Source organism: Triticum aestivum, chromosome 4B (assembly GCF_018294505.1).
Source record: "Triticum aestivum cultivar Chinese Spring chromosome 4B, IWGSC CS RefSeq v2.1, whole genome shotgun sequence".
Taxonomy (NCBI): Eukaryota; Viridiplantae; Streptophyta; class Magnoliopsida; order Poales; family Poaceae; genus Triticum; species Triticum aestivum.
The window spans coordinates 94912804-94984892 of record NC_057804.1 but is presented as its reverse complement, the minus strand read 5'-3'; the positions used below and the strand labels follow the sequence as shown (position 1 = coordinate 94984892).

At 45.9% G+C, this 72089-nt stretch overlaps 1 pseudogene; it reads left to right on the top strand.

The window, feature by feature from the left end:
* Positions 1-16939: 16939 nt before the first annotated feature.
* LOC123089996 (uncharacterized) lies at positions 16940-64024 on the top strand (annotated as a pseudogene).
* The last annotated feature ends 8065 nt before the right edge of the window (positions 64025-72089 follow it).

Below are 72089 nucleotides of genomic sequence, written 5' to 3'. Positions count from 1 at the left end.
GCTATATAAACATGTTTCTACTAATCATTCTATGCATAATCTGGAGATGTTCTATAAACATGTTTTGATCTATATGTCATCCTCTATCCATCCATGCCCCTGGTTGCATTTATAGGTTGTTGTAGCTTGTGGTAATCTTGCTCTAAAGTTGCTTCATAATGTTGCTGTCAGCCTGTTTACATTAAGTTCACTTGTTCCCATGTGTTTTGCTAGTGATCCATGTACCCTATGACCTTGTTCTTGACTTGCTTAGCTTCACAAATATGTCTTCTTACTGTTGGGTGCCTTGCCATGCCATGTTTTGCTCTGTAGTGAGTTGCACAAGCTCATCTACATGCCTTCATAATTATGTTCCTCCCATGTTTGAATCTGTTTAATAACTTGCTTTACGTGGGTGCCATCATATTTTCTGATCCTTTTTGGCTTATGGTCAGTAAGGGACTTTTGATCTATACAATTAGTAGATTCATGCCATGCCTTTATTTGCCATGATAAGTTCCTGTAACATGTTGTTTGATAGCTCTAAACATTGCATCGTGCTGTTATTTTCTGTAAAGTCTGAATTGTTATAACTTGCAATCTTACCATGTGTGTTTGAGTATGTTCTAGTGATTTCTAGAGATAGCTCAGTGTTCATGTTTTGTTTTGCTTTACCTATACATCATGTCCATCCCTTTTGTTATCATGTTGAGGTGCTGTAGCTTGTTGTTTTGATGCTTGCAATATGCCTAGTTGCTGTTTTGGACAGCTTGTCCTTTAAACTTGTATGGAGTGTATGTGCTTGAACCGTTGCTCCGTTTTGAGTGTGCTCTATATGAAACTTGCTTGATTTTGCATGTAGCTTCATATTATCATGTTGCTTCCTTGTTTTGAGGTGTTTGCTTGATGTTTGGGTGCATTTTGCATCAATGCCATGTTTAACTTGTTTTGCTCGTATCTTCTAGGCCGTAGCTCCGAACTAATTGAACTTTATATGTAACTTGACTAGAATCTCGTGTAGATCATCTTTGTGCATCTTAACTTGATGTTTAACAACTTGAACATAAGGTTTATTCAGATCTGGACCAATTTCGAAATATGCATATGAGGACTTACCGGAATTGTTATATGTTGTTCCCGGCCTCATTTAAACTTGCTTTGATGTGTTGTTCTTGTTTGCATCATCTCTTGCCATGAGTAGCTTCATGTAGCTTGTCATGCATCATGCTTGTTGTGCATCATGCCTTGTTCATGTGTGGTGTGTTTACTATGTTGTGTGCTTCTTTTCGATAGTTCTTGTTTCGTTGCGATCGTGAGGATTCGTTCGTCTACGCTTGGTTCGGCTTCATCCGTTCGTCTTCTTCATGGACTCGTTCTTATTCCTTGCGGGATTTCAGGCAAGATGACCGCTACCCTGGATCTCAATACTATCATTGCTATGCTAGTTGCTTCGTTCTATCGCTATGCTGCGCTACCTATCACCTGTTTATTCAAGCCATCCCATATTGCCATGAACCTCTAACTTTTGACACCTTACCTATGCAAACCATTGATTGGCTATGTTACCGCTTTTCTCAGCCCTCTTATAGCGTTGCTAGTTGCAGGTGAAGTTGAAGATTTCTCCATGGTGGACAGGATTTTGGTTGGGATATCACAGTATCTCTTATATTATTAATGCATCTATATACTTGGTAAAGGGTGGAAGACTCGGCCTTTTGCCTAGTGTTTTGTTCCACTCTTGCCGCCCTAGTTTCCGTCATACTAGTGTTATGTTCCCAGATTTTGCGTTCCTTACGCGGTCGGGTGATTTATGGGACCCCCTTGACAGTTTGCTTTGAATAAAACTCCTCCAGCAAGGCCCAACCTTGGTTTTACCATTTGCCTCACCACCACCTACCCTTTCCCTTGGGTCGGCCAACCCGAGGGTCATCTTTATTTTAGCCCCCCCGGGCCAGTGCTTGTCTAAGTGTTGGTCCGAATCAGAGCCACTTGCAGCGCCACCTCAGGGAAACTCGAGGGTTGGTTTTAGTTGTACATAGTGTTCATCCGGTATTTCCCTGAGAACGAGATATGTGCAGCTCCTATCAGGATGTTGGCGCATCAGGCGGTCTTGCTGGTCTTGTTTTACCATTGTCGAAATGTCTTGTAAACCGGGATTCCGAGTCTGATCGGGTCTTCCTAGGAGAAGGTCTATTCCTTCGTTGATCGCGAGAGCTTGTCATGGGCTAAGTTGGGACACCCCTGCAGGGTATAATATTTCGAAAGCCGTGCCTGCGGTTATAGGCAGATGGGAATTTGTTAATGTCCGGTTGTAGATAACTTGACACCAGATCCGAATTAAAACGCATCAACCGCGTGTGTAGCTATGATGGTCTCTTTTCGGCGGAGTCCGGGAAGTGAACACGGTTTCTGAGTTATGTTTGACGTAAGTAGGAGTTCACAATCACTTCTTGATCATTACTAGTTGACGACCGTTCCGTTTGCTCTCTTCTCGCTCTTATTTGCGTATGGTAGCCACCATGTATGCTTAGTCGCTGCTGCAGCCTCACCACTTTACCCCTTCCTTTCCCATTAAGCTTTGCTAGTCTTGATACCCATGGTAATGGGATTGCTGAGTCCTCGTGGCTCACAGATTACTACAACAATAGTTGCAGGTACAGATTGTGCGATGATCATGACGCGAGAGCGATGCTTGCTTGCGTTGAGTTCTTCTTCTGCTTCTTCGATCAGGGATAGGTTCCAGGTCGGCAGCCTGGGCTAGCAGGGTAGATGTCGTTTGAGTTTCTGTTTGTGTTTCATCCGTAGTCGGATGATGCTCTGATGTATTGTGATGTTGTATTCGTGTGGCATTGTATGCCTTATGTATGTATCCCCATCTATTATGTAATGTTGATGTAATGATATCCACCTTGCAAAAGTGTTTCAATATGCGGGTCTATCCTTGGTGGGACCTTCGAGTTCCTTTTGGATAGGGTCGCATATTGGGCGTGACACCGCCGCGGACGTCTTTCAGCACTCGCCCTTTGGCGATATCCTGAATTCACTAAAGCCTCTCTCTTTGTCAGGGGAGCCTTGGCCGAACTACGGTCAGCATGGTTGGGATATGGATGACGAAGAAATTCGAGGCCCACCCACCACCCACTTCATAGCCACTGTCGATGATTTAACCGACATGCTCGACTTCGACTCCGAAGACATCGACGGTATGGACGCCGATGAAGGAGACGACCAGGAACCAGCACCTATAGGGAACTGGAAAGCCACCTCATCATATGACATATACATGGTGGACACCCCCAAAGCAGGGGATGGCGAGGAAAAACGGAGGATGACCCCTCCAAGAAGCAACCCAAGTGCTGACGTCAGCAGCACTGCTCTAAATCCCGCCAAAGCAAGAACGGCGAATCCGGCACCGGAGATAACAACACGCCGGACAGTGCCGAAGATAACCCCCTCCAGCAGGATTCAGTGCAGGAGGACGAAAGAGCCAGCCCTCATGAGAGAGCGGCCGACATAGAGGTTGAGGACGACAACTATATGCCTCCCTCCGAAGACGAGGCAAGCCTCGACGATGACGAATTCGTCGTGCCAGAGGATCCCGTAGAACAAGAGCGTTTCAAACGCAGGCTTACGGCCATGGCACGCAGCCTCAAGAAAAAACAGCAGCAACTTAGAGCTGACCAAGACTTTCTAGCCGACAGATGGACCAAAGTCCTGGCGGCCGAAGAGTATAAACTCGAGCGCCCCTCCAAGAGCTACCCAAAGTGCAGGCTGCTACCCCAACTTGAGGAGGAAGCAACTAAACCTACATCACCAGCGTACGATGCACCCGATCGGCCACCCCGTGGCCGCGACAAAGAGGCCTTCAGGCCCTCCACCCAAGCCGCACCCCGGCATCCCTCAAAACATGCCAGAGTACGGGGAGACGCAACAGACCTGCAAGACATATTGGAGAACAAGGAAAGGCAAGCAAGATCGATCTACGGATCGCATGGGCGCCCCGCATCACGTGATGATAACCGTCACACTGGATATGATAAATACGGCCAGGCCGAATACAACAGACCAAGCTCATCTGAGCTGCCGCGATATAGCCTAGTACAGGGGCGCCAAACACCCACTATGCTTCACAGACGATCATCAAATCCCCGAGGGTTTTAAGCCCGTAAACATTGAATCATACGACGGCACAACTGATCCCGCGGTATGGATCGAGGATTATCTCCTTCATATCCACATGGCCCGTGGTGATGATCTACACGCCATCAAATACCTCCCGCTCAAGCTTAAAGGACCAGCGCGGCATTGGCTTAATAGCCTGCCAGCAGAGTCAATTAGTTGCTGGGAGGACCTGGAATCCGCATTCCTTGACAACTTCCAGGGCACTTATGTGTGACCACCAGACGCCGATGACCTAAGCCACATAATCCAGCAGCCAGAAGAATCGCCCAGACAATTCTGGACACGGTTCCTAACCAAGAAAAATCAAATAGTCGACTGTCCGGACGCCGAGGCCCTTGCAGCCTTCAGGCACAATATTCGAGACGAATGGCTTGCCCGGCACCTGGGACAGGAAAAGCCGAAATCTATGGCAGCCCTTACGACACTCATGACCCGCTTCTGCACGGGCGAAGATAGCTGGCTAGCTTGTAGCAATAACATAACCAAGAGCCCGGGTAATTCAGATACCAAGGACAACAATGGCAGGTCATGTCGCAACAAGCACAAGCGCCGCATTAACAGCGACAATACCAAGGATACGGCAGTCAATGCCGGATTCAGAGGCTCTAAACCCGGTCAGCGGAAGAAGCCATTCAAAAGAAACCCTCCGGGCCCATCCAACTTAGACCGGATACTCGACCATTCGTGCCAGATACATGGCACCCCCGAACAACCAGCCAACCACACCAACAAGGATTGTTGGGTGTTCAAGCAGGCAGGCAAGTTAAGTGTCGAAACCAGAGACAAGGGGCAGCGTAGCGATGACTAGGAGGAGCCTCGGCCGCCAAACAACAGAGGACAGAAGGGATTCCCCCCGCAAGTGCGGACGGTGAACATGATATACGCAACCCACGTCCCCAAGAGGGAGCGGAAGCGTGCTCTCAAGGACGTCTATGCGTTGGAGCCAGTCGCCCCAAAGTTCAACCCATGGTCCTCCTGCCCGATCACATTTGATGAAGGGACCACCCCACTAGCATCCGTCACGGCGGATTCGCCGCATTGGTCCTAGACCCAATCATTGACGGATTTCACCTCACTAGAGTCCTCATGGACGGCGGCAGCAGCCTGAACCTGCTTTATCAGGATACAGTGCGAAAAATGGGTATAGATCCCTCAAGGATCAAACCCACAAAGACAACCTTTAAAGGTGTCATACTGGGTGTAGAAGCCAGCTGTACAGGCTCAGTTACACTCGAAGTGGTCTTCGGATCCCCGGATAATTTCTGAAGCGAAGAGTTAATCTTCGACATAGTCCCATTCTGCAGTGGCTAGCACGCCCTGCTTGGATGAACCGCATTTGCAAAGTTCAATGTGGTGCCACACTACGCATATCTCAAGCTCAAGATGCCAGGCCCTCGCGGAGTCATCATAGTAAATGGAAACACCGAACGCTCTCTTCGAACGGAGGAGCACACAGCAGCCCTGGCGGCGGAAGTACAGAGCAGCCTCTCAAGGCAGCTCTCCAATCCGGGTATCAAACGTCCGGACAACGTCAAGCGCGCCCGAAGCAACCTACAACAGAGCCGGCCGGCATGATCCGAGCAAGCATAGCAGTGCGGCCCCAACCCTAGCCCTCGTCAGATGGTGCTATCGATACCACGTGTACATAATTACGCTTTGAAAATACCATGGGCATAAGGGGAGGGGCACAACTACGGCACGCCCAGAATGCGGCTCAACCGCACTTAGGGGCTCCCTATTCGGCTATTTTCCTTTTTTTTCTTATATATACTTTCAGGACCCAACTACTCAGAAGGCCTGTCCGGCAATACACTTGCCGAACACACGATGCAATAGCCAGGGTGATGACAAGCCGCGTCGAATGTCTAGGTGGCCTCTATAACGAGTTAAATACCTGTTTTTACTTACAAAACCAGCAGCTTGCCCCTGGAGGGGGACATGTCAAATAATCCCATCTCTTGCTTATCGCACTATTTGTATCGTTCTGCTTTCATAGCAGCCCCTTAATAATAAACAATACATAGCTTCTATCTATTATTGAATTCCTTTTTTATATATATGTTCAGTCATGACATTATGCAGCCATACACTTTGGTACGGCCAATACACCACGGGATTGAGCACCCCATAACATGGTGTGAGAAGACCAAATACTCTCATGAGTGCGGCACCCCGAACTTATAGCACTATATGCATCGGCTCTGAATCATGTCTTTGGTCAATAGTTGGGTTTTCCCGGCTCCCATGTTTTGGTACCTTACGTTCCGCATTGTTGGCTAAGGTAGCGCTGGGAGAACTACTGCGATTGTGCCCCAGTTGAGCTGGGTTAACACCTCAGTAGAGAAAGCTAAAACTGACTGTCATGATAGTGCGAGAGACCGGTCGCTGTTCGCGAGGTTTTTCGAGTCCTTAAAGACTTATGCCGCTTAGAGCGATGAACCGAACTTATCCGGCCTAGGCGTGGATAGCGCCCCGAACTCGGTCTTCCGAATACTAGGGGCTTCGCCGAAATTTAAGATTATAGAATTCTATGGCTAAGTGAGAGTGATAAAGCACTATAAGTCCGACGGCCTGGTTCGTTGTGCTGAGCGCCTCCCTAGATGGACCCAAGAATGGGAACAAGAGCACTCAGGTTTATCCCGAACACCCCAGCACTCGTGGCATGGGGGTCGTAGCCGGCGACTTGCATCTCTCAAATTTGATAAACGGCCGCACAGAAGGTAATATTTTAAATTAACAAGCGTTGCTTAACGCATATGAACAAAGTTTTCAGCGTACAGGATAACAGATGCGAGCCTACTCAAAAATTACATCTTTGGAGCATTCGTCCGCTATACGGCGAGCACCCTTCAGGACACCCTTATAATACATCTCGGGCGTGCGATACTCCTTGCCGGCGGTGGAGCGTCCGTCAAAAGCTTCTCAGCGTCCAGCTTGCCCCAGTGCACTTTAGCATGGGCAAGGGCCCGACGGGCACCTTCAATGCAGACGGAACACTTGACGACCTCAATCCACGGACACGCGTCCACCAGCCGCCGCACCAGACCAAAGTAGCTCCCAGGCATGGCTTCTCCATGCCACAGTCGAGCTATGAGGCCCTTCATGGCCTGTTCGGCCACCTTGTGGAGCTCGACCAGCTGCTTCAGCTGGTCGCTCAGGGGCACCGGATGTTCGGCCTCAGCATACTGAGACCAGAACACTTTTTCTGTCGAGCTCCCCTCTTCGGCTCGGTAGTAGGCGGCGGCATCAGACACACTATGGGGCAGATCGGCGAACGCTCCTGGAGAGCTCCGGATTCGGGTAAGTAGCAGATAATTAACTTTTATATTCTTGCTTTGCATAAAGAATGCCTTACCCGCCGCTATTTTCTTCATCGCCTCGATCTCCCGGAGGGCCTTCTGGGCTTCGGCCTTAGCATTTTTGGCACTCTCAAGAGCCAAGGCGAGCTCGGACTCTCGAGTCTTCGAGTCACGCTCCAAACTCTCGTGTTTTTCCACGAGAGCCTGGAGCTCTTGCCGCACCTCCGCCACCCGCGCCTCCTGCTTCTCTCGCTCGGCGCGCTCCAGGGCCGCACTATTTTCGGCCTTGGAGACCGCCTCCTTCAGGGTCGCCACCTCAGCCGTGGCCCCTGCAACATTTAAGTTGGTCCTGTCATTATTTGCAACCAGGTATTTCTATATACATTTACATGCGGTATTACATACCCTCCTTTTCCTCGAGCTGCTTCTTGGCACGGCCGAGCTCGTTCTCGGACCGCTCGAGGCTTCCCTTCAATGCATTGACCTCCGTAGTCAGTGCGGTAGAGGTCAGCAGTGCAGCCTGCATTCCCATATCGACATATTTTTATTAGACTCCTGCGTATATCTTTTTTGATCCTCAGCTCGGCTTTTCTTTTCGAACGTCGAACCGAGCATCAGGGGCTACTGTCTATGCGGTAACATTTTTATATGTTTTGAGGACATACCTCAAAGCCTGTTAACATACTTGTACAGGCTTCTGTCAGCCCGCTCTTGGCGGACTGGATCTTTTGAATCACCGCACTCATAACAGTGCGGTGTTCCTCGTCGATGGAGGCACCGTTAAGCGCCTCCAGCAAATTGTCCGGCTCCTCCGGATGGACGGAGGTCACCGACAGCGTAGGCTTGCCCTTCTTATGAAGGCGCCGCCTGTCGGACTCTGGAACCGCTGGTGGTTCTAGAGCAGTGTACGGCCCGGGGCCGGACTTAGACCCCTCCGGGGCTTTACCCTCTTTGGGCCTGGAATCCGGGAGGTCGCCTTGAGGCGCCTCCAGGACCACCTCCTCCTGGTTCGGTCCCCTTCGGGACCCCACCTTGGTGTCATCCGCAGGGAGAGGGGAGGAGGTCGTCGAAAGTGAAGCGTTGTTCACATCCGACGAATTCAGGGAGCCGCTCGACGAATCGCCGAGCTAAGCTCTGGGCGGACTACATGATTAAAATTCGGTGTTAGACATTACCAAGTAATAGAGGAGCGCCATGAGTCATTCGGGTAACCGGACACTTACGATTTTGCCAGGGGCTTGACCCTGGATGGCCATTCCTCCCCGCCGTCTTCGGCATCGGAGGCATAGTCCGGCAGAAGGGTCTTCCCCTTCTTGGACCCTCCGGGCCCCCCAGTTGGGGCGGCCTTCCTTTTCTTTCCTCCCCCCGTTGAAGGGGGAGAGGCTTCTTCTTCCTCCTCCTCCTCCTTGTCTTCCGAGGCGGAGGGTGTGTCGGGGTTGTCGGGCGATGAATCTGACACCACCAGGCGCCGGGAGCTCTTTCGAGTCCCCGTGGCCTTCTTCTTGGCCTTCTTCTCCGGCACCACGTGAGGTGCCGAAACCAGCAGCTTTGTTAAACGAGCGTCCGCTGGGTCTTCGGGCAAAGGAGCCGGACAGTTGATCTGTCCGGCCTTCTTTTGCCAGTCCTGTTAAAGGGATGGGGGTTTAGATCCCGCATAGAATCAAATCTATGGAAAACAGATACCCCGTAATGGGAAAATTAGCTCACCGCGCTGGCTTGGCGCTTGGCGCAGAATCCGCGATCCTCAGTGACGGGAGGGGAGACCTCGGAGCTCTTGAATAGCACCTTCCATGCATCCTCGTGCTTTGTGGCGAAGAGCCGGGACAGAGTCTGGTGCTGGGCCGGGTCGAACTCCCACAAGTTGAAAGCCCGTCGTTGACACAGGAGAATCCGGCGGAAGAGCATGACCTGGACTACGGTGACAAGTTTAACCTTCCTGTTGATTAGATCTTTGATGCAGGTTTGAAGTCTGGTCACTTCTGCCGAGTTACCCCATGACAGGCCCGTCTCTTTCCAAGACGTGAGCCGTGTGGGAATGCCAGATTGGAATTCGGGGGCCGCTGCCCATTCAGGGTCACGCGGCTCGGTGATGTAGAACCACCCCAATTGCCACCCTTTGATGGTCTCTACGAAGGCGCCCTCGAGCCATGTAACGTTGGGTATCTTTCCCACCATGGCGCCTCCGCACTCCGCTTGGCAGCCGCCCACGACCTTCGGCTTGACGCTGAAGATCTTTAGCCATAGGCCAAAGTGAGGCTGGATGCGGAGGAAGGCCTCGCACACGACGATGAACGCCGAGATGTTGAGGATGAAGTACGGGGCCAGATCGTGGAAGTCCAGGCCGTAGTAGAACATGAGCCCCCGGACAAACGGGTGAAGAGGAAAACCTAGTCCGCAGAGGAAATGGGGAAGGAAAACAACCCTCTCATGGGGTCTGGGGGTGGGGATGAGTTGTCCCTCATCTGGAAGCCGGTGCGCGATGTCGTCGGACAAGTATCCGGCCTTCCTCAACTTTTTGATTTGCCCCTCCGTGATGGAGGAGGCCATCCATCTACCTCCCGCTCCGGACATGATTGGAGTAGGTTGAGGTGGGAAGTGCGGGCTTGGGCGTTGGAGCTCGAGCGCAGGGATGAATAAGCAAAGGAGGAAGAAGGCGTGAATGGAAAAGGCGGATTCTTATCTCCTTATATGGGCGGCCAAAACTACGAGCCTCCACCGGCCTAATAAAACTCGCTTATCTCCCAAGCACCGCGGTTAATGGCACGGTTGGGTTACCCACGCCCGTATTGATGAGAATCCCGGAATAAGGGGACATGATCTCTGCTTTGACAAGACGTGCCAAGGAAACTGCCTCGCTAAACACGCTGAGGTGGAATGGTAAAATGAATAAAAGCCTGTTCGTGGCGTGAGGTCACGCTACGGAATACGTCAGCAGATTAGATTGGTGCAAATGTTATTCTCTCTATGGTGGCATGTGGAACTTATTTTGCAGAGCCGGACACTATCCTGGTGTTCAACATCTTCTATGAACTATTCGTAGGAGGAACCCGCCATGCAATGCCGAAGACAACTTGCGCGCCGGACTCATTGTCATTGAAGCCTGGTTCAGGGGCTACTGAGGGAGTCCTGGATTAGGGGGTGTCCGAATGGCCGGACTATGACCTTTGGCCGGACTCCCGGACTATGAAGATACAAGATTGAAGACTCCGTCCTGTGTCCGGATAAGGACTTTCCTTGGCGTGGAAGGCAAGCTTGGCGATACGATATGAAGATCTTCTCCCATTGTAACCGACTCTGTGTAACCCTATCCCTCTCCGGTGTCTATATAAACCGGAGAGTTTTTAGTCCGTAGGACGAACAACAATCATACCATAGGCTACCTTCTAGGGTTTAGCCTCTCTGATCTCGTGGTAGATCAACTCTTGTAATACCCATACCATCAATATTAATCAAGAAGGAGTAGGGTTTTACCTCCACCGAGAGGGCCCGAACCTGGGTAAAAACATCGTGTCCCTTGTCTCCTGTTACCATCCGCCTAGACGCATAGTTCGGGGCCCCCTACCCGAGATCCGCCGGTTTTGACACCGAGAGGAGGACTTTCATGGAGATGTGGAGGGAGCTCAATGTCTCCCCTCTAAGACCACCAATAGGCGAGCAAGTGTGGCTTCCCTTCATGCCTCTACCGCGACTTCACACTCGGAGCCGCCAACACACCATGGCGCACCAAGGTCAAGCTGCATGAAGGCTTGGAGGCCATCTCACACAACATGCGTAGGCTCATGGTAAATACTTGCTTGTCCGAAAGCCCACATCCTCTATGCAACTATAGGTGCGCAAGTCCCTATAGTCTCCATCAACGTTGACAATGTGCATGGGAGCCATGCCTCCACAACCTGGCGGTCGATGGATGATCATTCCGCAACTACAATAGGTTCTCTATCCTCTCCTACGAGTCAATAACACCAGGTGGCGAGGATTCAAGGCACGGATCTTCACCAACTCCAAGAAAATGTGAACCATATCCTTAGGTGGCATCATTGTTAAGAAGCGCCGAATACTTCATCAATGCAGGTTGCAGGTAGGATGAGGCGTCAATCCCCAAGTCATTGTCCTCAACATGAGCGCCTTGATGACAGTCTTCACCAACCCACCACTTCGAGCAGGGGCATCCTAACATGCCCCCATGTTGGAATCGATGGTGAATACATCAAGATGATGAGAGGAAGCCTCGACCCACTCAACAATGGCGGCCATGGGACCCTCCACAGCAAACACTTCAACCACGACTTATGTCACGTTCTAGGCGGGAAGCTCGGTCACAGCTCTAGGTGACGGCGGACAAGGCTACATCATCTACTGGGCACCATGCGCCACCCCGGCCTCTGCAGGCGAAGGTTCGTCAATGCAGGTGCCAACTGGGGCTCGCCCGAGGTTATACGAGGCACAGCCAAGATGGGGTGCCATCCACACTATTATTGATATGGAGCTCGCCCGAGGTGGGGAGCCATCCACACCAAAACCAACGCTGGGCTTGCCCAAGGCGGGACTCCATTGACATCGTCGTTGCCGACATGGAGTGACCCCAAGGTAGGGCGCCGTCTTACACCTCTGTCAACATGGATCTCCATTAGACGTGTTGCCATTTGCAACTCCCGCGCCCAAGGTGGCGCGACATCTACACTGCCTTCATCGCAGAGCTTGCCTAAGGTGGTGCGCCATCTACGCCTCCGTCGACATGGTGTACCCCCAAGGCGGGGCGTCGTCTACCTCCATCAACACGAGGCGGGGATCCTTTTTCACCTCCGTCGACACAGATTTCTGTGAAGATGGGGCACCTTCTACATCGCTACCAATGCAGAGCTGGCTCAAAGGTGGAGCACATTCTACATCACCATCGACATGGAGATCACATAAAGTCGGGTGCCATCTACATTTCCTCGGATCCTGCACGAGGTCGGCGAACTTTTTGCACCGTGGCCGACACGGAGCTTGCCTAGGGGCAGGCATCTTCTACACCACCGCGAAGCTCATCCGAGGCGGGGCTCCGTCAACCACCCACAACATGGAGCTTGCCCAAGGCGGGACACCTACACCGCCATTGACACGCAGCCCATTGATGTTGGGGCACCATCTACACCAACATCGACGTGGAGCTTGGCTGAAGCGGGGCTTGGTCGACACTGCCATCTACGCGGAGCTTGGCCCAAGGAGGGCTCGGTCTACACTGCCGTTGATGTGGAGCACACCCAAGTTGTCATGCAATCTACACTGTTGAACATGCCTAAGGTAGGGACGCTGCCTACACCATCGCCGGCACAAGCTCATCCCAGGTAGGGTGTCATTTACACCACCGCTGAGGCGGAGCGCCGGCCATAACATTGATAATATGGAGACCGTCCGGGCAAGTCGCCATCTACGCCATTGGAAAATGAGCTTTCCTAAGGCGGGAACAACATTTACCCCATCACGGACATAGAGCTCGCCTAAAGGCGGGCGACATCTACACCAACACAGGGCTCGCCCAAGGTGGGCGTACCTTCTACACCGCCATTAAGGCAGCAACATCGTCAACATCTACCCAAGATCCACATCGACACACATCATCAACATCCTCCTAGCACCGGCGAGGCTAAGATGTACACCACTGACATGTCTTTTCCCGATGAAGCAATCCATATCTTGCCAGGCACCGACAAGGCGAAGGCAATTCATCCAGTCCGACACCGACAAGGCGGAACCACCAGGCCGGGCACCGACGAGGCGAAGGCCGCCCACTTCATCATCGGACAATGACAAGACGGAGGAATACGGCTAAGCAGAGCCGGAGCGATGGGCGTACCGCTCTCCCTTTTCACTTCATCACCACATCCCCACCAACTACTACCCTCAAGCTAACGACGCGATCAAGGCTTTCAACAAGACGCTCGGCAAGATACTCAAGAAGACGGTGACAAGGAATCGTAGAGACTGGCATGACCGTCTCTTCGAGTCCTTATGGGCGTACCGTGTCACAGTCCGTACCCCAACACAGGCGACTCCGTTTTCTCTCGTTTATAGGAGTGAGGCGGTCCTACCACTAGAGGTTCAGCTACCCTCTTTGAGGGTGGCCATCCAAGATGAGATCACCCAAGACGAACAAGTACAACTGCGGTTCCAGGAGCTCGATGCCCTTGAAGAGGGGCGACTTCATGCCCTACAGAACCTGGAGCTTTACCGCCAGAATATGGTGAGAGCTTACGACAAGCTCGTCAAGCAACGCGTCTTTTGAAAAGGCGAGTTGGTCCTTGTGCTCAGGCGGCCCATCGTCGTGACGCACAGGACAAAGGGCAAGTTCGAGCAAAAGTGGGAAGGGCCATACGTTATCGAGCAAGTCTACGACGGGGGAGCATACCAGCTCGTCGATTCCCAGGGAGTCCGACCTATGCCCCCAATCAACGGAAGGTTCCTCAAAAAAAATATTTTTCTTAAAATTTTGCCTCTTTTGTTGCCTTTTAGTTTTTCATTGGGGAAACATTTTCTATGGGCTGTCGAATCCGTGGTGCATTCTCCTTTGCATTTCGTGGATATATCTAGTTTTCCCCAATTTTTACGGACTAAGTCCAACAAAAAATGGCTTTCCCCTATCGCACTAAGCTGTTGATTGAAGTTTCGGCTACCCTAGGACTTGCTGGAGGGCGACACAATATGTCAATTCGCAGGTGGAGCGGCTCCTACACCTACAACACACGACACATACCAGGTGTATACTTCCGGAGGTAGCGGAGATGATTACTTGGGCACTTCTGAGTATTGAGACCCCACGCTCTTCATGATTCCCGGCATGCCTCGTGTTCATAGAGGCTCGCACTCCAGGGAAGACTATAGGAAAAGATCATGGAGGGCTAACACAAGTTGGTTTGGTGTGTAGTCACATGGCAACCCTGGGGTGTGCCACCAGAAGCCCCAGATAAAGGGCTAGAGGGTTTTTCCTAGTCTATAAAGGTGAACAGTTTCCTTCCCAGTTCCCAAGGTGGGTCCTGAAGAATCCTGAAAGAAGAGTCCCCAAGAAGTTCGAGTCGAATGTCAAAACAAGTTTGTGAAGTCCGCGGCCAATCAATCATCTGTGTGAGCAATAAGATGAAATTTTGAAAGTCCAAGAAGCAAATTCAAGAAAGAAAATCCCAACAGTCCAAGATGCAATCAAGCGTTCCCAAGCAGTAAGGAACCCACTGGAAGGAAGACGAGAGGTAGTTGTTCACCAGCCCTCAATATGCATGAAGGAAAATCGCCAAGCTGTTGTCCCAAAACCATTTACCCCGAACTTATCACACCCAACTCTCTGGGCTCATGGGGCGTGTGCAGGGGGCATGTTGAGCTGTGGGGGCCCTCAGTATGATGTTTGGCTAGAGTATTAATTTTTGTTGCCTCTCGGAAGCATCTCGAAACACGGCGTCTTCATACACGTACACCAAAGCTATTTAAGTTGTTGAGTCACAATCGTCAAGGTCTTTCGACGGTTCCCAATGACAAGTTCCTTCGGTAGCCTTCTTGTATATCACGCCTAGTAGCTGGTGTATAACGGGAAAGCCAACATAAAAAACCTCTCTTTTTTCTTTTTCTTTCTCTTTCTTCCGCCTGTTTTTGTTTGGTGTTTCTAGTTGTGCTCCTCCAACATCTTTGCAGCCATGGAGAGACACTCCCTGTCATCGTCGATGGTATTCAGACGACAACCACTACATCGAACTACGTCCTGGGTGTTTGGGTGCAGCAATACCCATGCGTCCCTGACAACACCGACTATAGCCCGACAACCAATGGTCTACACCGACACGCACGATGGGCGCCAGAACGCAACACCTACGCTCACGAAGGTGGAGCCAGTTCGTCTCTGCAACCCCGTCTCCAACAACAATGAAGCATGGGGGCAACGTTAACCCCTCAATTATTCGTAAGGGCGACGGCGTTCCGGCGCACCACCAGAATTGCCACACCATTGATGGTGTCACGGTTCGCTCAACGAAGGGGGGTTATCGACGGTCTACCGATGCCTCGCCTACATCAATACAAGAAGATCACGGGAGCAGTGCAACGCGCCAGTGCGGCCAGCGTGAATCTGTGAAACCCTCCAATCAAGCCGGTTGGCACCGTAGCAGCTAAACGGTCGCGACGAGATTGGTAAAAAATCTCCTTTTGTTTTCAGAATCAGGCATGATGTTTCGCCTTGGAATGAAGACATAGTAGGGTTGCTTCGCGGGCCGGCATCATACCTGTTATACGATCCTAACGAGTTCCCAATAAAATACAAGTGTGGATGAAAATACCTACAGTATACAACATCGATATATTAATAATACTCGAGCATCTTCGGAACAACGAGTCACCAATGCCATGGGCCAACACTTCCTCACTTATTCAGGCCGCACACAAGTTGATGCGCCCAATCAATCCTAAAGAAAAATATTTTCACCAAACTAAGTTCGATCGTTTCACGCTCGAACTTTATTTAGTGAGGAGGCATTTGTTCAACGTGTTTTTTACCAAAGAAAAGATTTTTTTTTCTTCATGGCAGGATGCACGGGAAGAGACATACCTACTCATGGGCTAGTTACCTTTGTACCTTGTGCATGGCAAATTTGTCTACGTGCTTGCATATGCATGGATCCAAGGCCAACCATGCAGAGAAGTAGCATGCATCATGGATTTGGACACAGAGGGAAATGTGCATCAGTAGTCTTGCACGTGCATGCTTCTTCACTAATAAACTAGTGCATGGGGTCAATTAGCACACGTAGCCATCCATGCACGCATTTGAAGGATAAGTATATGCGTATATGACTACGTATGTGGCGTATGTGCACAGTGGGCAGTATACATACAAATACATGCATCTGAGTAACCATGTGTATGCGTACGTATTCGGGTATTTGGTGCGCCGAGCGGCAGCACGTGTACATCCGTACATACCCGAATACACGCGCTTATCTTTGGCATGGAATCACACAGCGGCTGCTAGAGGGCAATCCCACGTACGGCTAATCAGGTAAGTTTTCGTTCTTGATTTTGTTCTAAATAAATGCAGGCGGGCCGAGCAAGGAATTATAAAGGCGCTACCGAAGAAAAGGTGATCAGAAAAGGAAATTGAGAGGATCAACTTGCCGAGCAATCAACGCGTCCGGCCAATCTGCTGCAATTGCCTCCGAGATTCAGGTTGCCTTTTATACACCTGCCGGACACCTATATATAACGAAAATATTAACGCCCATCCGTGTGGCACCTGTCAACTGGTTCACACGCCTTCATATCCGTCCATTTAGCGTGCACGAATCTTGGAGACTTGGGATCCGGAGTCCAGCGCCACGTCAGCGACGAGCGCCGTGCGGTGGAACTGCGGCTCGTCCGAACGATTTCATTCAACGCACACTACACGCCCGCCTATCTTATCCCCTTTCTCTCCTCGTTGACTCACTCACAAGACCTCACATCCGACGCGAGTGGAGGCCATGCGCGGATGCGCCGGCGTCGAGGAGCACATCCGCGGTGGTTTTGGACGGGCGGTGCCATTCCAGTGGCTTGCGGCGGCGAAGCTCAGGCGGGCCGCTACGGGGAGGAACTCCACCGGACGAAATCGAGGCGTCATGGGCGGGCGATTTGGGCCGGCAGCGCCGTTCCCGTGCCTGGCGCCGGCGGAGCCGAGGCGGCCCGCTGCGGAGAGTAGCTCCACCGAGCTATCTCACGACGGAGGCCATGCGTGGGCTCGACGAGGCGTGATGCACGGGCGATTTTGGGCGGGCGGCGCAGTCCCCGTGCCTGGCGCCAATGGAGGCGAGGCGGGTTGCTACGAAGAGGAGCTCCACCGGGGTGTCGCGCGACGGAGGCGGGCCGGCGCGGCGGAGGCGGGGGCTCGCCACAGATGCTTCCACCTCGCTGCCGTCGTCGTCCTGCTTCCTGGGTCTCCTCCGAGCTTGCCATCATCGCCCAAGGTGAGCGGTGCTTTACATACCACCCTTGTGTAGATAGAAGAACTTCTCCACCGACGACGACTCAATTTCTGCCTCGTTAATCTCTGGCAAATCACTGACGGATAGAAGCAGCGGTCGTGGAGTTGAGTCCAGTCAGTAGCACTAGCGCTAGTTCCTTCCATGATCCTGTAGGCCGCGAGGTGTGTCTGGTGAAGCTGGAATTGCAGAAGCTTTTCACATGAGTTAGCCTGAATGTGTTAGTTCGTCATGTTTGTTCTAAAGCAGCCGCTGTTGTAGTTCAGATATATACAATCTTTGTTCAGTTGTAGCTGAAGAAGAAGAGAGGGTTAGTAATTCGGAGTAGTACTCAGTACTTTATAGAACTTTGTTGTGAAGGAAATGAATCAACAATATCTGCGTGTTGCTCCAGTTCAACTCGTCCACAACACTTTTACTATAGTTCGTTATCAAATGAACCCTAACTAGTAGTAGTACAATACAGAGTTGGGTCTCTGAGAATCTGATTGTTAGGTTGTCATGTGAGCTTACGGGGCTGGAGATTTGGTGGTTGTCATGTTGTCCAACGATGCTAGTATGATTCAGATACTCGCGCCCGTAGCTCAAATGTCACTCAATTTTGCCATGTCACTTGCACATTTTTGTACACAGTTTTGTTTGAATTTTTAGTTCAATCTTCTCAATGTTGCCATGCAATGTCCCAACGATGACAACCGATAATTGCTATGAGTAGTTGCCATGGCAGCATTCTGCAGTAATTGTGATGGCAAGTTTCTGTAATAGTCGCCATGGGCAGAATTTCTACGAGTGGTTGCCATGGCAAAATTTTCTGTAGTAGTTGCCATGGGCAGTATCCATACAAGTAGTTGTTATGGCAAATTTGTTTGGGACAATGGCAAACTTTTTTATCATGGCAAAAATGGTTAGTGAATTTGCCATGGCAAATTCACTTGATGTCCCACGGCAAATTCACTTTATTGTCTGTGACAAGTTTCTTTTTTTAAGATCATGTTAAACTTCTTTTACAAACCATGACATTTTTCTGACAAACCATGGCAAATCTATTTAATTGGAATAGATTTTCCATACTACATGGCACTTTTTTCCCCGGAACATGGCAATTCCTTTTTATGAAGCATGGCAAATTTAGTTAAATGGATTTTTTTCTATTGAGTACAAAATTGTCATAGCACATGCAATTGATTTGCCGTACTACATGGCAATTTCCCCCCTCCACCTTCGCAAGTTTATTTTACGAACCATGGAAAAAATTAGATAACTGAAATAGATTTTGCCATACTACATGGCAAAAAAAAAACCTGACCATGGCAATTATATTTTATGAAGTATGGCAAATTCAGTAAAATTGAATAGATTTGACATATTACATGGCATTTTTTCCCCATCCACCATGGCAAGTTTATTTCTAAGAACCATGGCAAATTTAGTTATTTGAAACAGATTTGCCATACGACATGGCATTTTTTTCCCTAGCCATGGCAATTCTATTTTTTATACGAAGCACGCCAAATTTAGTAAAATGGAGTAGATTTGTCATACTTGATGGCATTTTTCCCCAAATCATGGCAATTATTTTTGTTAAAAACCATGGGAAATTTATTTAAATGGATCATGGCAATTTTTTCTGCCGTTGTTGCTATGGGCAGAATCCCTACATATAGTTGTCATGGCAAATACCGCTAAAAAAAGTTGCCATGGCAAATTTGTTTGTGACAATGGCAAACTTTTTTTACCACGGCAAAAATGTTTAGTGAATTTTGCCGTGGCAAATTCATTTGATGTCCCACGGTAAATTCACTTTCTTGCCCATGGCGAGTTTCTTTTTTTAAGAGAATGTCAAACTTTTTTTAGATTTGCCACACTACATGACACTTTTTCCCCTGGAACATGGCAATTCTATTTTTTGCGAAGCATGCCAAATTTAGTTAAATGCATTGTTTTTGGTGAGTACAAAATTGTCATAGCATATGCAATTGATTTGCCATACTACATGGCAATTGTTTCCCCTGACCATGGCAATTCTATTTTATGAAGTAAGGCAAATTTAGTAAAATGGAATAGATTTGCCATACTACATGGCACTTTTTGATATGAATCTGCCATAGCAATTTTCTTGTTCATAAAAAACATGACAATTTTAATAAAAACACCATGGCAATTTTTCATGTGAATCTGCCGTCGCAATTTTTCTTCATATTTAATTTTCAACTTTTTTTCACACACCGGAAATTCCTCGTACAAAAACATGGCAATTTTAATTAAAACACCATTCCAAATTTTCATATGAATCTGCCCCGGCAATTCTATTGTTTATACTTAATTTAACCTCTTTGTATTTTTTGCACACACGGCAAATTCCTGATACAAATAACACGGTAATTTTAACTAAAACACCATGGCAAATTTTCACCTGAATCTACCATGGCAATTTTGCTCGTAATTTTTTGTGTTACTTTTACATACATGGAAAATTTCTCATAATAAAACATGACAACTGTAAATTGTAATTAAAATATAATGATGTTTTTTTATTTGAACCATGGCAATTTCATTTCATAGTATTGTGTTCTCTTACATCGCGGCAAATTTCATATACAAACATGGGGATTTTAATCAAAATATCATGTCATTTTTTCTAATACGAATCTGATGCTTTTTTTTGTTCGTAAATTTTGTGCTACTTTGCATACAACGGAAATTCCTCATAAAACATGGTTTTTTTAATTCAAATATGACAACATTTTTTTATATGACCATGGCAAGTTTATTTTTATAGTTTTGTCTTTTCTGTACCTAGACGGCAAATTTTCGCATACGAACATGGAGATTTTAATTGAAATATCATGTCAAGTTTCTAATATAAATCTGCCATATCAATTTTTGACTTCACTTTTTTTTAGTGTTTCTCTGTGTATTTTAACCAACACTTTTCATTTTTTGTATTTATTTCTCAAGGAAATGTCGTTGTTGGGCTTATGAGTGCTCGTGGCCCACTAGAGGGGGTCCAACGTAGGAGGTGTTTGCGCTGGAAAACGTTCCCTCAATGGTGCTGTTTCGTTCGGTCGGGGTGTCCTGGTGCCACACGTGTGGCAGTTTGAATGTGCGCCCACACAAAATTGTGTGGGCAGCCTCCTGCTTACACCACACGTGGTGTGTGGGCGGGTGTTGCTCCCACCACACGTGTGGGCGTTATCGGCGTATATATATAAAGACACCAAGAGGGGGAAACGGAGGAGAAGCACCCGTGGTGCAGCGTCAAGGAGATCCGGCAGACGCGCACCACGTCGAAGGTGGAGCTGGCTACGTTCGAAGCTATGTGATGGGCCGACGGCTGCGACGGGGGCGCCGCAAGGCGCGCCCTGCGTGTTCGCTGCCACGTGCCGATCGCAGTGGCGCCAGGCGGAAGCTTCGCGACAGTAGAGAAGAAGAACGTGTCCGCGGGGACGGCGGCAGTGGGAGCACGTTGCCGATGGCGAGCAGACGCTCGGCGAGATGAAGAACAGGCAGCAACGCATGCCTTGCTGACTCACTACTTTGATATATATGTGTGTGTGTTTTCGTCAGTCAGGTTTCACGCGAGAGGCACGCGGCACGGCTCGCGCACTAGGAGGGACCAGCCACCGCAACGAAGGGAGACCCAAGAGATGCGCGCCCGTGGAGGTGGCGTTCAGAAGATCGGGATGGATATGCCACCCAGCAAGAGATGACGTCTGCAGCTGCGGCAGCGGTGCGGCCGATCAGATGATGCCCACATATGTTTGTTTGTTTCTTTCTCTCAATGTTTTATCAGGTTTCGTGGGAGGCGCTCGCACCCTCGACGAGACGCACATGTGGTGGCAGCATCGGGAGAGACCGCAGAAAGAGAAGGAGAGAGAACTCACCACATCGCAGCTAGCCGGCGGAAGAGCACGTCGCAGCAACCCACCGATGCAGCCAACGCATCAAGACGCACGCAGTGTCGTGTCTCATTGAGGCAAGAGATGTGCCCTGGCGGCAGTGTCGAGGTATCGAGGAGAAAGGACGCGCCCGTGGCGGTGGCACGTGCGCCGAGCATCGGTGTGGCAGCCGCGATGCACAGATGAGGATGTACTCCAAGCGGGTAACCGAGCATCCAGGAGGGCGCATACACCATGTGCAACGATGCTACAATAATCCTTATTTTTCTGTGTTATCATCTATTTTGCAGAATGACCTTTGCACGACGCGCCTATCAGAGGTGGCCGAGGACGATGCAACGCTCTTCTCAGAAGCAGTTGAGGAGGCGAATGATGCGTCCAACCAAGTTGGCCGCGAAGGAAGATGCGCTCTTCTTGTACATGTGTTGTCGAGGCGGCGGACGACGCGCCCAGCGGAGGTGGCCGCGGATGAAGAGGCGCTCTTCTCGTACCAGGTGTTGTCGAGGCGGCGGATGACGCGCCCAACGGAGGTGGCCGCAGACAAAGCGGCGCGCTTTCTCGTACCAGGTGCAATGAAGACGGCGGCGCCCTCGCACACATGGATGCATGTTAGAACAAGGAGGTCATCGCCCACTTCTTCAACCCCGATGACAAGGAGACAAGGAGCTTGCCACAGCCACTGCCATCAAGCCGGTGCCGCAGAAGATGGTGTCGTGGACCTTGAGGGATGTTGTCGGCATCCACTTCGTCAAGATGGTGCCTCGATGGATGGCGACACGGAGCTCGCTCGGATGATGCTCCGTCGTCTTCTTCACCAAGACGGTGCCATAGAGGATGGAGGCATGGAGCCCGAAGATGCCGCCATCGTGCCATGGATGATGGAGGCGCGGAGCTCGCCAAGATGACGCCCATTATCAACATCATCAAGCCGGTGCTGTGGTGGACGGAGGCGTGGAGCTCACGGGACGACACCACCGATGTCTTCCTCATCAAGACGAGGCCCACAAACCGGAGTCCATGAAGATGACACACGCCCCCGGTGTTGTCTGCAACACGCAGCCCGCGATACGAAGAAGATGGTGCTATGCGATGACACGTTTTCACTGACCCTTACCACGATCCCGTGATGTGTTTCCTTTGTCTTGGCGGACCACCGAATACGGCGTCCAACCGAGACGAGGGGCACTCTTCCTGGCGTACAGGTCTCGGCATACAGGCATCATGCTCCTTGTCTTAGCAAACCATCGAATATGGCGTCTAGCTAGGACGAGGCATTAACCATGCCCTTCCATGATGTCACCTTTCTTCGGCACCGTGATGCTTTGCCCTTGTCTTGGTGGACCACCGAATACGGTGTCCAGCCGAGACAAGGTGCACTCTTCATGGCATAAAGGTTTCACCGTACAGGCGGTGTGCTCCTTGTCTAGCAGACCACCGAATACGGCATCTAGCTGAGACGAGGCATCAACACGCCCCTCTAAGACGTAACCTCTCACGGCCTTGTGAGGCGGAGTCTTTGTCTCCGCAGATTGCCGTAACCTCGGCCCCTAGTCGAGACGAGACGCCAACCACACTGGCCATGCCGATGCGTGTGTGCGTTGGTTTTACACTAACGACAGTCTCCACAAAAGAATACTCTCGCGAGGCAACCCCTTATGTACCCCGACGAAGCCGCTACATCGTCAAGAAGTCCGAGCCAAGCGGGATTCATGCTACCCCAACACCGACTACACCAACGCTGTCAACACCGACGAGGCGCGACAGTGAGGGCGGACGTGGCTAGCACAAAGCCATGTTTTGAGCGGCACGTGTACCAACGAGGACACGGGCTTTGCCGCTGCCCGCACCTACACACACCATCATCATATGCATGGAGAACGTGAAGCGAAGGCGACGAAGACGACCACACAGCTTAATCGGAGGTATCTCGCGGAGCAACCCGTGGGAGTAATTAACCGGGAGCCTTCCAAGTCCACGGGAACCAGGAGACCGCACAACGCTAGTCACGCAGGCCGGCCGCGCTAGTAGGCCACGGAGCGCATATTGGGAATTGTATTTGTTATCCTTGAGATTAATAAAATATTGTTCCCATCTCTTTGTTTTCTTTGTGTCCTATGGTACACTGGCACGCCCGCTTTTTTTTCCCGGCGCATGAGAGAAATCTATACTCCTTCTCTTCCCTTCTTCCGGAGTGCAACATAAGATTTTTCTTGTCAAACAGAGGGCACAACTCACCAGGGCGCGCCTAGGCCTTTGCCCCTGCCCCGGTGTATCGTGCTCACCTAGAGGCCCATTTGGACATGAGACCGACGCCGAAAATTCCTATAAATAGAGAAACCATCAGAAATAACCCTAGATTAGAAGTTCCGCCGCTGCAAGTCTCTATAGCCACTGAAAACTAATCTAGACCCCGTTCCGGCACCCTGTCGGAGAGGGGGATCATCTCCAATGGCCATCTTCATCATCCCGACGGCCACCACGATGAGGAGGGAGTAGTCCACCCTCGGGGCTGAGGGTTTGTACCGGTAGCTATGTGTTTTATCTCTCTCGCGCGCGATCTTGAGATGCCATGATCTTGATGTATCATGGGCTTTGTTAACATAGATGGATCGTATGATGTTTCTCCCCTCTCTACAATTGTTGTGATGAATTGAGTCTTTACCCTTTGAAGTTTTGTCTTGTCGGATTGAATGTTTAGATCTGAGAACACATGATATATGTCTTGCATATAAATATCCATGGTGACAATGGGGTATTATATTGATTCACTTGATATATGTTATGGCACTCAACTTGCGGATTCCCGAGGTGACTTTGGGGTAATCTATGCATTAGGATTGATGCACGTTTTTATTATCTTTTCTTCGATAGAAACTTTGGGGTCTCCTTATAGTTCTTTGTATGGATTGAGTATTATGAATCTAAAATTGTTTGGTACATATCGTATAATTAACTCATGGGTACTCGCGGTGACATTGGGGTATCTAGCTGACATTAGAGTTGGTTGATATGCATCATATGGTGTTATTTTAGTATGTACTCTTGATTAGATCGATCGGAAAGAATAGCTTGCTATTATTCTAGTACGAACTTTAGGATAGATTGATCGGAAAGAATAGCTTTGAGGTGGTTTTATACCCTACAAACAATTTCTATCTTTTGTTCTCCGCTAATAGGAACTCGGGAGTGATTCTTTGTTGCACTTTGAGGGATAATCATATGATCCAACTATGTTAGCATTGTTGAGAGATTGCACTAGTGAAAGTATGCACCCTAGGCCTCAGTTTCCATCATTGCAATACCATTTGTGCTTCGTTTTACTATTTACTACCTTGTTGTTTTTTATTATCCGCACTACAAAAACTCATATTTACTATCCATACTACACTTTTATCACCATATCTTTGCTGAACTAGTGTACCTATACAATTTTCCATTGTATTGGGTGTGTTGGGGAGACAAGAGATTTCTTGTATTTGATTGCAGGGTTGCTAGAGAGAGACTATTTTTATCCTACACCTCCCACGGATTGATAAACCTTATGTCATCCACTTGAGGGAAAATTACTACTATCCTATAAAACTCTGTGCTTGGAGGCCCAACAGAGTCTACAAGAATAAAGTTGGGTAGTAGACATCAAGCTCTTTTCTGGCGCCGTTGCCGGGGAGGCTAGGTAAGTGGCACTCACATCCCGTCAACGAAGCTCTTTTCTGGCGCCGTTGCCGGGGAGGTGAGTGCATGAAGGTATATTTTTAGATCTTGCAATCGAATCTTTTAATTTCTTATTTATCACTAGTTTGGTTCATAAAACAAAACTACAAAAAATGGTATTGAGGATGCATCATATTATTCGTCTTTATAATGTATTTCATGAAAATGATGGAAATGAAAATTGTGCTCAATTGATAGAAGAAGAATTCAATATAATGTTTGGCATAAACGATGAGCATGAGTGCAATGTTGCTAGTATGAATTCTTTGAATATCCATGATGCTAGTGATATGCAAAGCCATAAGCTTGGGATGCTATATTTGATGAAGATGATATTTTTATTCCCCCAAATTTTGATGTGCAAATTTGTTATAATGGTAGCATGCATCCTATTTATGATGATTACAATGATGAATATGGGTTTGGAAGAGTGTCAACTCTAGGTAACGATCCCACTATTTTGGAGGGTGTTGAATCTTATCACAATGATGAGAGTGGATTTGTAGAGGTCATGGCTTTATTTAGTGATGAATCCACCATCTTGAATGAGGCTTCAATCGACTATGATAGTAAAGTTCCTATCTATGATGGTTATGGTGATGATATGTATGCTACAAAGAGTAATGATAACCATGAAACTTGTCATCATGATTTTAATTTTCAATCACATGATAGTTATTTTGTTGAGTTTGCTCTACTATTAATGAGAATAAATTTTCTTGTGTGGAGAGTAATAAATTTTCTATGCTTATGGATCATGAAAAGAATGATTTATGTGATAGCTATATTGTTGAATTCATTCATGATGCCACTGAAAATTATTATGAGGGAGGAACATATGCTTGTAGGAATTGCAATAATATCAAGTTTCCTCTCTTTATGTTGAAAGTTTTGAAGTTGTGCTTATTTTGCCTTTCTATGCTAGTTGATTCTTGTTCCCATAAATTATTAGCTCACGAAATCCCTATTCATAGGAAGTGGGTTAGGCTTAAATGTGCTTGCCATGTTTTTCATGATGCTTTTGTTATGTTTCAACTCTTATCTTTTATGCGAGGATCATTGAAATCATCATGCCTAGCTAAAAGGCTTTAAAGAAAAGCGCTTGTTGGGAGACAACCCAACACTTTTATCTACTGTTTTTGTGTGTTCACATGATTATGCTACTGTAGTAATCATGTGCTATTGTTTTTGTTTCAATAAAGTGCCAAGTAAAGCCTTTGGGATCATGTTGGGTGATAGTTGATTTGATCTTGCTGAAAAACAGAAACTTTTGCGTTCACAAAAATAACTCTCATTTTTAACAGAAGAGTGATTTTGAGTTGATTCTTTTTGCAGAATATTAATATACAAATTGATCACGTGGTCCTACTTTTTTCATAATTTTTGGAGTAGCAGAAGTATGGTTTGAGTACCGATGCTTTACAGACTGTACTATTTTGGTAGATTGCTGTCGTGTTTGCATTGTTTGCATATGTTTGCTTGTTTAATGATTCTATTTGAAGATAGGAGTATTAAATATGCGGATACATTTAGTATGCAATGTTGAATAATAATTTTAGTGATTTGCTACAACAGAGAATGATAAGGTTTTTGCATTGATTTATACTAACTTATCTCATGAGTTCTTGTTGAGTTTTGTGTGGATAAAGTTTTTTAAGATTTAGGGAAACCGTGATATGAGAGGAATTAAGGAGACACAAAAGCTCAAGATTGGGAATGCCCAAGGCAACCCAAGCTAATATTCCAAGAAGTCTCAAGCATCTAAGCTTGGGGATGCCCCGGTAGGCATCCCACCTTTCCCCTTCAACAATTATCGGTTAGTATCGGTTGAGCCTAAGTTTTTGTTTCTCCACATGATGTGTGCTATCCTTGCAATGTCATTTTGTTTTGTTTTTTGCTTGCTGTTTTAATAAAATATTTAGATATGCAAGTTTTAAATAAAAGAGAGTCCTCAAATAGCTACCCATTTACATAACTACTCACTTGATCTTCACTTATATCTTTTTGGAGTAGCTTGTCATTTACTCTTGTGCTTCACTTATATCATATGAGTAAATTTATGAATGAATTAAATATCATGAAGTTGAAATTATATGTTCATATCATGTCTAGTAGTAGCTTCACATTGGGTTTAGAAAGTGAAATCTTTTGAAGCTTGACAATCACAATATTGGCCATACAAGCAATTCGTGAATGATTAATATAAGGAAGAGAACTTTCACATACAAATACACTATCTTGGAAATCTTTTGTGATTGTGAGCCCCCATCAAAATATTATATGCCAAAATTGTTGAGCGTTGGACAAGGAAGACAATGTAATGATTTATGTTTGTTCATATTCACATAGAAGTTATATTGTCATAGATCCTTCAACATGTGGTGCTTGCCCCCTATCCTTGCTAGCCAAAAATTCCGCATCAAGTAGAGATACTACTTGTGCATCCAAAAACCCTTAAACCCAAATCTTGTTTTGAGAGTCCACCATACCTACCTATGGATTGAGAAAGATCGTTCAAGTAAGTTGTCATTGGTGCAATAAGGCAATAAAAATTGCTTCTAAAAGTGTTAGATCATTTAGTGTAAGAGAAAATTGAGCGTTGTACAAACTTGTGATGGTGAAGAATAAAAACGACAGACTGCATAATATGGGTTGCTATCACAAGGGGCAATATAATGTGACGTTATTTTGCATTAAGGGGTTGAGCATACAAACAAATAAGCGCATGGAAACCTCTGCTTCCCTCTGCGAAGGGCCTATCTTTTACTTTTCAGTATTTACTTTTATGCAAAGAGTCAAAGTTTTTCTCTCTATTCCTTTTTATTTTTCTCTTTTGGCAAGCATCATGTGTTGAGGAAAGATCTAGGCACATATATCCAGTTGGATATGGGTAGCATGATTTATTATTGTTGACATCACCCTTGAGGTGAATACGTTGGGAGGCAAAACAATAAGCCCCTATCTTTCTATGTGTTTGGTTGAAACGTTTTGCTCATGTGTATGCGGTGAGTGTTAGCAATCATATAAGACTATATGATGGTTAGGTATGTGGAGCTCTTACTTAAACTCTGTTGAATAAGTTGAATTGCAATTGCTTGGTGACTGAGAACATATTTTGTTGAGTTTCAAGAGAATTCACTGTTTGAACCTTAACATGTGAATTGGTTGCTACTTTAACATGATGAGTTTTTATGAGAAAAGGTTGCTGTTATGATGCTAGAAAAGTGAAATTACTATTGATCAAACTTATGCACTTTGCTAGCATTCACACTTCATAAATTATTTGTTTTATCATTTACCTACTCGAGGACGAGTACGAATTAAGCTTGGGGATGCTGATACATCTCCAACGTATCTATAATTTATGAAGTATTCATGCCATGTTCACAATAATATTATATGGTTTTGGTATGATTTGCATGAAACTAACCCGGACTGATGCTGTTTTTAGCAGAACTACCATGGTGTTGTTTTTTGTGCAGAAATGAAAGTTCTTCAAATGAGCTGAAACTTTTTGATGATTTTTTTTGGAACAAAATAGACCCTCGGAGCTTTGTGGAAGGGACAGAATAGCCACAAGGAGGGAACAACCCACCGGGGCGCACATGGGCCCCTGCCCATGGCCCGGTATATCATGCTCACCTCAAGGCCCATCTGGACATGAGACCGACGCCAAAAATTCTTATAAATAGAGAAACCATCAGAAATAACCCTAGATCAGAAGTTCCGCCACCGCAAGTCTTTGTAGCCACCGAAAACCAATCTAGACCCCGTTCCGGCACCCTGCCGGAGGGGGAAATCATCTCCGGTGGCCATCTTCATCATCCCGGCGGCCACCACGATGAGGAGGGAGTAGTCCACCCTCGGGGCTGAGGGTTTGTACCAGTAGCTATGTGTTTAATCTCTCTCGCGCGCGATCTTGAATGTCACGGTCTTGATGTATCATGGGCTTTGTTAACATAGATGGATCATATGATGTTTCTCTCCTCTCTACACTTGTTGTGATGAATTGAGTCTTTACCCTTTGAAGTTTTGTCTTGTCGGATTGAATGTTCAGATCTGAGAACACATGATATATGTCTTGCATATGAATACCCGTGGTGACAATGCGGTATTATATTGATTCACTTGATATATGTTATGGCACTCAACTTGTGGATTCCCGAGGTGACTTTGGGGTAATCTATGCATAGGGGTTGATGCACGTTTTTATTATCTTTTCTCCGATAGAAACCTTGGGGTCTCCTTGTAGTTCTTTGTGTGGATTGAGTTTTATGAATCTGAAATTGTTTGATACATATCGTATAATTAACTCATGGGTACTCGCGGTGAAATTGGGGTATCTAGGTGACACTAGAGTTGGTTGATATGCATCATATGGTGTTATTTTAGTATGAACTATTGATTAGATCGATCAGAAAGAATAGCTTGTTGTTATTCTAGTACGAACTCTAGGACAGATTGATCGGAAAGAATAACTTTGAGGTGGTTTCATACCCTACAAACAATTTCTATCTTTTATTCTCCGCTAATAGGAACTCGAGAGTGATTCTTTGTTGCACTTTGAGGGATAATCATATGATCCAACTATGTTCGCATTGTTGAGAGATTTCTATAGTGAAAGTATGCACCCTATGCCTCATTTTCCATCATTGCAATACTGTTTGTGCTCCGTTTTACTATATACTACCTTGTTGTTTTTATTGTTCACACTACAAAAACTCATATCTACTATCCATACTACACTTTTATCACCATCTCGTCGCCGAACTAGTGCACCTATACAAGTTGCCATTGTATTGGGTGTGTTGGGGACACAAGAGATTTCTTGTATTTGATTGCAGGGTTGCTCGAGAGAGACTATCTTCATCCTACACCTCCCACGGATTGATAAACCTTAGGTCATCCACTTGAGGGAAAAAGTCTACTGTCCTACAAAACTCTGCACTTGGAGGCCCAACACGAGTCTACAAGAATAAAGTTTCATAGTAGACATCAGAGGTGGGCCGAGGGGAGAACTACCCACCAGGGCACGCCTGGGCTCCCTGGCGCGCCCAGGTGGGTTATGCCCACCTGGTGGGCCCCCTCTTGTACTTATTGGCTCCAATAATTCTCATTTATTCCATAAAAATTTCTCATGAGATTTTAGCTCATTTGGAGTGGTGCAGAATAGGTGGCCTGATGTAGCTTTTTCGGGTGCAGATTTCCAGCTGCTAGAATTCTCCCTCTTTGTGTGTACCTTGCATGTTATCAGAGAAAAGGCATTAGAATTACTCCAAAAAGCATTATTATGCAATAAAAGAACATAAATAACAGTAGGTAAACATGATGCAAAATGGACGTATCACCCCCCCCCCCCTTTACCATATTTGCCCGAGGGGGAAAGGAAGGGGGAGGAGAGGAAGGCAGCAGGAGGCCGAATCCACCTCCTTCCTTTTCTCCCCATGACTGTATGCCATAGGAGGGGCGCGCCAGCCCCTTGTGGGCTGGTGTGCTCCCCTCTTTTGGCCCATATGGCCCATATACCTCTCGGGGCTTCCCGGAACCCCTTCCGGTGATCCGTTGACTACCCGGCACCTCCCGAAACTCTTCCGGTGTCCAAATTGTTGGGAATATGCCCTAGAGGCAATAATAAAAGCATTATTATTATATTTCCTTGTTCATGATAATTGTCTTTTATTCATGCTATAATTGTATTATCTGGAAATCGTAATACATGTGTGAATACATAGACCACAATACGTCCCTGGTGAGCCTCTAGTTGACTAGCTCGTTGGTCAACAGGTAGTCATGGTTTCCTGACTATGGACACTGGATGTCATTGACAACGGGATCACATCATTAGGAGAATGATGTGATGGACAAGACCCAATCCTAAGCATAGCACAAGATCGTGTAGTTCGTTTTGCTAGAGTTTTTTCAATGTCAAGTATCTCTTCCTTAGACCATGAGATCGTGTAACTCCCGGATACCGTAGGAGTGCTTTGGGTGTATCAAACGTCACAACGTAACTGGGTGACCATAAAGGTACACTACAGGTATCTCCGAAAGTGTCTGTTGGGTTGACACGGATCGAGACTGGGATTTGTCACTCCGTATGACGGAGAGGTATCTCTGGGCCCACTCGGTAATGCATCATCATAATGAGCTCAAAGTGACCAAGTGCTTAGTCACGGGATCATGCATTACGGTACGAGTAAAGTGACTTGCTGGTAACGAGACTAAACGAGGTATTGGGATACCGACGATCGAGTCTCGGGCATGTAACGTACCGATAGACAAAGGGAATAGTATACGGGGTTGCTTGAATCCTCGACATCGTGGTTCATCCGATGACATCATCGAGGAGCATGTGGGAGCCAACATGGGTATCCAGATCCCGCTGTTGGTTATTGACCTGAGAGTCGTCTCGGTCATGTCTGCGTGTCTCCCGAACCCGTAGGGTCTACACACTTAAGGTTCGGTGACGCTAGGGTTATTAGGAAGACTTGTATGTGAATACCGAATGTTGTTCGGAGTCCCGGATGAGATCCCGGACGTCACGAGGAGTTTCGGAAGGGTCCGGAGGTAAAGATTTATATATGGGAAGTTGTCAAACGGACACCGGAAAGTTTTGGGGGCATATCGGTATTGTACCGGGGCCACCGAAAGGGTTCCGGTGGTCCACCGGGAGGGGCCACCCCTCCCAGGGGGCCACATGGGCTGCATGGGGCAGGAGCCAGCCCCTGGAGGGCTGGGCGCCCCCCCTTGGGCCCATGCGCCTGGGGTTGGGGGGGAACCCTAGAGGGGGCGCCCCCCTTTGCTTGGGGGGCAAGTCCCCCCTCCCTGGCCGCCGCCCCCCCTCTAGATCCCATCTAGAGGGGCCGGCCCCCCTTGCCCCTTCCCCTATAAATAGAGGGGTGAGGGAAGGGCTGCACACACAAGCCAAGGCGCAGCCCCTCCCCTCCCCAACACCTCTCCTTCTCCGTCATGAGCTTGGCGAAGCCCTGTCGGAGTGCTGCTTCTCCACCAACACCACGCCGTCGTGTTGCCGGTGGAGCTGTCTTACTCAACCTCTCCTTCCTCCTTGCTGGATCAAGACGGAGGAGACGTCGCCCGTACCGTACGTGTGTTGAACGCGGAGGTGCTTTCCGTTCAGCACTTGGTCATCGGTGATCTGAATCACGTCGAGTACGACTCCATCATCACCGCTCCCTTGAACGCTTCCGTACGCGATCTACAAGTGGTATGTAGATGCAAACTCACTCCCTTGACTCGTTGCTTACCTGAACTCATAGATGGATCTTGGTGAAACCGTAGGAAAATTTTTAATTTTCTGCAACGTTCCCCAACAGTGGCATCATGAGCTAGGTCTATGCGTAGTTCTCTATTGCACGAGTAGAACACGATTTTGTTGTGGGCGTAGATCTTGTCAACTTGCTTGCCGCTACTAGTCTTATCTTGCTTCAGCGGTATTGTGGGATGAAGCAGCCCGGACCAACCTTACACGTACGCTTACGTGAGACCGGTTCCACCGACTAACATGCACTAGTTGCATAAAGTGGCTGGCGGGTGTCTGTCTCTCCCACTTTAGTTGGAGCGGATTCGATGAAAAGGGTCCTTATGAAGGGTAAATAGAAGTTGACAAAATCACGTTGTGGTTATTCATAGGTAAGAAAACGTTCTTGCTAGAACCCAATCGCAGCCACGTAAAAGATGCAACAACAATTAGAGGACGTCTAACTTGTTTTTGCAGCAATTGTCATGTGATGTGATATGGCCAGAAGTTGTGATGAATGATGAATGATATATTGTGATGTATGAGATCATGTTCTTGTAATAGGAATCACGACTTGCATGTCGATGAGTATGACAACCGGCAGGAGCCATAGGAGTTGTCTTTATTTTTTGTATGACCTGTGTGTCATTGAAGAACACCATGTAAATTACTTTACTTTATTGCTAAACGCGTTAGCCATAGAAGTAGAAGTAGTCGTTGGCGTGACAACTTCATGAAGACACGATGATGGAGATCATGACGATGGAGATCATGGTGTCATGCCGGTGACAAGATGATCATGGAGCCCCGAAGATGAAGATCAAAGGAGCTATATGATATTGGCCATATCATGTCACTACTTTATATAATTGCATGTGATGTTTATTATGTTTTATGCATCTTGTTTACTTAGAATGACGGTAGTAAATAAGATGATCCCTTATAATAATTTCAAGAAAGTGTTCCCCCTAACTGTGCACCGTTGCTAAAGTTCGTCGTTTCGAAGCACCACGTGATGATCGGGTGTGATAGATCCTTACGTTCACATACAACGGGTGTAAGACAGATTTACACATGCAGAACACTCTGGGTTAACTTGACGAGCCTAGCATGTACAGACCTGGCCTCGGAACACAGAGACCGAAAGGTCGAACATGAATCGTATGGAAGATACGATCAACATGGAGATGTTCACCAATGATGACTAGTCCGTCTCACGTGATGATCGGACACGGCCTAGTCGACTCGGATCGTGTAACACTTAGATGACTAGAGGGATGTCGAATCTGAGTGGAAGTTCATTAAATAATTTGATTAGATGAACTTAATTATCATGAACTTAGTCTAAAACTTTTGCATATTATGTCTTGTAGATCAAATGGCCAACGCTCATGTCAACATGAACTTCAACGCGTTCCTAGAGAAAACCAAGCTGAAAGATGATGGCAGCAACTATACGGACTGGGTCCGGAACCTGAGGATCATCCTCATAGCTGCCAGGAAACAATATGTCCTAGAAGGACCGCTAGGTGACGCTCCCGTCCCAGAGAACTAAGACATTATGAATGCTTGGCAGTCTCGTGCTGATGATTACTCCCTTGTTCAGTGCGGCATGCTTTACAGCTTAGAACCGGGGCTCCAAAAGCATTTTGAGCAACACGGAGCATATGAGATGTTCGAGGAGCTGAAACTAGTTTTCCAAGCTCATGCCCGGGTCGAGAGATATGAAGTCTCCGACAAGTTCTATAGTTGTAAGATGGAGGAAAATAGTTCTGTCAGTGAGCATATACTCAAAATGTCTGGGTTGCACAACCGCCTGTCCCAGCTGGACATTAACCTCCCGGATGAGGCGGTCATTGACAGAATCCTTCAGTCGCTCCCACCAAGCTACAAGAGCTTCGTGATGAACTACAATATGCAGGGGATGGTGAAGACCATTCCTGAAGTATTTTTAATGCTGAAGTCGGCAGAGGTTGAAATCAAGAAAGAACATCAAGTGTTGATGGTCAATAAGACCACTAAGTTCAAGAAGGGCAAGGGTAAGAAGAACTTCAAGAAGGACGGCAAAGATGGTGCCGCGCCCGGTAAGCCAGTTGTCGGGAAGAAGTCAAAGCATGGACCCAAGCCTGAAACTGAGTGCTTTTATTGCAAGGGGAAGGGTCACTGGAAGCGGAACTGCCCCAAATACTTAGCAGACAAGAAGGCCGGCAACACTAAAGGTATATTTGATATACATGTAATTGATGTGTACCTTACCAGTACTCGTAGTAACTCCTGGGTATTTGATACCGGTGCCGTTGCTCACATTTGTAACTCACAGCAGGAGCTGCAGAATAAGAGGAGACTGGCGAAGGACGAGGTGACGATGCGCGTCGGGAATGGTTCCAAGGTCGATGTGATCGCCGTCGGCACGCTACCTCTACATTTACCTACGGGATTAGTTTTAAACCTCAATAATTGTTATTTAGTGCCAAGTTTGAGCATGAACATTGTATCTGGATCTCGTTTGATGCGAGATGGCTACTCATTTAAATCTGAGAATAATGGTTGTTCTATTTATATGAGAGATATGTTTTATGGTCATGCCCCGATGGTCAATGGTTTATTCTTAATGAATCTCGAACGTAATACTACACATATTCATAGTGTGAATACCAAAAGATGTAAAGTTGATAATGATAGTCCCACATATTTGTGGCACTGCCGCCTTGGTCACATTGGTGTCAAGCGCATGAAGAAGCTCCATGCTGATGGACTTTTAGAGTCTCTCGATTATGAATCATTTGACACATGCGAACCATGCCTCATGGGCAAGATGACCAAGACTCCGTTCTCCGGAACAATGGAGCGAGCAACCAACTTGTTGGAAATCATACATACCAATGTGTGCGGTCCAATGAGCGTTGAGGCTCGCGGAGGATATTGTTATGTTCTCACTCTCACTGATGACTTGAGTAGATATGGGTATGTCTACTTGATGAAACACAAATCTGAGACCTTTGAAAAGTTCAAGGAATTCCAGAATGAAGTAGAGAATCAACGTGACCGAAAGATAAAATTCTTACGATCGGATCGTGGAGGAGAATATTTAAGTCACGAATTTGGTACACACTTAAGAAAATGTGGAATCGTTTCACAACTCACGCCGCCTGGAACACCTCAGTGTAACGGTGTGTCTGAACGTCGTAATCGCACTCTATTGGATATGGTGCGATCTATGATGTCTCTTACCGATTTACCGCTATCATTTTGGGGATACGCTCTAGAGACAGCTACATTCACTTTAAATAGGGCACCGTCTAAATCCGTTGAGACGACACCGTATGAATTATGGTTTGGAAAGAAACCTAAGCTGTCGTTTCTAAAAGTTTGGGGATGCGATGCTTATGTCAAGAAACTTCAACCTGAAAAGCTCGAACCCAAGTCGGAAAAATGCGTCTTCATAGGATACCTAAAGAAACCATTGGGTACACCTTCTACTTAAGATCCGAGGGCAAGATCTTTGTTGCCAAGAACGGATCCTTTCTAGAAAAGGAGTTTCTCTCGAAAGAAGTAAGTGGGAGGAAAGTAGAACTCGATGAAGTACTACCTCTTGAACAGGATAGTAGTGCAGCTCAGGAAAATGTTCCTGTGATGCCTACTCCAACTGGAGAGGAAATTAATGATGATGATCAAGGTACTTCTGATCAAGTTGCTACTGAACTTCGTAGGTCCACAAGGACACGTTCCGCACCAGAGTGGTACGGCAACCCTGTCCTGGAAATCATGTTGTTAGACAACGGTGAACCTTCGAACTATGAAGAAGCGATGGCGGGCCCAGATTCCAACAAATGGCTTGAAGCCATGAAATCCGAGATAGAATCCATGTATGAAAACAAAGTATGGACTTTGACTGACTTGCCCGATGATCAGCGAGCGATAGAAAACAAATGGATCTTTAAGAAGAAGACGGACTCGGATGGTAATGTCACCATCTATAAAGCTCGACTTGTTGCTAAGGGTTATCGGCAAGTTCAAGGGATTGACTACGATGAGACTTTCTCTCCCGTAGCGAAGCTTAAGTCCGTCCGAATCATGTTAGCAATTGTCGCATACTATGATTATGAGATATGGCAGATGGACGTCAAAACGGCATTCCTTAACGGGCATCTTAAGGAAGAACTGTATATGATGCAGCCGGAGGGTTTTGTCGATCCTAAGAATGCTAACAAAGTATGCAAGCTCCAGTGATCCATTTATGGGCTGGTGCAAGCATCTCGGAGTTGGAACATTCGCTTTGATGAGATGATCAAAGCGTTTGGGTTTATGTAGACTTACGGAGAAGCCTGCGTTTACAAGAAAGTGAGTGGGAGCTCTGTAGCATTTCTCATATTATATGTAGATGACATACTCTTGATGGGAAATGATATAGAATTCTTGGACAGCATTAAGGCCTACTTGAATAAGTGTTTTTCAATGAAGGACCTTGGAGAAGCTGCTTATATATTAGGCATCAAGATCTATAGAAATAGATCGAGACGCCTCATAGGTCTTTCACAGAGCACATACCTTGATAATATTTTAAAGAAGTTCAAAATGGATCAGTCCAAGAAGGGGTTCTTGCCTGTATTACAAGGTGTGAGATTGAGCTCGGCTCAATGCCCGACCACGGCAAAAGATAAAGAAGAGATGAGCGTCATCCCCTATGCCTCAGCCATAGGATCTATTATGTATGCCATGTTGTGTACCAGACCTGATGTAAACCTTGCCGTGAGTTTGGTAGGAAGATACCAAAGTAATCCCGGCAAGGAACACTGGACAGCGGTCAAGAATATCCTGAAGTACCTGAAAAGGACAAAGGACATGTTTCTCGTTTATGGAGGTGACGAAGAGCTCGCTGTAAAGGGTTACGTCCACGCTAGCTTCGACACAGATCTGGATGACTCTAAGTCACAAACCGGATACGTGTATATGTTGAATGGTGGAGCAGTAAGCTGGTGCAGCTGTAAGCAGAGCGTCGTGGCGGGATCTACATGTGAAGCGGAGTACATGGCAGCCTCGAAGGCAGCGCATGAAGCTATTTGGGTGAAGGAGTTCATCACCGACCTAGGAGTCATACCCAATGCGTCGGGGCCAATCAAACTCTTCTGTGACAACACTGGAGCTATTGCCCTTGCCAAGGAGCCCGGGTTTCACAAGAACACCAGGCACATCAAGCGTCGTTTCAACTCCATCCGTGAAAATGTTCAAGATGGAGACATAGATATTTGCAAAGTACATACGGATCTGAATGTCGCAGATCCGTTGACTAAACCTCTCTCGCGAGCAAAACATGATCAACACCAGAACTCTATGGGTGTTCGATTCATCACAATATAACTAGATTATTGACTCTAGTGCAAGTGGGAGACTGTTGGAAATATGCCCTAGCAATAATAAAAGCATTATTATTATATTTCCTTGTTCATGATAATTGTCTTTTATTCATGCTATAATTGTATTATCCGGAAATCGTAATACATGTGTGAATACATAGACCACAATACGTCCCTGGTGAGCCTCTAGTTGACTAGCTCGTTGGTCAACAGATAGTCATGGTTTCCTGACTATGGACATTGGATGTCATTGACAACGGGATCACATCATTAGGAGAATGATGTGATGGACAAGACCCAATCCTAAGCATAGCACAAGATCGTGTAGTTTGTTTTGCTAGAGTTTTTTCAATGTCAAGTATCTCTTCCTTAGACCATGAGATCGTGTAACTCCCGGATACCGTAGGAGTGCTTTGGGTGTACCAAACGTCACAACGTAACTGGGTGACCATAAAGGTACACTACAGGTATCTCCGAAAGTGTCTGTTGGGTTGACACGGATCGAGACTGGGATTTGTCACTCCGTATGACGGAGAGGTATCTCTGGGCCCACTCGGTAATGCATCATCATAATGAGCTCAAAGTGACCAAGTGCTTAGTCACGGGATCATGCATTATGGTACGAGTAAAGTGACTTGCCGGTAACGAGACTAAACGAGGTATTGGGATACCGACGATCGAGTCTCGGGCATGTAACGTACCGATAGATAAAGGGAATAGTATACGGGGTTGCTTGAATCCTCGACATCGTGGTTCATACGATGACATCATCGAGGAGCATGTGGGAGCCAACATGGGTATCCAGATCCCGTTGTTGGTTATTGACCTGAGAGCCGTCTCGGTCATGTCTGCGTGTCTCCCGAACCCGTAGGGTCTACACACTTAAGGTTCGGTGACGCTAGGGTTATTAGGAAGACTTGTATGTGAATACCGAATGTTGTTCGGAGTCCCGGATGAGATCCCGGACGTCACGAGGAGTTCCGGAAGGGTCCGGAGGTAAAGATTTATATATGGGAAGTTGTCAAACGGACACCGGAAAGTTTCGGGGGCATATCGGTATTGTACCAGGGCCACCGGAAGGGTTCCGGGGGTCCACCGGGAGGGGCCACCCCTCCCGGGGGGCTACATGGGCTGCGTGGGGCAGGAGCCAGCCCCTGGAGGGCTGGGCGCCCCCCCCCTTGGGCCCATGCGCCTGGGGTTGGGGGGGACCCTAGAGGGGGCGCCCCCCTTTGCTTGGGGGGCAAGTCCCCCCTTCCTGGCCGCCGCCCCCCCTCTAGATCCCATCTAGAGGGGCCGGCCCCCCTTGCCCCTTCCCCTATAAATAGAGGGGTGAGGGGAGGGCTGCACACACAAGCCAAGGCGCAGCCTCTCCCCTCCCCAACACCTCTCCTTCTCCGTCACGAGCTTGGTGAAGCCCTGTCGGAGTGCTGCTTCTCCACCAACACCACGCCGTCGTGCTACCGGTGGAGCTGTTTTCCTCAACCTCTCCTTCCTCCTTGCTGGATCAAGACGGAGGAGACGTCGCCCGTACCGTACGTGTGTTGAACGCGGAGGTGCTGTCCGTTCAGCACTTGGTCATCGGTGATCTGAATCACGTCGAGTACGACTCCATCATCACCGCTCCCTCGAACGCTTCTGTACGCGATCTACAAGTGGTATGTAGATGCAAACTCACTCCCTTGACTTGTTGCTTACCTGAACTCATAGATGGATCTTGGTGAAACCGTAGGAAAAATTTTAATTTTCTGCAACGTTCCCCAACACAAATATCACCGTCCTATATATCAATCTTTAACTCCAAACCATTTCGGAGCTCCTCGTCATGTCCGTGATCTCGTCCGGGAATCCGAACAACATTCGGTCACCAAATCATAAAACTCATATAACACTATATCATCAACGAACATTAAGCGTGCGGACCCTACGGGTTCGAAAACTATGTAGACATGACCGAGACACCTCTCTGGTCAATAACCAATGGCGTAACCTAGATGCCCATATTGATTCATACATATTCTATGAAGATCTTTATCGATTGAACCTTATGACAACATATGTAATTGCCTTTGTCTGTCGGTATGTTACTTGCCCAAGATTCGATCATCGGTATCTTCATACCTAGTTCAATATTGTTACCGGCAAGTCTCTTTACTCGTTCCGTAATACATCATCTTGTAACTAACTCCTTAGTCAGTTTGCTTGCAAGGCTTCTTATGATGTGTATTACCAAGAGGGCCCAGAGATACCTCTCTGATACACGGAGTGACAAATCCTAACCTCGATCCATGCCAACTCAACAGACACCTTCAGAGATACCTGTAGAGCATCTTTATGATCACCTAGTTACGTTGTGATGTTTGATAGCACACAAGGTATTCCTCCGGTATCCGGTAGTTGCATGATGTCATATAGTCAAAGGAATATGTATTTGACATTAAGAAAGCAATAGCAATAAACCGAATGATCATATGTTAAGCTAACTGGTGGGTCTTTTCCATCACATCATTCTCCTAATGTTGTGATCTCGCTATCAAATGACAACACATGTCTATGGTTAGGAAACCTTAACCATCTTTGATCAACGAGCTAGTCTAGTAGAGGCTCACTAGGGACACGGTATTTGTTTATGTATCCTGATACGTCTCCAATGTATCTATAACTTTTTATTGTTCCATGTTGTTATATTATCATTCTTGGATGTGTTACAATCATTTTATAGAAACTTTATATCATTTTTGGGACTAACCTATTGACATAGTGCCCAGTGTCAGTTGTTGTTTTTTGCTTATTTTTTACTTCGCAGAAAATCAATACCAAACGGAGTCCAAACGCAGCGATATGTTTTGAAGATTTTTTCTGGACCAGAAGACACCTGTTGGGCGAAAGAAGTACCAGAGGAGGGCTCTGAGGGGAGCACAACCTACCTGGGCACGCTTGGGGGCCCAGGCGCGCCCTGGTGGGTTGTGCCCACCTCGGCCGCCGCCCACACCGCATCTTTGCTCTATAAATACCCCAATAGAAGCCCTAGGGGAGTCGACAAAAAACAATTCCAGCCACCGCAAGTTCCAAAAACCATAGATCCAATCTAGACACCATCACGGAGGGGTTCATCATCCTCATTGGTGCCTCTACAATGATGCGTGAGTAGTTCATTGTAGACGTACGGGTCCGTAGTTAGTAGCTAGATGGCTTCCTCTCTCTTTTGATTCTCAATACAATGGTCTCTTGGAGATCTATTTGATATAACACTTTTTGCGGTGTGTTTATTGGGATCCGATGAACTTTGAGTTTATGATCAGATCTCTATTTTTATCCATGAAAGTTATTTGAATCTTTTGATCTCTTATATGCATGATTACTTATAGCCTCGTATTTCTTCTTTGAATCTTTGGTTTAGTTAGGCCGACTAGATCGATTTTTCTTGCCATGGGAAGAGGTGCTTTGTGATGGGTTCGATCTTATGGTGCGCTATCCCAGTGACAGAAGGGGAAATGACACGTGTGTATCATTGCTATTAAGGATAACAAGATGGGGTCTATTCCTACATGAATAGATCTTGTCTACATCATGTCATCGTTCTTATTGCATTACTTCATTTCTCCATGAACTTAATGTTGGGGAACGCAGCATGCAATTTAAAAAAATCCTACGCTCACGCAAGATCTATCTAGGAAATGCATAGCAGGGAGGGGGAGAGTGTGTCTACACACCCTCGTAGACCGTAAGCGGAAGTGTTTCACAACGTGGTTGATGTAGTCGAACTTTCTTTGGCGATCCACCATCGAATATCGAACGTACGGCACCTCCGAGTTCTACATACGTCTATCTCAGCGATGTCCCTCGCCTTCTTGATCCAGCAAGTTGTCGAGGTAGTAGATGAGTTCTGTCAGCACGACGGTGTGGTGACGGTGATGGTGAAGTGATCCTTGCAGGGCTTTGCCTAAGCACTACGAGGATATGACTGTGGGAGTAAACGGTAGAGGGGGCGGCGCCGCACACGGCTAACAATTGTCTGGGGTGTGCTACCCCCCCCACACACACATATATAGGTGGGAGGGAGAGGGGAGGCTGCCCGGAGGCGCCCCAAGTAGGTCGAGTCCTACTTGGGCTCCTCCCAAGTGGCGCCCCCTACCATATTTAGTCGGAGGGGGAAGGAAGGAGAGGAGGTGAGGGAAGGAAGTCGAGAATCCTATTCCACTCTTTCCTTTCCCTTCCCGTCTTTCCTTCTCCTCCTAGGCCGGCCCATATGGGGGGCACACCAGCCCCTTGTGGCTGGTGTGTTTCCCCTCTTGGCCCGTAAGGCCCATATCTTTTACTGAGGGTGCCCGGAACCCCTTCCGGTGATCTGATATGTACCCGGTACCCTCCGAAACACTTCCGGTGTCCGAATACCATCGTCCTATATATAAATATTTACCTCTCGGCCATTTTGAGACTCCTCGTCATGTCCGCGATCTCATCCGAGAGTCCGAACAACATTCGGTCACCAAATCATATAACTCCTATAATACTATATCGTCAACGAATGTTAAGCGTGCGGACCCTACGGGTTCGAGAACTATGTAGACATGACCGAGAAAACTCTTCGGTCAATAACCAATAGCGGAACCGGGATGCTCATATTGGCTCCCACATATTCTACGAAGATCTTTATCGGTCGAATCATTATGACAACATAGGTAATTCCCTGTCCATCAGTTTGTTACTTGCCCGAGATTCGATTGTCGATATCTTCATACCTAGTTCAATCTCGTCACCGTCAAGTCTCTTTACTCGTTCCGTAATACATCACCTCGTGACTAACTCCTTAGTCATTTGCTTTCAAGCTTATGATGTGTATTACCGAGAGGGCCTAGAGATACCTCTCCGATACTCGAAGTGACAAATCATAATCTCGATCTATGCCAACTCAACAAATACCTTCAGAGATACCTGTAGAGCATCTTTATAATCACCCAGTTATGTTGTGACGTTTGATAGCACACAAGGCATTCCTTCGGTATCCGGGAGTTATATAATCTCATAGTCGAAGGAATATGTATTTGAGATGAAGAAAGCAATAGCAATAAAACTGAACGATCATTATGCTAAGCTAACGGGTGGGTCTTGTCCATCACATCATTCTTCTAATAACGTGATCCCATTATCAAATGACAACTCATGTCCATGGTTAGGAAACCGTAGCCATCTTTGATCAACGAGCTAGTCTAGTAGAGGCTCACTAGGGACATGGTGTTTGTTTATGTATTCACACATGTATCAAGGTTTCCAATCAATACAATTCTAGCATGGATAATAAACCTTTATCATGAATAAGGAAATATAAAATAACAACTTTAGTATTGCCTCTAGGGCATATTTCCTTCAGTCTCCCACTTGCACTAGAGTCAATAATCCAGTTCACATCACCATGTGATTTAACACCCATAGTTCACATCACCATGTGCCCAACACCTAAAGAGTTTACTAGAGTCAATAATCTAGTTCACATCGACATGTGATTAACACCCAAAGATTACTAAGGTGTGATCATGTTTTGCTTGTGAGAGAGGTTTAGTCAACGGGTCTGTCATATTCAGATCCGTATGTATTTTGCAAATTTATATGTCTACAATGCTCTGCATGGAGATACTCTAGCTAATTGCTCCCACTTTCAATATGTATCCAAATCGGGACACAGAGTCATCCGGATCCGTGTCAAAGCTTGCATCGACGTAACTCTTTACGACAAACTCTTTACCGGATTTTATAGCATCGGTTTCAAGGTCACAACCCACCTGGGCACGCCTGGAGGGGGTGGTGCGTCCTGGTGGGTTGTGCCCACCCAGGTGCCCCCTCCGGTGGTTCTTGGCACCAGAAATTCTCTTTTATTATATAAAGTTCCTCGCAAAGTTTTGTTCCATTTCGAGAACTTTTATTTCTCCACAGAAACAACACCACGGTAGTTTTGCTAAAAACAGCGCCAGTCCAGATTAGTTTCATTCAAATCATGCAAATTAGAGTCCAAAACAAGAGGAAAAGCGTTAGGAAAAGTAGATACAACGGAGACGTATTAGTGTTTCCATCGGTTATTGTTTGGGTTTTCTTCGTTTTTCTTTTCTTTTTGGTTCTCTTTTTTATTCTCGTTCAACATTTTTCTGAACCGATGATCATTTTCACAATGAACTTTTCATATGCGTGAACGTTTTTCCAAATTCATGAACTTTCTTCAGATCCGTGAGTTTTTTCCTCAAATTTGTGTACTATTTTCAAATGCATGATTTCAAATTGATGAACTTTTGTTCAAATCCATGAATTTTTCTACATTAATGGACTTTAAAAAAAATGTGATTTTTTTTTCAAATTTGTGATTTTATTTTGCAAAATCATGGATTTTGTTAGCATAATCATGATTTTTCATACATGAATCTTTGCAAACATGTGGTTTTTTTAATTTAGGAGCATTTTTTTGAATTTGTGAACTTTTTTCCAGGTTTTTTGAATTCCTTTAAAATTCATGAATCTTTCAAATTTGTGAACTCTTTTCAAATTCGTGAACTATTTTTCAGATTCACAAAGTTTTTTTTTAAATTGTGAATTTTTCAAAGTAGTGAACTTTTTAAAAATTGATGAACTCATGAAGTTTTCTTAAATCCGCAAAGTATTTTCAAATTCATGATTTTATTTCAAACTAATGATTTTTTTTCAATTTTGTAAACATTTTTTCATATTTTTGAATTTTCGTGAACTAGTTAACAACCTGGTTAATGGTGAATGGCCATGGTCAACGGTCAATGGTGGTGAATGGCCATGGTCAACGGTCAACCAATGAGCTGGATCGAGCGGCCTAAGCGAGATAGAGTTCTGTCTTGCCTTAGCGCTCTTTTAAAAGAACTGGAAAAGAAAATGGGAGAATATGTGATTTGTTTTTCAATTTAGGAGCATTTTTGTGAATTTGTGAACTCTTTTTAGGTGTTTTTATTCTTTTCAAATTCATGAATCTTTTCAAATTTGTGAACTCCTTTCTCCTTTCAAATTCGTGAACTATTTTTCAGATTCGCAAAGTTTTTTAAAAAATTGTGAAATTTTTCAAAGTAGTGAACTTTTTTAAAAAAATTGATGAACTCGTGAAGTTTTCTTAAATCCGCAAAGTATTTTCAAATTCATGATTTTATTTCAAACTAATGATTTTTTTTCAATTTTGTAAACATTTTTTCATATTTTTGAATTTTCGCGAACTAGTTAACAACCTGGTTAATGGTGAATGGCCATGGTCAACGGTCAATGGTGGTGAATGGCCATGGTCAACGGTCAACCAATGAACTGGATCGAGCGACCTAAGCGAGATAGAGTTTGTCTTGCTAAAGTTAATGGTCTCGTGTTGTAGCTACTGGGCCGGTCCTTAGTGCTCGTTTAAAAGAAAGGGAGAAGAAAATGGGAGAAACTAGGGTTCAATCCCGTGCCGCCTGGCTGACAGGCAACATTGCTAGCTACTAGGCTAGCATGTACTTCGTGTAAACTACTAGGACGCGACATAGTTGAGGGTACAAGAGCCGGTTTTGTATTGGTTTTCCCGAGTTTTTCTATTTTTGTTTTGTCTTCCTTCATTTTTTTTGTTTTCACTGTTTTTTCTTTTATTTCTTTTTTATATTTTATTCAGTTCTCTCTGGGTTTTTTAGCTTTTTTTTGCCTTAGGGTTTTCATTTTGTTTTTTCATTGTTTCTTTCATAGTTTTTATCGGTTTCGGTACATTTTTAATCTTTCTTTGTTTCTTTTAGTTTTGATTCTATATTTTCTTATATGTCAAGAACATTTATCTAGTACATGTATAACACTTTTCCGATATAAATTTAACATTTTTAATACATCATCAACATTTTCCAAATGTTCAAAAATACATCATCAATGCTGTGTACCAGACCTGATGTGTGCCTTGCCATAAGTTTAGCAGGGAGGTACCAAAGTAATCCAGGAGTGGATCACTGGACAGCGGTCAAGAACATCCTGAAATACCTGAAAAGGACTAAGGATATGTTTCTCGTATATGGAGGTGACAAAGAGCTCACTGTAAAAGGTTACGTTGATGCAAGCTTTGACACTGATCCGGACGATTCTAAATCGCAAACCGGATACGTGTTTACATTAAACGGTGGAGCTGTCAGTTGGTGCAGTTCTAAACAAAGCGTCGTAGCGGGATCTACATGTGAAGCGGAGTACATAGCTGCTTCGGAAGCAGCGAACGAAGGAGTCTGGATGAAGGAGTTCATATCCGATCTAGGTGTCATACCTAATGCATCGGGTCCAATGAAAATCTTTTGTGACAATACTGGTGCAATTGCCTTGGCAAAGGAATCCAGATTTCACAAAAGGACCAAACACATCAAGAGACGCTTCAACTCCATCCGGGATCTAGTCTAGGTGGGAGACATAGAGATTTGCAAGATACATATGGATCTGAATGTTGCAGACCCGTTGACTAAGCCTCTTCCACGAGCAAAACATGATCAGCACCAAAGCTCCATGGGTGTTAGAATCATTACAATGTAATCTAGATTATTGACTCTAGTGCAAGTGGGAGACTGAAGGAAATATACCCTAGAGGCAATAATAAAGTTATTATTTATTTCCTCATAATCATGATAAATGTTTATTATTCATGCTAGAATTGTATTAACCGGAAACATAATACATGTGTGAATACATAGACAAACAAAGTGTCACTAGTATGCCTCTACTTGACTAGCTCGTTAATCAAAGATGGTTATGTTTCCTAACCATGAACAATGAGTTGTTATTTGATTAACGAGGTCACATCATTAGTTGAATGATCTGATTGACATGACCCATTCCATTAGCTTAGCACACGATCGTTTAGTATGTTGCTATTGCTTTCTTCATGACTTATACATGTTCCTATGACTATGAGATTATGCAACTCCCGTTTGCCGGAGGAACACTTTGGGTGCTACCAAACGTCACAACGTAACTGGGTGATTATAAAGGAGCATTACAGGTGTCACCAAAGGTAGATGTTGGGTTGGCGTATTTCGAGATTAGGATTTGTCACTCCGATTGTCGGAGAGGTATCTCTGGGCCCTCTCGGTAATACACATCACATAAGCCTTGAAAGCATTACAACTAATATGGTAGTTGTGAGATGATGTATTACGGAACGAGTAAAGAGACTTGCCGGTAACGAGATTGAACTAGGTATTGGATACTGACGATCGAATCTCGGGCAAGTAACATACCGATGACAAAGGGAACAACGTATGTTGTTATGCGGTCTGACCGATAAAGATCTTCGTAGAATATGTAGGAGCCAATATGGGCATCCAGGTCCCGCTATTGGTTATTGACCGGATACATGTCTCGGTCATGTCTACATTGTTCTCGAACCCGTAGGGTCCGCACGCTTAAGGTTACGATGACAGTTATATTATGAGTTTATGCATTTTGATGTACCGAAGGTTGTTCGGAGTCCCGGATGTGATCACGGACATGACGAGGAGTCTCAAAATGGTCGAGACATAAAGATTGATATATTGGAAGCCTATATTTGGATATCGGAAGTGTTCCGGGTGAAATCGGGATTTTACCGGAATACCGGGAGGGTTACCGGAACCCCCCCGGGAGCTATATGGGCCATAGTGGGCCTTAGTGGAAAAGAGAAGAAGCTGCCCTAGATGGGCTGCGCGCCCCCCCTTCCCCTAGTCCTATTAGGACTAGGAGAGGTGTCCGGCCCCCTCCTCCTCTTTTCCCCTCCGAGGAATCCTAGTTGGACTAGGATTGGAGGGGGAATCCTACTCCCAGAGGGAGTAGGACTCTCCTGCGCCTCCCCCCTTGGCCGGCCAGCCTCCCCTCCTCTCCTCCTTTATATACGGAGGTAGGGGACACCTCTAGACACACAAGTTGATCCACATGATCTATTCCTTAGCCGTGTGCGGTGCCCCCTGCCACCATATTCCTCGATAATACTGTAGCGGAGTTTAGGCGAAGCCCTGCTGCTGTAGTACATCAAGATCGTCACCACGCCGTCGTGCTAACGGAACTCTTCCCCGACACTTTGCTGGATCGGAGTCCGGGGATCGTCATCGAGCTGAACATGTGCTCGAACTCGGAGGTGCCGTAGTTTCGGTGCTTGATCGGTTGGATCGTGAAGACGTACGACTACTTCCTCTACGTCGTGTCATCGCTTCCGCAGTCGGTCTGCGTTGGGTACGTAGACAACACTCTCCCCCTCGTTGCTATGCATCACATGATCTTGCGTGTGCGTAGGAATTTTTTTGAAATTACTACGTTCCCCAACAGCTGGTGCAGACGATCTCCAGCGTCTCCTTGCCGTGGAGCTCAACCCCTTTGAGCGTTCTGGTGTACTCGCACCTCTCGCCGGGGACGTTAATGTCGACGAGGTTGCTCCTGTTGTCCGACGTCTCGGCATGATGACGCTTGGCGGACGGTTCCTCCGCCATGGCCTTCCTCCGGCGACTGTGGGCTTTGGAGAGAGATGCTAGAGGTTTGTGTGCAGTGGAAATGGAAGCCCAATGGTGGTTTGTGGGAACGAGGGAGAGATATAATAAAATGGGGTATTTTTGCAGTGCGCCGGCGGTGGTGTGTGGGAGGAGGTTCGTCGGGGGCGTGTGTGTAGTGGTCGTGGGGGTCGCCGTTTGCAGTGCATCGTGGCAACCGCCGAGTGGGGTGGAGCGGGTGGTGGCGTGGAAGAACTAACCATCCAAGTTAAATGGTTTTTACTGTTGAACTGACTAGTCTTGTCAAGCTGTACGTATGACCTGCCAAATCCCACTTGCACGTCTCTGCGGTGGTGATGATGGCATTTTACTGTGGCACCGAAGCTGTACTTATCAGCTGCTTATCCCACTTGCACGTGTCAGCGTCGGTGTTGGTGGAGGTCTGAACTCCTCTACTGTCGTACTCGGACTGGTGATTGAAGTGTAATTGAACGTACCAAATACCAGCGAGACTATGTGTGGTGCTAATGTTTTTTTAAAACAATTTTCATATTTTTTAAAGGATTGTTTATATCAAGATAATCTGTGAGTATTTTTTACAGATAAATTAGATTTTCACCAGTACAGGATGTATCATATTTGCATTTTGCTTGAGGTAATTATTTTTATGTACTGATGGTCTTTCTGAATTGGGACTGGCAGGAGCAGGCATAGCTTTATTTTTTCAAAATGATTTTTTTTCAGTCGTTCACTGGTGTGTTTGTTATTACTATGCCTTTTGTACTGCCGACTGAGAGTTATCAGTACTGATGTAATACAAGAGTTTAAATTTTTCCTTGACATTTTTTTTCTGAGTTACTGGTTGACAGTAGCGTTTTGCGTCAGATATATCAAGATAAGTTTTTTCAAATTTATTTGTGACTGCATTCAAAAGGATTATCAAATGGTTTAAATAATGATGTCATTGCTTCAGCGGGCACATATCAGAAATTATATCAGTACTGATGTGTACTCTGCCTTGTACTGCCGACTGAGAGTTATCAGTACTGATGTTATACAATAGTTTAAAATTTTCCTTGACATGTTTTTTTCCTGAGTTACTGGTTCACAGTAGCGTTTTGCGTCGGATATATCCAGATATGTTTTTTCAAACGTATTTTGTGACTGCATTCAAAATGATTATAAAATGGTTTACATAATAATGTCACTGCTCCAGCGGGCACAAATCAGAAACTAAAAAATAACTTTAGTTCTGATCGAGAAATCGACGATAAAGCTAAATAAGTTTTGGTAACGATAGTGTTTTGTGAAATGCTTCCTCATTGTGTGCTGATGCAACTGAGACTACAAGGTTATTTTTTAGTTGACACAACAATATAACCACTATGTATTGTTCAGTCTTGAGCTTCTCCTAACTGTCCCCGAATGTTGTGCCTTGCCGGCGCTCTTTCCAGGTTGAGCCTTGGCAGCTTCATCGTCAGTTTCAGTTTCCTCGCCCCCGACACTGTCATCTTCATTGTCTTCGTCTGATTGGCCGTTATTCTCATCAAACTCTTCTTCTTCATCGTCTTCATTTGACTGCTTGGAACTCTGCACCTTGCCCTGTTTATGTTCAGCTCCACTGACCTCCTTGCCCACTTTGCACGTGCGGGCATTATGTCCGTCAGTTCTGCCACACTTGCGGCAAGTGTAGCTGTTACGTGTGTTGTCTCCATTGGTAGAAAGCTAGGTGGCTCCAATCTGCTTGTTCTTGTTGACAGTGGCATCTGTGCGGAGTGGGCATGTGTGGTAGTTATGGTTGCTCACGACGTTGCAGAATCCGCATGCCCTTACCCCTAGGGGTTTGCCGTCCGGGCCAAATTCCACGCGCTTGATGGGGCGTGGTGGCTTTTTCGCTGCTGCTTTCGCAGCTTTCGCTGCTTGCGTCTTGCTCTTCCTCCCCTTTGTGTTTGAGAATATTGGGGGTTTAATCACCCTTTCCTGTTGCTGCTGGTAGGATGTGCTATTGTCATGTTGTTCACCTACAGCACCATCGAGCTCATGATCTCGCATGTGAGTTTGTCGGTGCTCTTCAGTGTGCACATGGGCAAGCTTCGGTTGCTGCTGCTCCTCTTCCTCGTTCTCAAACGGGTCAATAGCTCCCATATGGTTCATCTCGGATAACATTGTAGCAATATCCTGCTCAATGGCTTCATTGTCCGCGACACCTCCATTTTCAGCAGAATGCATGGCGTCGAGTTCTTGTTCAAGTTTGTCCATGACGACCCGCGTCCTTGCCATTTGCTCTTGGCTTCTCAAGCTTTTTCTGTGCACCCTCATGTTCAGCGTCAGCAGTGAGCTTTCAATGCAGTATTGGGATGCCTTGTTTGACGCTACTGTCCTCAAGTCATTTCTGTCAAATGTTGCCTGGATGTTCGGGCGTTTGGTGTATCTCCTGAGAATGTATTTCTCTAGAATGCTTTCAGCCTTAATTATCTGGATCATGCACATGACATGGACGCAGAAAAGACCTGTATTTGTTTTTGGAAGAGGTGCATGTTTTTTGTCATTTCATTCGAACAAAAACTTTGCAAAAAAAGTAGTACATTATGTAACATCTTTTTTGTAGTCCTTACCTGTGTGGTCCCATAGCCTGCACTCGCACTCATATGTTTCTCCCACGGGGCCTGCAACCACCTGGAACGCGTGCTGAGCCCACACAGACAGTTTTTGCGGGTGGTTGTAGTGCACCAGGTACTTTGTGGGCTCTTCCATCTCTGTCGCTGTGAAGAGAGTGCTCAGCTTTAGCCTATCTCTGATCTCGCTGTACACAGCTCGTGTGTACAACTTTGCCATCTGGGTGTCAAACCCATAGAAGGTCAGTGTGTTTTGTTCCTTCTGCAGATGCAAGAATGATGACCAAATTGTTAGTTTTCTCGCAGGAAAAACTTCTAATAAAGTTTTTACTTTAGTAAGCATGTAATTTGTTGTCTTACGACAAGTGATAGAGCTATACCCGGTTACCCATTGTCTCCTGGTTCTCTGTCTACCTCCTGGTTTTGACGCAGGAGTTTACCTGGCTGACAAAACGGTGTAGGTTATGTCTCTCATTTACGTAGTTCTTCTTGAGCACATAGTTCATGCTCTCACTTTGCTGTGTCGATGTCATTTTGGCGCAGAAAATTTCTTTGAAGTAGGCTGATATCCATTTCTCACGCTTGTTCCACATGCCCACCATTGTGGCATCATCGTGGAGGTTGTACTTATCCATGAGTCTTTTCCAGGCATCCTCAAACTCAGTTGGCATGAGGGGCCAGTTGAGAATTGATGTGAATTCATCCTTAAAGTCGTTGTGCAGGAAATACAGGTACGCGAGGTGTTCCCTGTACTTCTTCATAATGTGCCAGCGGCATAGCTTATGTAATGTGTTCTTGAAAACATCTGCGATCGCCAAAGCCATTGCCGGGCACTGGTCTGGTAATGAGAAAATAGACTCGGAGTGGTCAGCAGATGGTTGTGCATATATACCAATAGAACTGACACAACATTTTTATTGTGTTACTTTCCTTTTCTTTTTTGGAAGGGGGGTGGTGGTTTGGGGTGGTTTTAGCGGGTGTACCTGTGAGGATGCATGTAGGAGCCTTCCTTCTCATGCACCTTAAAAATGTCTCAAACAACCACTTGAATGAATCTGCATCCTCATCTCTTATCAGGGCAAAACCAAAGAATGTAGTCTGTAAGTGGTTGTTAGTTCCGACAAACACCCCAAGTGGCATATGGTACTTGTTGGTCTTATATGTTGTGTCAAACGTTACACAGTCCCCGAAGTCCTGATACGCCCCTCGGCAGCTTGCGTTCGCCCATAATATGTTGTTAACTCTGTCGGACTCATCGAGTTGCATGTCACAGAAGAATTCCTTGTTTATAGCTTTCATCTCCCTAAAGAAGTTGACAGTCTTTAGGACATCGTCCACATCATCAATCCTTGAATTCTTTGCTTTCCTGCATATTAAAAGTTCATTGAAAAATGCGTGTTGAACTGGCGCCAGGTCATGCGTTGCATGATATGTTTGTACTGACAGAGGAAAAAATACGTAGGCGGTTTATGGGAGGAGAACAAGATTGTACTTACAGGTTAATCAGGTCTTTGGCATTCATTTCGAGGAAGTAGCTACCAGGGTTATCACCGCCCAGAATGCTCATGATTTGCGCGTGTTCAATGCCTTTGAACTGCAGGTACTTGACGTACTCCAAGATTGTTTTGTCAAAGTTTTTGTGAGAGTGCAAGAAGACAAGCATTTCTGCGGTGAGCTGTAGCCTGTGGTTGTGTTCCCAGACTATCTCTTTTACGACAAATGTTCCATCCTTTTCCTTCTTCAGCCCCATTTTAGCCCCGCAGTTAGTTCTGGCTGTCGTCTTGTTACACTGTCTATTTGCTTCAGACACCTTTGATTCATAAACTCCATGGCACGTGCAATAAAGGTAGGCTCTGGTCTTAAACTTGGGGCCTTCCCTGACAGCAAAACCAGTGTGCTTCGCATATACGTTGTAGAAGTTCTTACTTTCTTTGAACGTTTCAAACCTCATCTCTAGCCGTGGCAGAACATAAGCTTCAATGTCAGGTGGCTGCACACAACAGTGACCAAACAAAAATGTTAGATGGGGTGGTCACAGCACCATGGTATGGACTGTGCTTTGTATTTTTTTCTATATGGATACTTACATGTGTATAGCTCTACGCTGCCTCTGGTGTTTGTTGTTCTCCCTGGTTTATGGGCGCCGGTGGTGTCACCCTTGGCACATGCAGCAATGCATCTCTTGGAGGGAGCAACGATGACGAAGATCTCCGTCTCTCGTTGTACGGCCGTCTCTCCTCAGATTCATTGTGATGTTGCTCCTGTCTATATGGCTCATATCTTGTACTTTTGAACCTGCTAGAGTGGTCAAAATTTCTGTCTTTTTGACCTGGTCTTCCCGTCGCAACTGCTTTTGCAGCACGGATGATTGATGTTGACGGAGCGACTGGTGGAAGCCTTCTTGCAACCCATCCACGGCTTCCTATCCTTGGCTTTTTGCATGCGCTGGGGAAGGAAAACAATTGTTGTTGGTGATATTGTTGGCCTTGTTGCAACCCAGCAATGGCAAAGCTTGCATTCCCAGACATTGTTGTTTGCTGTATAGAAGGACCTGTCCGTGCTTCTGATGATTGCGGTGTATCTTCAAATCTGCCTGTACTGTTGAAATATCCAGGCGGTATTTCTGGTGTTACCCAACCAGGTGGTGCCCTATATCTGTTTTGCTCATGAAACGCTTGCTGTGTGCGCTGCCTTTCATGCTTCTGCAAACAACATTCAAAAGTTTTAGGGATTAATGTGGTTTCATTTTCAGTCGAACTGATGAACATTCATGTTCAAACACGGATGTACTGATGTACTGGTTTTTTAGCACTGTTTTGTAAACTGGACATTGAACTCATGCATGACTTCTCTTTTGTTCTTCTATAACTTATGCAACTACACTAGAAGTACTCCTAGTTTATGTATCATTGAACTTACTGTGTAACTGTGGCACTCTCTTGTCACTATCTACTTGGACTGATGCACAAGTTTAAGTTTTTTTTTAACTTGAACTGAAGATAGCATATTAGATGCACTGACAGTAACCTCGACATGCTAATCGTGCATCAATGCATCTACATTACAAGTACTGCCAGTTTATGTATCATTGAACTTACTGTGTAACAACTTTATAATTTTTTCCAGTAACAGTTTTTTTACTTGTTCGAATTGACGCAACTAGATGACTTGTACTCTTAGAAATAACAACATACAACTTTTCAGTGGTAGCTGAACCTTAGTACTATCTACTTGGACTGATGCACAAGTTTAAGTTTTTTTTACTTGAACTGAAGCTAGCATATTAGACGTACTGACACTAATCTCGACATGCTAATCGTGCATCAAATGTCAGGGGTGTCAATGAACTGATGCTAGCATTTGCAATGTACTGATGCAGCACACAATTTTGTACTCATGAACCTAATAGTGTAACATGTAGGCAGAGCATAGCAGCACAGATAAACTGATGAACTGATAAATTGACAGAAACGTGGTACATATCTTCATTCAAACCCAGATCTCAAAAACTTGTGTTACTAGTAATTTGTGTGGGAAGGATTCATCACCTGCATCTTGTTGGATGTGACTCCATCTTCGTTTCGTTGGCGGCGTATTGGCAACAACTTGGAAGGCGGAGCCATTGTTGTTGGGGAGACGACCGTGCTTGTGGTGGAGCTCTATCGACGAGGTCCGTCGAGGGATGGCGCCCGGCGGCGGGGAGGTGCGCGGGGAAGCTCCTGCACCAGGCGGCGGGTAGGCGAGCGGGGAGGCTCCTGCACCAGACGGAGGGAGGCGTGCAGGGAGGCTCCGGCGCCCAGCGGAGGGGAAGCGCGCGGGGAGGCTTCGCCACCCGGCGGCTGGGAGGTGCGCGAGGATGCTCCGGCACCGGACGAGGCGACCGATGGTGGGGGCGGTCGGGCCGGCGGCATGGCTAGATGGCGGCGCGTCGGGGGGAGTGGTGGCTGTAGATCGGGGGTCGGTGGTGCAAACTCGCCGTCGACGGGTCACGGCACCGCGGGCTCCCTCGCTCCGGCTGCCGCCGTCGCTCGCTCGCCCGCGACGGCTGCCTTCGGCGGTAGGAAGCGGGTCGGATTGGGGTTGGGTCAGTCGTGGACGCGTCGCTCCTTATAGGGGGCGAGGGTAACAGAATAATATTTTGTTACCGATAACAGAATAGTCCAGCCCTATATATATATATATATATATATATATATATGACAAATGTTTCCTACAAACAGTGGTAGTTACCACCACTTGCGTTTTGTATGTTGTATGTAGTATCTATCGAAACCGAGAGTATGTACGTGTAGCATGTAGTATATAATAATGATTAGGTAGTATATATACTAATTTTTAGGTAGTATATACCATGTTTTGAGTATGATCTTTTTTACGTACAAATATGTACGTATTTCACAAACATAACAAAAACTATGGGCTCATATACAATTTTTTCATGTAACCTGCTTTCAAATATCTTAAATATAGTATATGAACATATTTAAAATAATAAAATAGTATATATAATACCACATGGTAGTATATGAGATATGTGGGGTAACTACCACCGGGTGGTAGGATGAAACAACATTCACTTATAGCTATGTCTTCAAGTTGCATTTTTCTGCCCTAAGTGAATGTGATCGAACCCTTACCACGTCTGTGCTCATCTCTCCCACTCTCTCTAAATCTTCGTATGCATTCTATTGACACATGTCAATGTCTTCACATGGTCCTTGTCAGTCGAAGATTTTGAGACCAATATTAAAAATATTTTCTATCCTTATCCGTTTTCGGCTGTCGCCACAGAAAATGGAACGACTTCCCGCCCAAATTGATGTAGTGGGCTAGTGGGGTTAATGTGTGGTAGTAAAAATTGTGCATCAATCCCACCCGTCAAGCACATACGAAGTGCCAGGGGAAAACAATAATTTCACCCAGGTCGAACCCCTCCTTATAAATACTTCACCACACGGTCATTTATTGCTTTTACACTAGTCGCTCTCATCACCTTCAAACCCTAGCGCCGTCGCATGGATTCATCTTCACCCGAGAAGAAGCACTTCGCAGCCGCAACTTCTCCGCTGGTGTACTCACGTAGGCCGCGAATATCTTCACCCTGCCGCCACCACCACTGTTTTCCATCGCCAACTTAGGGTGTGGAAGATTGGACTGCTTCGCTTCTCCGCCTCATCGAGTTGTTCATCATCTGTTCATTGCGTGGTAATTAAAATCACATTTTTACCGCTTGTTTGATCCGATAAAATTTTCAATATCTTCAGAAAGTGTTATTAATTATACTTCCACTTATTCTTCTCATATCACACAAAGCTTTTCATTTGTGTTACATGACTCGTATGATTCCTCACTTGTACTTATTCATGAATTCGTACAAATCTGGACCCAACTTCTCACACTAAGTGAATATCTTTGCAATATGGGGTCATTATCCTTGTAACAGCCTGGTTTTTGGCCCTTTTCTTTTTTCCTTTAATTTATTTGATGTCTGCTCTGTTTTTCTTTTTGGAGTGGATCTGTGGACTTGAAACATGGGAGCTCATCATTTCTTCTTCTCCCAAGTGGTTCCTCATGCTCAAACTCACCCCAAGGTCATGCCATGTCCATCCTAGCCCACCTCTCAAATTCTTTTTCTTGGGGAACATTCCTTTTCTATTAAAGGAATAACCTCATTTGCCCTAGGTTGTGAAGCAACCTATATTTCTGTCCATCCAAAAATTCCCAATCAATTCTCATACTTTTTTTTGGGTCATATATTGCTCAAATATGCCCAAACATTTCCTTGGCCAGTTCAAAAATATATTCCTCCCATATTCATTCTTCTATTCTGCCCTAAATGGCATTTTGTGAAGGAAGTGCCATTTATCTTATCTTATTTGCTCCCAAACTTTTTGGGCATTCTTTTATATCCAAATCATTTCCTCATGCCATAAGTCAACTTCATTTGCCTAGCCAATCTTCCCCAGCAATTTTTCAAAGTTTCTATCAAACAGAAGCCATTGTTAAGAAAGTACTAGCTAGGAGTATCCAAATGAGTTGAAATTTTTCATGACTGCGCTCATATCATTACCTTCCTCTAAATTTCAACTCCATCCCTTCGTCTATGTGAGCGTAGGATCAAATATTTGTTTTTGGCAATATTTTTAGGTTCTGAAGCAGGTATATTTTATATTGCTTCATTAATTCTGAGAAATTACCAGATCATGCTCCTACCCAAATAACATCTCTCCACCAAGTTTGACACCATTTCATCAAGCCATTTTCCCACAAATATTATTGCAAGTTTCTAGTCAGTGAGGATGTTTGTGAAACAAGTACCATTTTGGCAAGTCCATTTGGTGTGAAATTTTACTGCATCTTCATATGGCCAAATAACCCTGCCTTGCCAAGTTTCAGCTCAAGTGGACTCTTCATGTGAGTGCCTCATCCAAATCCCTTTTTCGGACCTAATATGCACTTACAAAGCAACTATGTTGTTTTGTGCTCCTCTTCTCCTCAAATTTAGCAGGATTATAGTCCTTTCTTAGTTAATCACCCCAGACAACAACTTTGGCTCCAATCAATTCCCTGTTGATCACCACTGGGCAGCCAAGTTTGCTACAACAAACTTCAGATGATCACTACCATCTAACCATAGCACCCCAGGTCAAGACATAGCCTCATAAATGCTCCATATTGGAAGGAGATAATGCTAGACACAGTTTCCCTACCTCTAGTGACCTCTATTTGCCTTGTGTCATGGTGACTATTATTGGGGAACGTAGTAATTTCAAAAAAATTCCTATGCACACGCAAGATCATGGTGATGTATAGCAACAAGCTAGCGAGGAGAGTGTCCACGTACCCTCGTAGACCAAAAGCAGAAGCGTTAGCACAATGCGGTTGATGTAGTCGTACGTCTTCACAATCCGACCGATCCAAGTACCGAACGTACGACACCTCCGAGTTCAGCACGCGTTCAGCTCGATGACGTCTCGCGAACTCCGATCCAGCAGAGCTTCACGGGAGAGTTTCTTCAGCACGACAGCATGGTGACAGTGATGATGTTGCTACCGACGCAGGGCTTCGCCTAAGCATCGCTATGATATGATCGAGGTGGAATATGGTGGAGGGGGCACTGCACACGGATGGAATAGATCAATAGATCAACTTGTGTCTATGAGGTGCCCCTTGCCTCAGTATATAAAGGAGGAGAGGAGGGGAGGGGCCGTCCCTCTCTATGGCGCGCCCTGGGGAGTCCTACTCCCACCGGGAGTAGGATTCCCCCCTTCCATGTAGTAGGAGTAGGAGTCAAGGAAAGGGAAAAGAGAAGAGAAGGAAGGAGGGGGCGCACCCCCCTCTCTCTTTCCTCTAAAGCCCAATAAGGCCCATATACTCCCCGGCGAATTCTCGTAACTCTCTGGTACTCCGATAAATACCCGAATCATTCGAAACCTTTCCGATGTCCGAATATAGTCGTCCAATATATCGATCTTTACGTCTCGACCATTTCGATACTCCTCGTCATGTCCCTGATCTCATCCGGGACTCCGAACTACCTTCGGTACATCAAAACACATAACTCATAATATAAATCGTCACCGAACGTTAAGCATGCGGACCCTACGGGTTCGAGAACTATGTAGACATGACCGAGACACGTCTCCGGTCAATAACCAATAGCGGAACCTGGATGCTCATATTGGCTCCTACATATTCTACGAATATCTTTATCTAGGGATGGCAATGGGTAGGGTATGGGCGGGTACGAACTTTTTGTGCCCAAACCCATACCCAAATCTTTTTTCTATACCCACCCATTTCAATATCCATGGGCACAAATTGGTACCCATGCCCATACCCATCGGGTATCTTATATCCAATGGATATCTGATGTGTACAATATATAACATTGGCGTAATAAAGGTAAGGCAAGAAAATTGCCTAAAACTAAAGTTAGGTACTCGGCCATCACAATCTGGTTTGCACTTACATCAAAATTTCACAATGACGATTGACACACAAATGTCTTAATCTCCATTGAAAAACAGAGTCAAGTTTGTAAACTTGCAATGCTAATTACTATAGGTTTACCCCGTTATTATAAAGTTATTATTTATTTCCTTATTTCATGATAAATGTTTATTATTCATGATAAATGTTTATTATTCCCGCAACTAACTCATTAGTCACATTGCTTGCAAGGCTTATAGTGATGTGCATTACCGAGAGTGTCCAGAGGTACCTCTCTGACAATCGGAGTGATAAATCATAATCTTGAAATACACCAACTCAACAAGTAACTTCAGAGACACCTGTAGAGAACCTTTATAATCACCCAGTTACGTTGTGACGTTTGGTAGCACACAAAGTGTTCCTCTGGTAAACGGGAGTTGCATAATCTCATAGTCATAGGAACATGTATAAGTCACGAAGCAAGCAATAGCAACATACTAAACGATCAAGTGCTAAGCTAACGGAATGAGTCAAGTCAATCACATCATTCTCCTAATGATGTGATCCCGTTAATCAAATGACAACTCATGTCTATGGTTAGGAAACTTAACCATCTTTGATTAACGAGCTAGTCAAGTAGAGGCATCCTAGTGACACTATGTTTGTCTATGTATTCACACATGTATTATGTTTCCGGTTAATACAATTCTAGCATGAATAATAAACATTTATCATGAAATAAGGAAATAAATAATAACTTTATTATTGCCTCTAGGGTATATTTTTTTCAGTCTCCCACTTGCACTAGTGTCAATAATCCAGTTCACATCACCATGTGATCTAACACCAATATCCACATCTGTATGTGGTTAACACCCATAGATCACATCGTCATGTGACCAACACCCGAAGGGTTTACTAGAGTCAATAATCTAGTTCACATGGCTATGTGATTAACACCCAAAGAGTACTAAGGTATGATCATGTTTTGCTCGTGAGAGAGTTTTAGTCAATGGGTCTGTCACATACAGAGCCGTATGTATTTTGCAAATATTCTATGTCTTCAATGCTCTACACGGTGCTACTCTAGCTAATTGCTTCTACTTTCAATATGTATCCAAATTGATACTTAGAGTCATCTGGATCGGTGTAAAAGCTTGCATCGATGTAACTCTTTACGATGAACTCTTTTATCACCCCTATCACTGAGAAATATTTCTTTAGTCCTCACTAAGGATAATTTTGACGGCTGTCCATTGATCTACTCTTAGATCGCTATTGTACCCCTTTGCCAAACTTATGGCAAGGTACACAATAGGATTGGTACACAGCACAACATACTTTATAGAACCTATGACTGAGGCATAGGGAATGACTTTTCATTCTCTTTCTATTTTCTGCCATGGTCGGGTTTTTGAGTCTTACTCAACTTCACACCTTTGCAACACAGGCAAGAATTCCTTCTTTGACTGTTTCATTTTGAACTACTTCAAAATCTTATCAAGGTATGTACTCATTGAAAAATCTTATCAACCGTCTTGATCTATCTCTATAGATCTTGATGCTCAATGTGTAAGCAGCTTCACCAAGGTCTTTCTTTGAAAAACTCCTTTCAAACACTCCTTTATGCTTTCCAGAAAATTCTACATCATTTTTGATCAACAATATGTCATTCACATATACTTATCAGAAAGGTTGTAGTGCTCCCACTCACTTTTTTGTAAATACAGGACTTTCCAAAAGTCTGTATCACTACTGGAATCAGGGATTTTGCCGTCTGCCAGTTCTTTGCCGTCTGCTTGCGGACGACAAAGAAAGTCTTTGCCATCAGCTACCAAACAACAGACGGCAAAGAACTGGCAGACGGCAAAGAAGGTCTTTGCCATCTGTCATTTCTTTGCCGTCTGCTAGCAGATGGCAAAGATTTTTTGCCATCTGCCAGCGGAAGGCAAAGAGGTGTCAGCATATGCCAGTACACTGCAACGATTCATCCCCTCTTTGCCGTCTACTGGCGGACGACAAAGATTCTTTGCCATCTGCTGGCGGACGGCAAAGAGGGGGCTATCTTTTTTTTTGCGGGTAAAAGAAAACCGTTGCCCCCACCTTCTCTATCTCTATCCCCTCTCTCTCCGCTCCTGCCCCACAGCCGAGCGCCGCCCGACCCCGCCTCCCTCGACCCCGCGCCATTGCGCCACCTCGCCTCCGCCCGCCGGTGCGCGCTGCCACCTTACCGGACCCCAGGAGCCCCGCCGCCTCGCGCTGCCGCCTACGCTGCATCGCGCGCCGCCCCGCCGCGGAAGCCTCGTCGCTTGTCGCCCCGACCTCGAGATCCGCCGCCGCCATGGGAGCCGAGCACCAAGCTCCTCTGCGCCCCACCCGCGTCCCCGCGTCGCCACCGCCACCCCACGCTACCTCGCGTCCGGATCCGGTCGCGGGAGGTCCCTCTCCCCCGATGCACCTCCGCCTCTCCCTCTCCTCATCTTCTCCCAATGCGTCGCTGCCGCTGCCTCCGCCTATCCCCATCTTCTCCCGCCCAGCCACCGCCTCTCGGCTCTGGCGCTGTGCTGCAGGGCGTCAGAGTGGTCGCGGGACTATGATGGGGCGTGCCTGCAAATGCGCATGTCCTATAGCCACGCCGCGTGCATCTTCCTCTTCCTCCTGCAGCGGGCCGACTGCAGCCTCGCCGGCGCCCTCGGCCTCCTCAGGATCCCCATCTAGCACAAGGTTATCTTCTCTTCTGTCTCCGTGCTTGTGGTTCCCTTCCAGAATTTGTGCCATACATATTGGGCTGACAGTGCTTGTTCTGCTTGTGTTCTTACCATCTTGCCTCTGCTTCCATTGTCTCTACAGGTTTATGTGGACGGCACCACAACCATGCCCACCCACGAAAGGAAAGCGAACATGAAGGAATTCTTCTACGGTACTAAACAAATGTCCTGCAGAAACTGAAAAGTGAATAAGGCCTTTGCGGTTTGGACCTGTGAACTGAAAATTTTCCATTGTCTATCTGTCTACCACAGCCATGACATTTCCCTTCCTTCTGCAACTGGAACACGGGATCAGCGGCATCGACGACCCGAGGCAGAGGGCGGTGTGCTCGGAGTTGTACAGGAGGAGAGACGGCAAGGGGGAGGGTAGTACGAGGCTGGTCTCTGAGGTCGACGCCGAGATAGAAGAGGAGTGTGGGATCTGCATGGAGTTAAACAGCAGGGCTGTGCTGCATCCACGATAAGTGCATCGATTGCTACCGCCAATGGTGAGTGAGAACAAGAACCTGACCCTCGCGTATTTTTGTTTTGTTTTGTTTCTCTGCCATGTTTGTTCAGTTCAACTTCAACCAATGAGATGCTCAATGGGAACTCCCTGGGTTATCTCTACTCTACTGTACTGAGTTGAATGAATGTCAATAGTAGCACATGATGCAGAATCTGGCGTTGAATGAATGCTTCTCGTCATGGTCGCTGCCGTGTGGAGGCTGCTCCCGCTCCCCTGCTCCTTGCGTCGTCGTGGCTGCTGCCGGTGGAGCACGGGATGCTGCTGGCCATTGGCCCACCCCCAGTCTGTTTCTTCTCCAACTCCTTGTGTCACTCTTGGTTCGATCTTTAGGGCTGGAGCAACATAGTTCCTGTAGGTGGGTTAGCGTCTTGGCTGGATTGTTTGATGTGGCCTGTTTGCCTGTTCAGGTATGCCAACAGCTTGACGAACATGTCTATATGCGTGTAAGCAATTAAACCTGGGGAGAGGAGTTAGTTTGCAAGTTATAATTCTGTTTTATCTTACACGTGAGGATTAGAAATGCTCTTGTACACTGGTTTTCCCTTGCTGTACATCACTAAACTTGGTTCAGTTAAAAACTGCAGTGCCTGACAGTTCTGGACAGCAAGCTTCTATCTAAAAAATGAGTTAGCTATGCTTAGAATTTAGAGTTGGCCCCTTTACATAAGTTTTAGATAAAGTCCCAAGGTTTCCGTAGAGTACTTATTTGCTTCGTTTGGATGTACGGTTTGAGAGCAGCCATCATTTTAGTTTTCTGTCCCGAAATTTATGTTCCTGGGGTGCAGAATTTGTTGTATGGCAGTTTAGGCCATGCTAGAGGTTTAATTAAATTAAAGTCACAACACAAAAATTGTAGAGGATATTCTGCAGATGCTTAAACATATATTATTTGTTAGATTTCATGTTATACACTAAATCCTATGGAATTATTAAGATGACTGTACTATGTTGGACAGAATTTTACGTTTGACTTGGTGATTGTAACTAGACTTATACTCTAAGATTTTGTCATCGTTGATGATATGAGGACTTATAATGTGATAACGTACGTATGAGCTGGGGTCTTGTGCGTAGGAGCGCCACTAAATTATATATTCTTATGTGTTGAGACCATGCTTTGCTGTGACTGAGATATATGCTTGATGACAAGTGTGGGTACTTCGAGTTCGGAACCGTTTGCCTCACAATTTGTGCCCCGCGGTTGAGGCAAGTTCACAACGGGATAATGACTTGCATAATCTCTACATTCCATTTTTATTTATGATATCTTCCATGTCAATGATGTTTATTATGATGGCGATGACGATGACCATGATATGTTGATTCAAGTACTATGCTTGCGTTTGCATACTTGCACTCATGATGATAGTGAATGAAGGCGTGCACTACCTTGGTGGGAACATTGAGACCTTCATTGTTGGGTTGCGACCTACTTTGGAGGCAACCTCCACATATTGGAGTGAGTGGATGTCGACGGGCGTCCACTCAAGCTATACCGGTATACGCAATGAAATGAGATGAGCATGTAGGCATGTAGGGCACCATTATATGTGTTGAACACTAATGAGTGTATGGTGTTAACCGAGTCTTGGTATATTGATATGAGTACTGTTTATTATTCCTTTATGAACTTGCTGAGTCTTTGTACTCATCCTTGTTGCTTATATGTTTTAGGTAAATCTTGACGACGACATGCATGGGAGTCTTGGGAGTAGCATCCTCCTCGCCGCACGGGCCTCCTACTCGCTGCACGGGCCTCCTCCTTGCCAGAGTGACGCCCCTCGCCGGAGTAGCGCCAGCCAAGCCCATCGGCCACCAGGTGCGTCCTTGGATCAGTTTCCTACAGGCAGCATGTTGTTCCTACTCCTCTACTTACTACAGCAGCACAATGTTCTTCTGTATTGCAATAGAGTAGGAGTATTTGCTAGAGTATCTAGGACGTACAACTATGGTTAATTGCTTTATGTATACATGCATGGATCTGTCATAACTTTACACTAATTTAAGATTGTCTTGATCTGAAGTGCTGGCTCCTACAACATTGCATTTCACCAAGTGAAATGCTACATTTCTACTCCTAACTCATTCTCTCTTTCTTAGTGTTTTTGTTATGCAGGTTGGAAGAAAAGAAGAAGATCCAGAGAAGATCTTAGTAATAAGATAGTTTTGACTTTGTGAAACTTGCTACCTATGGATGAAACTGTGTAATATTGATGGAACTATGTATATGTATGGATGAAACTTGCTACTATTGGTAATATGTGTTGGATATATATGTGTTCATGACTATTGGTAATATGTGTTGGATATGTTATATTGGTGATACATGTGTGTGTGTGTGTGTGAGAGAGAGAGAGAGAGAGAGAGAGAGAGAGAGAGAGATTTTATGTGAAAACGAATTGATATAAGAAGAAACAGAATTAAATGGGGCAATATAGGCTCTTTGCCATCTGCCAGCAGACAGCAAAGAAGCCATGCCCTTTGCAATCCGCGGCGGACGGCAAAGGCCCGCCGTTAACCACCTAACGGAGTAACAGTGCATTTATTGCCGTCCGCTGCTGATAGCAAAGGCCCCTTTGCCGTCAGCCGCCAGAAGCAGACGGCAACGTAGCTCTTTGCCGTCCCCTACTTTGCCGTCCCCTTTTGCCGTCCGCGGCGGACGGCAAAGACCTTTGCCGTCCGCCATCCATGCCTTTGCCGTCCGTCGTGGCAGATGGCAAAGTAGCTGATTCCTGTAGTGTATAAAACCATATGATTTGATCAACTCATCAAAGCGTATATTCCAACTCCGAGATGCTTGCACCAGTTCATTGATGGATCGCTGGAGCTTGCATATTTTGTTAGCACCTTTAAGATTGACAAAACCTTCTGGTTGTATCATATACAACATTTCTTTAAGAAATATCCATTCAAGGAATGCAGTTTTGACATCCATTTGCCAGATTTCATAAAATGTGGCAATTGCTAACATGATTCAGACAGACTTAAGCATCGTTATGAGTGCAAAAATTGCATCGTATTCAACATCTTGAACTTGTCGAAAACCTTTCGCAACAAGTCGAGCTTTGTAGATAGTAACACTACTATCAGTGTCCGTCTTCCTCTTGAAGATCCAATTATTTAACATGGCTTGCTGATCATCAAGCAAGTCAACCAAAGTCCATACTTTGTTCTCATACATGGATCCTATCTCAGATTTTATGGCCTCAAGCCATTTCGCGGAATCTAGGCTCATCATCGCTTCCTCATAGTTCGTAGGCTCATCATGGTCTAGTAACATGACTTCCAGAATAGGATTACCGTACCACTCTGGTGCGGACCGTACTCTGGAAGACCTACGAGGTTCTGCAGTAATTTGATCTGAAGTTTCATGATCATCATCATTAGCTTCCTCACTCATTGGTGTAGGAATCACTAGAACTGATTTCTGTGGTGAACTACTTTCCAATTCGGGAGAAGGTACAATTACCTCATCAAGTTCTACTTTCCTCCCACTCACTTCTTTCGAGAGAAACTCCTTCTCTAGAAAGGATCCATTCTTAGCAACGAATATCTTGCCTTTGGATCTGTGATAGAAGGTGTACCCAACAGTTTCTTTTTGGGTATCCAATGAAGACGCACTTCTCCGATTTGGGTTCGAGCTTATCAGGTTGAAATTTTTTCACATAAGCATTGCAACCCCAAACTTTTTAAGAAACGACAACTTTGGTTTCTTGCCAAACCACAGTTCATAAGGCGTCGTCTCAACGGATTTTGATGGTGCCCTATTTAGAGTGAATGCAGCTGTCTCTAATGTTTAACCCCAAAACGATAGTGATTAATCGGTAAGATACATCATAGATCGCACCATATCCAATAAAGTGCGGTTATGACGTTCGGACACACCATTATGCTGTGGTGTTCCATGTGGCGTGAGCTGTGAAACTATTCCACATTGTTTTTAAATGAAGGCCATACTCGTAACTCAAATATTCTCCTCTACGATCAGATTGTAGAAACTTTATTTTCTTGTTATGATGATTCTCCACTTCACTCTGAAATTCTTTGAACCTTTCAAATGTTCTAGACTTGTGCTTCATTAAGTAGATATACTCATATCTGCTCAAATCATCTATGAAGGCCAGAAAATAACGATACCCGCCACGAGCATCAACACTCACTGGACTGCATACATCGGTATGTATTATTTCCAACAAGTCAGTAGATTGTTCCATTGTTCCGGAGAACGGAGTTTTAGTCATCTTGCCCAAAAGTCACGGTTCGCAAGCATCAAATGATTCATAACCAAGTGATTCCAAAAATCCATCTTTATGGAGTTTCTTCATGCGCTTTACACCGATATGACCCAAATGGCAGTGCCACAAATAAGTTGCACTATCATTATCAACTTTGCATCTTTTGGCATCAATATTATGAATATGTGTATCACTACGATCGAGATCCAACAAACTATTTTCATTGGGTGTATGACCATCGAAGGTTTTATTCATGTAAACAGAACAACAATTATTCTCTAACTTTAAATGAATAACCGTATTGCAATAAACATGATCAAATCATATTAATGCTCAACACAAATGCCAAATAACATTTATTTAGGTTTAACACTAATCTCAAAAATATAGGGAGTGTGCGATGATGATCATATCAATCTTGGAACCACTTCCAACACACATCATCACTTCACCCTCAACTAGTCTTTGTTTATTCTGTAAGTCCTGTTTTGAGTTACTAATCTTAGCAACCGAACAAGTATAAAATACCCAGGGGTTACTATAAACACTAGTAAGGTACACATCAATAACATGTATATCAAATATACCCTTGTTCACTTTGCCATCCTTCTTATCCGCCAAATATTCAGGGCATTTCCACTTCCAGTGACCATTTCCTTAGCAGTACAAGCACTCAGTTTCAAGCTTTGGTCCAGCTTTGGGCTTCTTCGCGGGAGTGACAACTTGCTTGCCATTCTACATGAAGTTCCCTTTCTTTCCCTTTCCCTTTTTCTTGAAACTAGTGGTCTTGTTAATCATCAACACTTGATGCTCTTTCTTGATTTCTACCTTCATCGATTTTATCATCATGAAAAGCTCGGGAAACGTTTTCGTCATCCCTTGCATACTATAGTTCATCACAAAGTTCCAGTAACTTGGCGATGGTGACTAGAGAACTCTGTCAATCACTATCTTATCTGGAAGATTAACTCCCACTTGATTCAAGCGATTGTAGTACCCAGACAATCTGAGCACATGCTCACTGCTTGAGCTATTCTCCTCCATCTTTTAGCTATAGAACTTGTTGGAGACTTCATATCTCTCAACTCAGGTATTTGCTTGAAATATTAACTTCAATTCCTGAAACATCTCATATGATCCATGACGTTCAAAATGTCTTTGAAGTCCCGATTCTAAGCCGTTAAGCATGGTGCACTAAACTATAAAGTAGTCATCATATTGAGCTAGCCAAACGTTCATAACGTCTGCATCTGCTCCTGCAATAGGTCTGTCACCTAGCGATGCATCAAGGACATAATTCTTTTGTGCAGCAGTGAGGATAAACCTCAGATCACGGACCAAGTGCGCATCATTGCTACTAACATCTTTCAACATAGTTTTTCTCTAGGAACATATAAAAAACATAGGGAAGCTATAACGCGAGCTATTGATCTACAACATAATTTGCAAAATACTATTAGGACTAAGTTCATGATAAATTAAAGTTCAATTAATCATATTACTTAAGAACTCCCACTTAGATAGACATCCCTCTAATCATCTAAGTGATCACGTGATCCAAATCAACTAAACCATGTCCGATCATCACGTGAGATGGAGTAGTTTTCAATGGTGAACATCACTATGTTGATCATATCTACTATATGATTCACGCTCGACCTTTCAGCCTCCAGTGTTTCGAGGCCATATTTGCATATGCTAGGCTCGTCAAGTTTAACCCGAGTATTCTTCGTGTGCAAAACTGGCTTGCACCCGTTGTAGATGAACGTAGAGCTTATCACACCCGATCATCACGTGGTGTCTCGGCACGACGAACTTTGGCAACGGTGCATACTCAGAGAGAACACTTTTACCTTGAAATTTAGTGAGAGATCATCTTATAATGCTACCGTCAATCAAATCAAAATAAGATGCATAAAGGATAAACATCACATGCAATCAATATAAGTGACATGACATGGCCATCATCATCTTGTGCTTGTGATCTCTATCTCCGAAGCACCGTCATGATCACCATCGTCACTGGCGTGACACCTTGATCTCCATCGCAGCATCGTTGTCGTCTCACCAACTATTGCTTCTACAACTATCATACCTCTTAAAGTAAAGCAATTACAGGGCGATTGCAGTGCATACAATAAAGCAATAACCATATGGCTCCTGCCAGTTGTCGATAACTCTGTTACAAAACATGATCATCTCATACAATAAAATTTAGCATCATGTCTTGACCATATCACATCACAACATGCCCTGGAAAAACAAGTTAGACGTCCTCTACTTTGTTGTTGCAAGTTTTACGTGGCTGCTACGTGTTGAGCAAGAACCGTTCTTACCTACGCATCAAAACCACAACGATATTTCATCAAGTTAGTGCTGTTTTAACCTTCTCAAGGACCGGGCGTAGCCACACTCGGTTCAACTAAAATTGGAGAAACTGACACCCGCCAGCCACCCATGTGCAGAACATGTCGATAGAACCAGTCTCGCGTAAGCGTACGCATAATGTCGGTCCGGGCCGCTTCATCCAACAATACCGCCGAACCAAAGTATGACATGCTGGTAAGCAGTATGACTTGTATCGCCCACCACTCACTTGTGTTCTACTCGTGCATATAACATCTACGCATAAACCTGGCGGGATGCCACTGTTGGGGAACATAGTAATTTCAAAAAAATTCCTACGCACATGCAAGATCATGGTGATGTATAGCAACGAGCGGGGAGAGTGTGTCCACGTACCCTAGTAGACTGAAAGCGGAAGCGTTAGCACAATGCAATTGATGTAGTCGTATGTCTTCACGATCCGACCGATCCAAGTACCGAACATACGACACCTCCGAGTTCAGCACACGTTCAGCTCGATGACGTCCCACGAACTCCAATCCAGCAGAGCTTCACGGGAGAGTTTCATCAGCACGATGGTGTGGTGACGGTGATGATGTTGCTACCGACGCAGGGCTTCGCCTAAGCACCGCTATGATATGATCAAGGTGGAATATGGTGGAGGGGGGCACCGCACACGGCTGGAATAGATCAATAGATCAACTTGTGTCTATGGGGTGCCTGAGGGAGTCCTGGATTAGGGGGGGTACTCGGACAGCCGGACTATATCCTTTGGCCGGACTATTGGACTATGAAGATACAAGATTGAAAACTTTGTCCCGTGTCCGGATAGGACTCTCCTTGGCGTGGAAGGCAAGCTTGGCGATTCGGATATGTAGATCTCCTTCTTTGTAACCGACTCTGTGTAACCCTAGCCCCCTCTGGTGTCTATATAAACTGGAGGGTTTAGTCCGTAGGACGACAACAATCATAATCATCATAGGGTAGCTTCTAGGGTTTAGCCTCTTCGATCTTGTGGTAGATCAATTCTTGTAAAACTCATATCATCAAGATCAATCAAGCAGGAAGTAGGGTATTACCTCCATCGAGAGGGCCTGAACCTTGGTAAACATCGTGTCCCCAGCCTCCTGTTACCATTAGCCTTAGACGTACAGTTCGGGACCCCCTACCCGAGATCCGCTAGTTTTGACACCGACATTGGTGCTTTCATTGAGAGTTCCACTGCATCATCACGGTAAGGTTTGATGGCTCGGCTCGTTGTCAAGGACAACATCACCTCTGGGGGAGCCCTGGCCTTAGGCCAAACTCTCCGATTAGGCGGCTTCGTCATGACCGCCCGATCGGCTGTCACGCCGACGATGACTTCTCAGGTCATCAAAAACAGCCTCCACATCAACTCGGAACTTGCCGAACAGATGGATCTGATGGAGCTCTCTTCCATGAATGAGCTCTTGGATCGCATTGCCGCTCTGGGTGTCGCTATGGACTATGATCGGATTGGACTTAAACCCGACCAAAGGGAGATTAACTCTCCACCGGTCACCCATGAGATAGCGGTAGTGGAAGAGCAACGCATGGATTCTCCCTCTATTTTGAGGATGAACTATGTCCGGATTTCCGAGCTCTCCGAGCCGGATACCCGTTCGCGGGAGGACATGACCCAAACCCGGAACTTAGAATCGGGCGGCGGGCCGGAGAAACTGGACAACATCCCGGAGCCCAAGCTTCCAAGCTTGGAAGCTTCTTTGCCCCTGGGACTCAGATCGGGTCAGGGTTTAGACTTAAATCTACCCACCCGCCCAGATTCAAGCAATCTTTCCCACATCAGACAAGAGCCCCAAGAGACAGTACATCACTTCTGGGCCAAATTCCTCCTTGTAATAAACAAGGTTAAGGACTATCTCGAGGAAGACACAATCTCATTCTTTTGCAAAAATTGCATGAACAAGGGAATCCTCAACGTCATATGTCGCCGCGACATAGTACGTTTTGCTGACTTGGCGGCCATAATACATAAGTACTGCGCGATGGAAAGCACCTGGAAAACCCAAACAAATTCTGGGATCCTCTGGCTCTCACTAAACCCTTCATCCGAACTAAAAGGGTAACCTCTCGCAAGTCACCCGATTCAATTACCAAAAAACCAAGGCCCACTATAGGGCGCGGAACCGTATTGGAGGAATGGCACAATGGGCCATGCAAAATTCACAGCACACTGGATACCATACCAACACATAGCCTTAGAGCATGTTGGATACTCCGACAGGTAGCGAAAAGCGGCGAGGATCTCCTCATCAACCATATTACAAAGCAACATCCCGCCGAAAATAACAATACGGTACTGACAGTCTTTGAGACTTTCGCCTCAAATAATAGGCGTAAGCGAGCACTCTGCAGCCTAGACGAAGTCTGCCATGTTGCAGCAATGGATCCATGGAACAACATGGCTATAACTTTCAATGCTAGTGATGAACCTCAATTCCGAACAGTTCGGGCACCAGCCACTTTGGTCCTTAGTCCAATCGTGGATGACTTCCGGCTTACTAAAGTGATCATGGACGACGGCAGCGGATTAAACCTCATCTACGAGGAGACCCTCAACAAGATGGAAATAGACAAGAGCCGCATTGAGCGGAGCAGCACGACCTTCAGGGGAATCATCCCTAGTCGGGAGGCATGATGTGCGGGAAAAATCACACTAGATGTGGTATTTGGCACGCCGGAGAATTACAGGTCCGAAGAATTCACATTCCAAGTGGCCCCGTTTAGCAGCGGATACCACGCCCTTTTAGGGCGGGATGCATTCGTGAACTTTCAAGCTATACCCCATTACGGGTACATGAAGCTCAAAATGCCTGGGCCCAATGTAATCATCACTCTAGCTAGTGATCCGGACGTGGCACTCCGTGCTGAAAATAAAACCGCCGCGCTGGCCCTGGAACTAACCACGGCCGCGAAGCCCCCGCGGCCGAAGAACTAACCACGCTGCCGCGCCACAGTGGATAGGGACGACGTGATACTCGACAAGCGACCCAAGTCCACCTCTTTCAAACCGGCGGACGAGATAGTTAAATTCCAGGTCCACCCAACGGACCCTACAAAGATAGCTTCCATTGGGACACAACTGAACCCCACAATAGACGCCGCACTGCGAGAGTTCTTGCGTGAGAATTGGGATATCTTTGCTTGGCATCCTTTAGACATGCCAGGCATCCCATGCAGGCTGGCCGAGCACAGCCTAAATATAATGAAGGGATACAAGCCGGTCAAGCAAACTCTTCGGCACTTTTCAGAACCTAAGCGACAAGCCATGGGGGAAGAGCTAGCTAAGTTACTCGAGGCCGGATTCATCAGAGATATCAAACATCCGAATTGGCTAGCAAACCCGGTGATGGTACCAAAGAAGGACAAATCCTGGCGCCTATGTGTCGATTTCAAGGACCTTAATAAGGCTTGCCCCAAGGATCCCTTCCCCCTCCCCCGCATTGATCAAATCATTGACGCTACCGCAGGACACGACTCATTGTGCTTCCTCGACGCATACTCCAGATACCATCAAATTAAGATGGCGGAGTCCG